At 37.1% G+C, this 72,089-nt stretch overlaps 4 protein-coding genes across 4 annotated transcripts; 3 read left to right on the top strand and 1 right to left on the bottom strand.

The window, feature by feature from the left end:
- Positions 1-10,513: 10,513 nt before the first annotated feature.
- LOC143634123 ((E)-beta-farnesene synthase-like) lies at positions 10,514-22,139 on the top strand. Its single transcript, XM_077102285.1, has 8 exons — positions 10,514-10,627; positions 10,738-11,026; positions 11,261-11,645; positions 11,749-11,967; positions 12,058-12,196; positions 12,304-12,552; positions 12,694-12,833; positions 21,986-22,139. The coding sequence occupies exons 1-8, from the start codon at positions 10,514-10,516 to the stop codon at positions 22,137-22,139; spliced, it is 1,689 nt and encodes a 562-aa protein (XP_076958400.1).
- A 5,212-nt stretch (positions 22,140-27,351) lies between these two features.
- LOC143634124 (ATP-dependent Clp protease proteolytic subunit 4, chloroplastic-like) lies at positions 27,352-29,154 on the top strand. Its single transcript, XM_077102286.1, has 2 exons — positions 27,352-27,722; positions 28,567-29,154. Exons 1-2 carry the CDS (start codon positions 27,352-27,354, stop codon positions 29,048-29,050), a joined length of 855 nt encoding a protein of 284 aa, XP_076958401.1. The 3' UTR covers positions 29,051-29,154.
- Positions 29,155-30,237: 1,083 nt separating this feature from the next.
- On the top strand, positions 30,238-32,667 carry LOC143634161 (uncharacterized). Its single transcript, XM_077102318.1, has one exon. The coding sequence runs from the start codon at positions 30,238-30,240 to the stop codon at positions 32,665-32,667; it is 2,430 nt and encodes an 809-aa protein (XP_076958433.1).
- A 2,518-nt stretch (positions 32,668-35,185) lies between these two features.
- On the bottom strand, positions 35,186-45,451 carry LOC143634125 (uncharacterized). The gene is made up of 8 exons (XM_077102287.1): positions 45,258-45,451; positions 43,555-43,902; positions 43,326-43,466; positions 43,159-43,262; positions 37,610-37,831; positions 37,010-37,504; positions 36,407-36,941; positions 35,186-35,358 (listed from the first exon to the last, which is right to left on the bottom strand). Exons 1-7 carry the CDS (start codon positions 45,447-45,449, stop codon positions 36,566-36,568), a joined length of 1,878 nt encoding a protein of 625 aa, XP_076958402.1. The 5' UTR covers positions 45,450-45,451; the 3' UTR covers positions 35,186-35,358; positions 36,407-36,565.
- Between the last annotated feature and the right edge of the window lie 26,638 nt (positions 45,452-72,089).

Below are 72,089 nucleotides of genomic sequence, written 5' to 3' on the forward strand. Positions count from 1 at the left end.
ACAACCTTCTCAGCATGTCACAAATCTGTGATAAGCATTACTCTACTCTTTTCATAGAAAATGAGTGTCTTATTCTTAAACCTGGTTTTAGAGTACCTGAAGAGTGGATTATGTTACGTACTCCGAGGCACAATGATGCTTACATTTTGGACATGAGAAGTAATTATTCCATGCGTGCTGCTTCTTGTTTGATGTCCAAGGCCTCGGAGAACGATTCATCCTTATGGCATCGACGTTTAGGTCACGTCAACTTAAAAAACTTGAACAAGTTAGTTAAAGGCGACCATGTGAGGGGTTTGCCTGTAAAATCTTTTCGTTGTGCTGAAAAATGTTTAGCTTGCTCAAAATGCATACAGCACAAACTCCTTTACAGACCCAAGACTGTCAATTCCATAAGCTCCACTCTTCAACTGTTACATATAGACCTCTTCGGTCCCATTCAACCAATGGCAACATGTCAAAAAGCCTATTGTCTGGTTATTACTGATGATTTTTCGCGTTTCAGTTGGACTTTCCTGCTAGGACACAAGGATGAGACTGCTCAGTTTCTGCTCCGGTTCATCATTTTGTGTAAGGCCCCGAACCCCGGGAACCCCACAGTTGGTAATCATTCAAAACACTTGTAAAAATAATTAAACTTGAAAATAATTCTTTTCATTAAAATAAGCATCACAGAGTATAATTCGGCGGAAAACGTAAATAAGTAAATGAGTTCCCAAAACCCGGGAATTTTGTCTAAAATCAACATAATTATCTTTAAATAAAAACATTTAAAAGTAAATGTTTAATAATAAAATCTTCATTCCCCGTATGCCCTTCACCGTCCAAGTAGCTTCGTGCACGTCCAAGCGATAAGGCATCCTCTTCCTAATATGAAACTCAAACTAACATGCACACAAAGTCAGCTTAAGTTGAATGAGTTCAAGTTTTAAATAAGTAACAAAAGTCTTAAATAATCATTCCAACGGTTTTAAAACGGTAAACGGAAATACATCGGTTAGGTCACTACATTTGATAAATAGTCATTCTTACGTATGAGCATCTCTATACGTGCATTCCTATATATATCAATATATATATATCAATATATATATATATATATATATATAACATTCAATAATAACATTCAGGGCTGAGAAAACGTACAACCCAAACACGTAACATTCAGCGCATGCAAACACAAAGTAGGCATACGCAACATTCAGTACTCGAAACGACTACAACATTCGCCAAATAGAGGCCAAACAATAATTTATATATATGTATATATGTTAACATTCCAAGACCTACCCTATTCTAGCAAGCCTATATAAAATCGTTTAAAACATTTCATCCAGTAGGAAAACACTTAGGTGTGCATGCTAGTCCAAAAGTTAAAAAGAGTTAAAAGGGGGCATCATGAACTCACCTGAAATCAATCGAACACCTGCAACGAGCTAGGAAATCCCTAAGTGCACAATCACAAGCAAGGGACTGTAAAGTATACACAACGTGTTACTAAACTAGACCGTAAGAACACTCTTGCCTAATGGGACGTTCAAGCCCAACAACTTGGCCCAAGGCCCAACACTTGGCCCAAGGCCCAACAACTTTACCTCAGCCCCTAAAACCTTTCAACTAACCAAATCCACCGGTTAAGCCTAAAACGAACTTATCGATTAATAACGAGTAAAAAGTGTAGATTTTAGCATGCGAAGATGCATTTAATTACATAGGATAACCTTTGAAATAAATTATTAAATTTTTACCAGACTTTGATAAATGTCTTAGGTTTATAAAAATATTTTTATTATATTTTTCTATTAGACACAAAAATTATAAAAATTCGTCCAACACAACAAGGTACGTGCAGCTATTTCAGTGCGCAATAAAATGGTTTTATTTTTATAAAATTCATTACTGAACAAATTAAACGATTCCAACTGAGTTTGGTTCCTAACTCAAAATACTAACTTCCAGAAGTAGAACCAACCAATTTGGACCTGTCGAAAAAAGGTTATGACGTCGGGAAGACAGACCAGAATCCGTCATCCCGCGTCAGCTTTGACACTCAATTTTATAAATTCATAAAATCCATTCAAATCTCGTCCAAAAATTACGTATTATACCTTTCTGGAAACTAGACTCAAAGTAGAACATCATGGAATCAAGAATCGATCAAAAACAATGAATTATCATCGCGTTACAGACCCTACAATAAATGTATACGAATCTGTCAGCAAACTGTTATCATCAAAACTCAACCTTAACGACCAATAAGCGCGTTAATATGATCAATTAAGGTGTAAAAGACATGGGGAATCATAAAAACGACCTTGAATTGAAGTTTTCACGGCTGAAACTTGGCTGGGCAGAAGAAAAACGAGCAGGGGGGGTCTTGAGGTCCTATCGGCTGCTAGAAAAGGTTAGGGGTTAGGGTTTATTTGTTTTATGATATAAATAAAATAGTTACATCCAAGTCCCTCCAAATTGAAGTGTAAGGCAAAATAGAAGGAAAAGTTAAGTTCTTTAACGTACCGGGATAACGTAAAAGCTTCCGAGAAACGTCGGATAAATCCCGAGAATTATACATACACTACAAGATTTAATTCTTGAAACCAGAATTAACGGGCGTTACATTTTGGTTGAGAATCAAACTGAGAAAAGAGTCAAGTGCATAAGAAGTGATAACGGAACAGAATTCTGCAACAAAACCGTCAATGACTTCTGTCACAACAAAGGAATCGTTCGTCAGTTCAGCGCACCTTACTCTCCCGAACAAAAATGGGATGGCTGAAAGACGAAACCGTACATTGTTTGAAGCTGCTATAACCATGCTGTCATACTCCAAACTTCCTTTGTTTTTCTGGGGTGAAGCTATCAATACTGCCTGCTTTACCCAGAACCGTGTGTTGCTAAATAAAAGACTGAATAAGACACCTTATGAAGTCTTTTATGGAAACAAGCCAAGGGTAAATTTCTTCAAAGCGTTTGGATGTCCCTGCACTGTGCTCCAAACAAATGTTGCTACAACTTCCAAGTTTGCTGAAAAAGCGGATGAGTGCTACTTTGTTGGTTATTCTGCTGACAAAAGTGCTTATCACGTCTACAACAAGAAAACACAAGTGATCTTGGAATCGTACAACATTGACTGGCAAGAATTGAATCCCACCGATGCACACACTGGTCCAAATTGGATGTTTGACTATGAAGGACTGTTTCTCCTGTTCCCGATGTTGTGACAACGCAAGCTTAATCTGAAGACGATCAGTCAATACTCATGCGTGCTATTTTGAGAGGTCTGGAAGATGTTCAAGTAGCTGCACCTGCACCTGTACTTCGCTCTCTTTTTGTCATCCCTGCAGCTTTCCTTTCCAGATTTTTTATTGAACGCATGGCGTAGCTAGGACCCTTCAAATCATGTTTGAGCCTATGTTCAAACCAAACAAACCCACCTCTTATTTGAGTCAGGCTGGAAAGAATGCCCATGAAGGGGAAGGGAGTCGACTGAACATCTCAGCCATTGGCGGGAATTTCACCCGCATCCGATCCCCAATTCTTGTTGTGTAACACCCCGGCTAAAGCGGAAACGCCTGAGTGTGACGTACAGATTGCTCAAACACACGTGACACTATTAGGTGACCATGATAACATTATTTCATTTAAATCTTCATGTAACACAAGTTTATCAAATAATACAAGTTGTAACAAATAAATAAACAAATGATAAGTTATTCTTTGAATATCCTATAGGCATGCTATGTGTCTTCTAACTTTCATCCTCGTATCTTTACACCTGTAACATATGTATAAAATAAAGTCAGCTACGAACATAGCTGGTGAGCTTCCACAGTTTAAATACATACGTAAAAACCATACAACTCATGGACAAGTGATAAACGAGCAAGTAAATCCTTTCCAATTGGTAACAACCAACGTACTCGGGAAATCACGCAAGTAAGGTCCTTTCCAGTTAATAGCAATCAACGTACTCGGATAATGAGGCCATTTCCCACTCGATACAAATGGACCGGAGTACAAAGGGGGGCGTATGATCATACTTAATGAGGCTTCCCAATCGTGCAAGTAATATTCATGCAAGTAATATTTGTGTAAGTAATACAAGTAACACACAAGTCCATATACGAATTGTAGTTTTGTAATAGAAGTAACAATACTTGAATTTTAATATGGATACATATGCTACCCCAAAACAATAAAAATATTAAAAATGGGTGGTGAAAAAGTCACCTTGAAATTGAAGATAAACGTTGCAATGAAAACCGAAAGCATAATAACGAAACCGAAGCGGTCGAACATGCGTTAAAGAAATCCGAAACGATTGAACTTCTCGAACTATAATTAAAACAAAAGCAAAGTCTAACTATCGAGATTGAAAACGTTAAAATTATTTTGTTAACGGAGTTAAGCATTATTTAATGTAACTTTTATTATTTTATGGCATTTTTATATTTTAATAATATTGTTTAAGCTTTAACGGGTTTTAACGATTTAAATTAATATTTTATTAATAACTTAACGCTGATACGAGAATTATGATATTTGCGAATCACGGATTTTAACTATAGTTTTATCCAAAAAAATGATTATGCTTACAATTTATAAAAGGTAACGAGCTATAGTCAACGAAACGGAAAAATAAAATAATTTTATCGGGTTTAATGAAGGTGAACGTTAGTTTTTAGGTGAAAAATGTTAAACTTAGATTTATACATAATTTATTTATCTTAAAATGATTTTATTTGATTTAAAATAATTTTTAATAATCTATTTGGTTTATTTAATAATAAAGACGACTTAAAAGAATTCGGTTCATTTCCGGTCGGACCCGGACTCAACTTTAGGTTGAGTTCGTTTCCGACATGGTAAAAAGTATTATATTTTAGAGAGTGAGATGAAAAGAATTAGTTTTAGATGTTGGATAAATAAAATAACTAAACCGAACCGAATAAATACATAAGCGAGTCAAGATCGTTTTTGATGAACTACACTAATGTTAAATAAATAATATAACATTAAGTTCTAAACGACACGAACAAGCAAAAACTAAAAACATACCCGGAACAAGAACTTAGATAATAAAAGAAGAAATCTTGAACTTCACGGTTTGACTTCATAAATCAAAGTAGGTGAAAATCACCAAAATGAGAAAATAACAAGAATCTTTTGTAAATTGAGTTGTGAGGAAATGGGAAGGAATTGAGCTCTATTTATAAGTGAAGTGAGCTAGAGTTGTTTCAATTGTATTAAATTGTTCAAAATACTTAATGGGTCATAAATGCCATTTAAAACTTATAATTGGTCATAAAAATTAAATTGTAACCTACAATTTATATTCAAACACATTTATTATCATCATAAAGAATTTTGACTAAGATTTAAATGTACTAGTAATGTATTTTTCTTCATCTTTTAAAACCAACTAAGTAAAAAAAATGTGACATAATTAAATAATAATAAAAAAAATGTACTTTGGTTATACGTAAGTAATGTTATCTATGCGACATTTGAATAAAGTATATATATATATATATATATATATATATATATTAGTAATAGTTAATATATTTAAATAACTGTAGGAAAAGCTATTACATATGAAATATGTAACATATGATTGTATTTATAACTAAATGGATCACCTCGACTAATAAAACAGATTAGTTTTTAAAATATATTTACTCTTTAGTCCTTGAAATTTGAGGTGCAATCTATATGAAATAGAATTTATATAACTTGGATATTTTTATATTTTACCCGCACAGTTTGCAAATTATTTTATCTTTAAAACATTAACTTTCGTTAATTGCGCAAAATGAATTGAAAGCGACAAATGATAACCGTAAATCCTCGGAATTCAATACGAATAGAAAATGAAGGTATGATAAACGACGAACAAGAGTACATTAAAATGAAAAACCGGGTCGGTTTAACGAACACAATACTAACTCAAAAATGACGAATGTCACATGAAGTGAAACTTGAGAATATTAATAATATATATATATTTATAAACAAAAACCGAAAATTTGAAATGGATCGGGTTTTCAGGTTTGAAAGTAACGAATGTTACATGTTCACCCCGGATGATCGTGTTGGGTGAATTGTGACCTCGTACAATCGTGTCGGGTGAGCAACAGCCGCTTCGTCACAGTACTTACTTATGGGCTAACAGAACCCAACCAGCCCCGGTAATTGAAGTGCAGCCTTCTGCAGTCTCTACTGAGATGCCCATAGTCGAAGATGCCTCCAATTCAGATACGGATTCGTACGTGTCTGCTGACAATATGGAAGATCATGTTGAAAACGTCTAGAATGATCAAGTAGTGGATCCTCCAGCAGAACCAAGTGTAGTTGAATCTGTTCCTACACCTCCCTCTGAAGAAGAAAATCATGGTAATGCTGAGGAGACTGATCAAGCTAACGTGCAGAATGAACCTGTTCAGAATGGAGCTTCTGGAAGCACCGACTCAATGCTAGTTCCGGCCATAGTGGTGCCTTTCTATGACAACCTATGGGAAGGTCCCATTTCTTAGGAACTTCTGGTTGATCAAGATGAAGGTGCAAGTGAACCTCAACCAAACACTCCTGTCAATGTGACTACTTTCTTTCATCCAATAGAGAGCTTATCAATCAAGCTGGAGGCAACACCAGTCGAGCATGTTGACCATATTCCACAGTTACCAATTCACCGTTGACATCCGACTGAGAACATAATTGGAGATCCGTCCGCTCGTATTCAAACACGCAGCACCCTCTGGTACTATTAACAGATGTCTTTTTGCTTGTTTTATTTCACAGGTGGAGCCCAAGGACTACAATGTTGCATTGAAAGAGAACTCCTGGGTTGAAGCAATGCAAGAAGAGCTGTTACAGTTCAAGAAGTTGAATGTTTGGAGGCTAGTGAAGAAGCCAGAACATAAGAAGCCAATCGGAACGAAATAGGTGTTCCGGAATAAGAAAGATAAGGGGGTGATCATTAGAAACAAAGCCCGGCTTGTTGTGCAAGGCTTTTGGCAACGTGAAGGTCTTGATAACGATGAAGTCTATGCACCGGTAGCCAGATTAGAAGCAATTCGTATCTTTCTGGCATACGCCTCGTACATGAACTTCAAAGTGTATCAAATGGATGTGAAGACTGCTTTCTTGTACGGAAAGGGAAAAGAAGAGATCTACGTCAGTCAACCTCCAGGTTTTGAAGATCCAAGTCATCCTGATCACGTTTACCGTCTTGACAAAGCACTTTATGGTCTTCACCAAGCACCTCGTGCATGGTATGCCATACTGGCTGATCATTTAGTGAAGAACGGATACAAGAGAGGTATTGTCTATCAAACTCTTTTTGTCAAGAAGGTTAAAGGTGATTTGATTCTCGTTCAAGTGTATGTTGATGACATTATCTTCGGGTCCACGAATGAGGATCCGTGCAAGGAGTTTTCAGAGGTTATGCAACAGCGATTTGAGATGAGTTCCTTAGGGGAGATGACATTCTTCCTGGGCTTACAAGTTGAACAAAAGAAGGACGAGACTTTAATTCATCAGGAAAAGTACGTTCATGACATTGTTCAGAAATTTGGATTCAAGAACTCAACGGCTTTCATGACACCAATCGCCACGTGACCTGTTCTCGCTCCTGATCCATCGGGAAAACCAGTCGATCAACACCTATATAGGTCCATGATTGGTTCCCTGATGTATCTCACGGCAAGCAGACCGGACATCATGTTCCCTGTTTGTCAATGTGCCAGATATCAGTCAGACCCGAGAGAATCCCACATGACGGCTGTCAAGCGTATTTTCAGATACTTGAAAGGAAGACCACGTTTGGGACTTTGGTATCCAAAAGAGTCATCCTTTGAACTTCATGCTTATACCGACAGTGATTATGGGGGATGCAACTTGGACAGAAAATCAACATCGGGTGGATGTCAATTCCTGGGAGATCGATTGATTTCTTGGCAATGCAAGAAGCAAGTTACTGTATCCACCTCCACAGCAGAAGCCGAGTACATTGCCGCATCCAGCTGCTGCTCTCAAGTGATATGGATCCAGCATCAGCTGCTGGATTACGGTTTGAATTTCTTTGATACAACGATCAAATGTGATAATGAGGCGGCCGTTGCAATTGTTAAAAACCCAGTCCAACACTTTAAAACTAAGCACATCGACATCCGAATACACTTTATTCGTGATTGTTTTGATCGTAAGCTTGTGAACATACAAAGGGTCCATACTGATTATAACTTTACAGATCTCTTTACCAAAGCTTTTAGTCGTGCCCGATTTTTGTTTCTCGTTGAATCGTTGGGCATGATTTCTTTTGAGTAAATTTTATTTTTTGTTTTAAAATTTTAAATATTTTTCAAATATGTCACAATTTTAGAGGGAGAAAATGAGTTAACTTTAACTCACCAAAAAGATTTTCAATTTACTTCAAGAACCCATGGGAGATAAACCCAGCCACCGGAGAGCCACGAACCATGTGGAGATATAGGGCGCCAAAAGACTGTCACAAGATATACCATGGCGAGCCCTTCACTCCCAACTCTCCCCGAGACTTCATTGGTTGGGAGTTTGATAATACAACAAGTGAGGCCGTCATCTACTGCCGTGACATGCACGAGATACGAGTGTTTAATGAGCATGAGCTAATGTGACTACACATGGAGGACGTGAAGAAGCTCTACCACTCACCGCTGAGAACCGTCGAGGACATCGGTCGTCAGAATACCGAACGGATAGTTGAAGCCTTCAACAAGTTCGTCCGAAGACTTGTTGAACTTCCACTAACCGAGGACGAATGTCTTGTTTACGACACCGACGGATTTCAATACTAAAGACTAGAGGGAGATTGTTAGGTCCCTTTTTGTTTATTTAGTCTTTTGTATTGAACTTTTGTATGTATTGGGCTTTATTGTTCTATTTGTATGTTTAGGCCCAAGGGAAATAGGCCCAAGGGAAAATGTAAACAAGCCCATTAGACGGGAAATAAGATAACTTCTTATGCATGCTCCTCTATAAATAGGGAGCATGCCATGAGAAAAGAAAACCTTTTGCCAAACTTTCTCACTTGCACATCCTTACTTTCTTTCTAGTTCTTTCCTCTCTCTCTCTCTCTCTAACCGTTTCCTCTCTCACTCTCCTTCACTCTCTAAACCCGAAAATAGACTCTCAACATCCGAGACCACTTAGGTGACTTAGTGTGATTTCTGTTAGCACTAAGTTTGATTGATCCAAAGATTGTTGTTAGATCCACCCGCCTCGGGACCTACACAAACACGCTTATTTCCCACTTTATTTTCAAGATCTTCAAACTTTATTTTCAACCTTCAATGGATCTTTAACGTCTCGGTTCGGGTAATCGCGGAAATAGAACCCGAATATCAAGAACAAAGTTGAATCATAAGATTCGACCCGCTCTGATACCAATTGTAGGTCCCGAAACCGCGGGATCCGACAAATGAACGGCTTTGTTCTTGATTAGTGCTCGAGACGGGTGCGGTGAAATCAAACGACCGAACCAAATAATATAACGATAATATAAATAGAAACGATCTCGTTATCGGTTGAAAAATTTAATATATTAAACACGAACCGACCCACCCAAGGTGAGCTCTCCTTGGGTGAATGATTTACACCATGGAAAACACACACACACAAATAAAGACAACAAGTCTCTATATATAACCAACATACAAATATTCTAGAAGCATTCTCCCATTGAAGCTAAACGCGTACCGAAGCTCTTGTCTCGTGTCCGGATTTCTCGCCGACATTAATTATTAACTTGACCGTAAATATATAACGGGTTTCGTACTTTGATATCGCAAGTCACATTTTTGGCCTTACACTTACATTTAACATATATGGGATGCATAACTTTGGACTCTTACTACGTATAAGTGGTGTCAATCAATGTTTTCAAATTCGGACCGAATATCGAACCGAACAACCTATTGAGTCATTGGTTGGTCCGATCGCATTGGCCAGACCGGATTTAAGGATGGTTATTATTTTTAAACCTTAAATACATAGAATATCCCAAACAATGTATAAAAATAAAAATTACCAATCATAAAATGAATTAACATTACAATGGCAAAACCTAACATCATTCCATGATTACATAAAAAAAATAAAAGAAAATAAACAAGAAATGAATTAAATATGCCTTAAGATCACAAAATAGTTTTACCCTGCACTAAAAAACAGAAAAAATATGTAGGGCTAGGACAGTTGCCCACAACTTTTGGTTTGCTTCCTACCTAAACTATCTTTTTCACCATGACTATTCTATTTTGAAACTTTGGCCACATTTTTTGATCATGTCAAACATTACTCCTGGCAACATTTTTTTCCAAATCGGCACTCTTAACCGTTGAACAAGGAGGCGGCTGAAATTTCAACATACGTGCCACTGCCTATATAAACACATTTGCATCTACCAAGTTTTGTACAACTAAGTGACTTAGTGACTTACGATAACTTTTTATCCTTGTTAGTATATTAGAGCATGTCTACTTATTCTTCTCTTGCTCATAACAAAAGTTTTAAGCAATACATAATTCGCAACACAGTGAATTTCCGTCCTAGCATTTGGGGAGATCAATTCCTCTCGTATAGTGAGGTTTGTAATCTGCATGTATATCACTACTTTCTTGTTATAATATGATATGAAATTATATGATTTCGGCTTTTTTTTTCTTTAGCATATGTTACATTTGAACATACGTGTAGAGAAAGGAGCAAACTTGTGAGGAGCAACGTGCTAAAGAACTAAAGGAGAAGGTGCGGAAAGAGCTAGTGATTGAAGGAACATTAGAACCTACACAATGTATGAAGTTATTGGAATTTATTGATGCGGTCCAACGCCTTGGTGTAGGGTATCATTTTGAGGACAAAATCGAGGAGTGTTTAAAGCATATTTATGTTACGTATGGGGATAAGTGGATCGACGATAGTAACCTTCAAAGCACTTCACTTTGGTTCAGACTTCTACGACAACAAGGCTTCAATGTTTCAAGTGGTACATACTATATATATCAAATTCATTTGTAGTATGTACGAGTCCTTAATTTATAGAAAACTTATGTGCTTTAATAATAATAATAATAATAATAATAATAATAATAATAATAATATTGTTTTTAGTTATAATAAGCATACTAACTAGTAAGTGGAAGAAAGTGTGCCAACCCACCCTAGAACAGTTCTTTTACTTCCAACTCATTTTAACAATGTTTACTTCTTTCATCTGTAGGAATATTTAACAAGTACAAGAACGAGAATGGTACTTTTTCGGAGTCACTGAGAGAGAACATTCACGGTATGATCTCTTTGTACGAAGCAACGCACTTGAGGTTGGAAGGTGAAAAGGTTCTAGACGACGCCCTCGAGTTGACAAAACACCATTTTCAAAATATAACCAAAGATCACAGTATTAGTAACAACATTTCCCTTAAAACACAAATACATCAAGCCTTACAGCAACCTCTTCGAAAAAGATTGCCACGTCTAGAGGCCTTGCGTTACATACCAATCTACCAACAACAAGAGTTCCATAATGACGTCTTACTAACATTTGCTAAGTTGGATTTCAATTTGCTACAAGAATTACATCGAAAGGAGCTTAGCCAAATTAGCAAGTAAGTACAGTGTAAACAATTATTATTTTTTGATTTAAATCTTTTAGCCAAAAACCAGATAGCCAATTACCGTTTATATATATATATTTATATGTTTGTCTAGATGGTGGAAGGATTTTGATGTCACAAATAAACTACCTTATGTCCGGGACAGAATAGTCGAAGGTTACTTTTGGATATTAGCGGTCTACTTTGAGCCTCAACATTCCGAATCAAGGATTTTCCTCATGAAAGCTTGCAATCTAGTGATCATTTTGGATGACATGTACGATAATTATGGTACTTATGAAGAACTCGAGATCTTTACTAAAGCCGTTCAAAAGTAAGTAGTAACTAAGAATTTACTTCTCCTTTACGATCATACACACAAAAGTTCCTAAAATTTCTTGTAAATTGTGATCAATTTAAATAGATGGTCAATTAGTTGCTTGGATATGCTTCCCGAATACATGAAACCAATATATCAAGAACTTCTTGATGTTCACAAAGAAGCCGAAGATTTGCTACAGAAGAAGGGAAATGCATATCGTAGTTATTATACAAAAGAAATGGTAAGATATATATAATTTGTTTGTTTCCTTCTACAAACTAGCATACTTCCTTGACTTTGAAAACATGAAACCTATTTAATGTGTGAATTTCTCTATATATCATTTAGGTTAAGGAGTATACTCGAAATCTCTTAATCGAAGCCAAATGGGCTAATGAGAGGTACATTCCAACTGTTGACGAGCACATGTCCGTTACATTGGTAACATGTGCCTACGCTATGATCATCGCGAAATGTTATGTTCACGGGAATGAATTGGTGACCGAGGATACATTTAAATGGGTGTCCACTTATCCTCCTATTGTCAAAGCCTCTTGTGTGATCTTAAGGCTCATGGATGATATTGCCACACATAAGGTATGCAAAAACTTCAAGATTTTTTAGGAGTGTTTTAAAAGACTAAAAAGTATATAAAACTAATGTTTTTATAGCCGGTTAGGTCATCAAAACACTTTACAAAACCATGTGAACTAACTTGTGGAAAAAATAAAATCATAGGAGGAACAAGAAAGAAACCATGTAGCTTCTAGCGTGGAATGCTACATGAAGCAATATGGGATCTCAGAGGAGGAGACACATGAACTATTCTCTAAACTAGTCGAAGATAGTTGGAAGGTTATAAATCAAGAATCTCTTAGGCTGAAGAAACACTAATCGACCCCGGGCAGATTAGGGACAATCTGGGGGTTAAATAGATGTTTCCCACGAGGGGTTAGATCCGGCGAAGATGGTTCTTCTGATAACCTGCAAAACAGACACCGTGAGCTCGTCACTGAGAAGGGGGGGGGTACCTCCTTGTGACCACCCTCCGGCGTGAGAATCAGACTAGATTGCTCTTGAATATAAGTGTATATTAAGAGAATGACTAGAGCAGATATCAGGTAATATATCAAGATATGAGATATGAGATAAGATGATACCATTCCAAAGTGTTGGAGTATTTATAGCCGAAGGTAGGTTTCCAAGCAGGTACAGCCGGCTGAATAGTGTTCCTGTTCTGCCAACTGTGGGCTACGCACATGCCATGCTGGTGGTTGGTGGGTAGGCAGCGGCTGATAGTGACCAGGCCGGCTGTGTACTATTCCTGTTCCACCAACTGCAGGCTATGCACGTCCTCCGACAGGTTGGTGAGTAGGCAGCGGCTAATAGTGACATACAGTACAAGAGCGTGCTGCTCGTCATACTGTTGTCAGTGAGCTATCGTATCTTTGGTCAGATCTTTTGTCCATACCTCGTCAGGTACAGTACAAAAGATCCTCCAGTATCGTACGGACTGGCTTATTTGGGCGGGAGTTTTCCCGGCTTTGTGCGGGAGTGTTCCCGGCTTGCTCACTCATTCTTCAGGTGACATTACTGAATTATTTAAGAGTTAAGTGCCTTGTGCGTGTAGCCTTGCTGCGCAGGTAGCCTTCCCTGATGGCTTGTATCCGCAGCTGTGGGAACAGGCGGAGTACTTCACCATTGGGAGGCTTTTTCTGCGGGAACAGCTTGCGTACTGCGCGTAAGGACGTCACGTCTCTGAGCATGGTGGGTCCTGCGGGCCCAGTTGGTTTCTGCGCAGACGTCCCTCTTCAAGGGGTTGCGAGTTTAGCCTTTGCGCAGACGTCCCTGTTGAAGGTGAGTCTTGCGGGTTCAACTGCGCAGACGTCCCTCTTTGAGGTGAGTCTTGCGAGTCCAACTGGGCTCTGCTGGGACCTACCTCTTCAAGTCCCCCCAGTCCAATGTTCTTCTCATGAATTGTTAATAAGTGAGGTGAACTTTTGGACTTAAGCAAAGGGTTTTGAAAAGGGTTTAGTTTTAAGGTTTTCCATGGGGATTCTTCCCGCGGAAGTCCTAATGTCACGTGCAGAAATTCCCGACTTTTCTGCTTGATCTTTGGGTATGATGCGGGTAGGTCTGTAACCTCTTCGCAAGTCAGGAGCGTTGAGTTCCACTTGTATAGATTCTCCATGAGGTTTTGGTAGTTTTGAACATAGTGATCAATTATGTTTAAACAACCAATTCCATCTTGGAGCTTCAAACAATCTAGTTCTCGACGTTCCCGCTATGCGGGGATGTTATTCCCGTTTCCGCAAGCATGGCCCAGAAGATCCTTCTTGGTTTCAATTCCCTGTGGAGTGCTAGGTATGTGAAGGGTTTCGCCTTGACACTGTACCCGCACTCGTCTTATAGTTACTTTACTTCCAAGGTATTCCTGGCTTCAATTCCCTGCAGGTGCTAAGTATGTGAAGGGTTTTGCCTTAACACTGTACTCGCACCTGTCTTATAGTTACTTGGTTGCCAAGGTAAGGGGTATAGTCCCGCTTACTTTTGAATCTTTTTGAATCTTTTTGAAATTCGAAGAGTTGGTGAAAGGATAACAACAGTCCAAACTGTTGAAACGTCGTCCGACGGTTTCTTCTGACAGTGTCAGGACGTGCAGGAAGTTATGACGACGTGACAGTATATGGTCATTCCAGACGCTTTTTCAGGCGCGTGGGCGCGAGTTTTCGGGCGCGTGGCCGCGAAATTTATGGCACGCGTCCTTTCAACAGCTGTTGCCCGCTTGCTCTTTGCCACGTGTCATAGTTTCATTGCACATGCGATTTCTCTCTCTTCCGCATTAAATTCATTGCATTTATTGCGATGAGTATATAAAGGGGGAGAGAGTGCATCTTAATCCACACTTTCACTTCTTTCTTCTTCAAGCGATTTCCGGCGAATACTCTAACCTTTCTGTCGAGCATTCTCCTGAAATCGTTGCCTTTCATCCTTCCAGAATGTCTTCTTCCCATGATGTTGAGGCTACTGCCGAGGAGTCTGATGTGTTCGTCGAGAATCCGTCGTCCACTTCTGATAAGGACGATAAGAGTACTGCTGGCGAGTGCCAGTGTGCTCTTCCCGTCGGCCAGTATCAGTATATCGTCAGGAAGTTCATGCTCGAGCCTTTCGAGCCTGAGTTTCCTGAGCCACACCAGACGGTGTATGATGCCCCCAAGGGCAAAATAGGGGTGTATGTTGCATTCTTCATCTATGGGAATCTCAGGTTCCCATTGACGAAGTTTGTATACTGTGTTCTGGAGAGACACGGTGTGCACCTGACGGAGGTACACCCAATGGCGATCGCAAAGATCCGCCATTTTGAATGGGTGTGCCTCATTCTGGGCGTGGAGCCCCATGTCGACCGCCTGATGACCTTCTATTCTTGGAGGTGCATCCAGGGGTGGTATACCTTGGTCAATCGGATCAAGGGTCTGAAGATCTGCGCAACCGAGCGCAGTCTTCGATCTTGGAAGCGGGAGTTCTTCTATATCTCCGCTCGCGTCGTCCCGATAGCGATGACGTTTAAGAATGGTAGAGCTCTCCTGAACCTTCACGCCTCCAACTATGAGGAGGCGGAATGGTTAGCCAAGATTTCCCGGATCCAGTCTCCGGTTTACCGCTTTGCGGAGTCCGGGATGGTGATGCTCGGGATGAGCCGGGTGTGGAAGAATGCTGGGGCGGAGGCGCCGCAGATTCCCATCGTCCTTGAATACGGTTTGAACTCTATCCCTTACGGTATGCTTCACATCTTTTTGCTGATTTAGGGTTTTTCCGCTAAACTGTTTTTTCTTTTTTTCAGAGGGAAACGATTTGCAATCGCTTCTGTACCCGCGGGAAGCTGATGGTCCCGCTCGGATGGTACCCGTGCTCTTGATGAGAACGAGTTGCCCATCTTGGAGCAAACGAGGGATCGGTTTGTGGAGGTCTACCCGCCGGGCCACCCGATTCTGAGCGCCACGCGGCCAGGTAAGGAGTTATTTAACCCTCGCCCTCTCAATGCTGAAACCTCTGCCGGAATTCCTCTAATTCTGTCATCTTCTGATGAGGAATCCGCAGACGGTCCTTTCTTGACGCGGAAGAAGAAGGCTGCTGGCGGAAAGGGCAAGGCGAAGGTTGCCTCCACCGCCGATCAGGGGAACCGGTCAAACTCGGAGACCGAGACCGAGGAGGCGGCGGGGAATCCAGGTGGTGTTGAGACCACTGCTCCGGAGGCTGAGACGACTGTCACCTCTGAGCAGCCCAGGACGACGGCGGTGACCGGTATGAAGAGGCCGGCTCCATCGGGTTCGTCCCCGCCTGTTCGCACCTTCAAGCTCAAAAGGACCCGTAAGTATAAACTTCCTTTCTTAACTGCATAGCTTTCCGCCGTTATACTTATGTCTTCTTTGTGCAGGCGTGGATGCTACCGCATTCCAGGGGGGAGCGGGGAGGAGCACCTCCGGACCCATGACGGTAGACTTGGCCAACCTACCTGAGGCGATGACCCAGGCGACTGCGCCTGCTTCAGTTGTTGGTTCAGTTGCTCACCCGGTTGAGCCAACTGTTCCAACTGTGACGACGTCCCCGCCGGCTGTCAGTGCCATATTCACTGATTCCTTCACTGAGCCGGCGGTGAGTGTTTCTGTGGATTCTTCCACAGCCGCGGCCGCGGTTGTGAGTTCACCTTCGGTGAGTTCACCTCCATTGGTTTCTACCACGGCGGCCTCCACTATGCCTCCTCCGGCGCCGGCGACTACGGCCGGTTCTTCAGGTATGTCCGGTGTTGGGGCGTCAAGCCAATCTCTACCTCCTTCTCATCTGCCTGACCTCTTGGATGGATATCCGTTAGGTTCGGGTGATGGGTTTGGCGGCTACAGGCTTGTCGTCGACCCTACAGGTGCGTAGGGTTATTTTGGCCTTTTTATTATTTTATTTTATATATATATATATTTTTTTATCATCTTTTCCTAACTGCTTTTTGCTTTTGCAGTGTCGGATTCTAATGAAGTGTATGTTCCGCGATGGAACATCCGCCGAGGAACAACCCTTCGGACACCTGTAGAATGCGTCGAGTGGGCGCGCCACGCCGCCCTAAGGGGGGCGCTGGGGGGAAGCAATGTCAAGCTACCAGGAGGGTAGGTTGACAAATGAGCTCCGGATTCTCCTAGCCCGGATGCAGCCGCGCGTCGAGCTGCTTTGTCGTGAAAACGACAAGTTAAAGGCAGCTCGGATCCAAGAAGTAGCTCAGGCGCGGGCTGTCCGAGAGGAGAACAGGAGGCTCTCCGCTGTTGCTGTGGAGAAGGAGAAGGCCTTCAAGGCCCTTGAGGTTGAAGTTCAGACCCGTCTCGAGGCCCGTTCCAAGGCTGCCCAAGCTGTTAACGAACAGCTTCGGCTGGCTAAGGAAACTGCACGGAACGCAACTGAGAGGGCCACCAAGGCTGAAGCTGTTGCTGAGCCTCTACGCCTCGAGAATGAGGAACTTAAAGCCTAACTAGAGAGGCTCCAACAGGCTCATGATGCCTTGGCCATGGAAGACGCCAAGAAGCTCCAAGAGATCTTGGACCAGAGGGGCGTGCTTGACCTACTGAGCGTAAGCTTAAGGGCGTCGAAGAGGCTGCGGCTAAAGAAGTGTTACTTGCCAACCTTAACAAAAGTGAAGCCGAACGCGCCCGTAACCAAGCTCAAGATGCCCTCCAGGAGGCTCTGGTTACCAAGGAATGGCTTCTACGAGAAGCGTTGTCGCAGGTAAGCTTAGCTTCATAATGTCTTCACGCTTTTCTTTATACTTAGAAAAGGTTTTGATACTTGTATTTTTGTTTTGTAGGTTGTGCATCGGGTCTTCACGGACACATCATACGACGATGCCATAAGCGCAGCCCTCAACGCTTCTCATGAGGATGGGGAAAAGGCTGGCTTCCTGCTTGGTCTATGGTTCGTTGAGAAGGGCATCCCGCCTTCCAACTTCCCTTTATATGATGTGGATACTGAAGCTGCTTATGACCAAGCAGTGAACCAGTATGCTGTCTTCTCGCATCCAGTGGTGGAGAAGGTGAACGAAGTTGCTGCTGCTGATGATGGGTTAACCATTCTCAAGACCTTCCTTGAACCGCCACAGCCAAGTGATGGTGCGGGTACAAGTGGGTTTGGAGGAAGTGGTCCTGAAGCTTGAACCTTTAGATCCATTTCCACTGTTAGGATATGTTTGTTTTTGTATAGATTTACACTCTTGTAGGCGGGTGGATACCCGGCCATTCTTGTAATACTTGAATTTTTATAGAATGTAAATCCTTTGTGCGGGTAGGACCGTCACTCTTGCTTTATAAACGTTATACGACTTGCTCATGCATATTATAGTTTAATTTGGCACTTGTTTTGCCGCATAAACAATATATGATTCGCTTGTGCATATTTTAGTTTAACTTAGCAATTTCTTAAGTACTTTAAATAAGTTAACCCATTAACGTGGCCGATAATAGGTTAAAGTTTTCCTTCCTCTTTCGTGATTGTGCGGGTAAGACCGTCACTTGCACTTAGTAGGATGGCTAAACTTTACCTATATCTGACCTGCGTGGAGGTTTTCCTCATTTTTTCCTTGAAGATATTTTCTAAGTGTTCTGAATAAGTTAACCGTTCGACGCGCGGTTGTCAATAGGTTAAAGTTCCGTTTCCTCTATCATGATTTGTGCGGTTAGGCCCGGCACTTCATTTAGTGGGATGACCGAACTTCACCTATGACTGACCTACGTGAAGGTTTGCCGTTTTTTGTGTTTATGCGGGTTTTGCCGCCTTCCACACGCAACGATTTCTTCACACTTATTTATGCGGTGAAAACCGGCATATCAGTGTTTTGAATAAATTAACCGTTCCCCGCGCGGTTGTCAATAGGTTCGGTTTCCTCTATCATGATTTGTGCGGGTAGGACCGGCACTTTCATTTAGTGGGATGACCGAACTTCACCTATGACTGACCTGCGTGAAGGTTTGCCATTTTTTGTGTTTAGAAATTTATCGTTCTGTGTTTATGCGGGTTTTGCCGCCTTCCACATGCAACGACTTGTTTTCCCACTTATGTATGCGGTGAAGACCGGCATATCAGTGTGGAAAACTCATTAAGCATAAATGTAAGACCATCAGCGTCAATGTGATAAGGAGAATCATTTCCATTAGAAGTGGCTCTGGGCCTTTTCTTTTACAAGTTTGGAATTGATCTACATGCAGACTGTGTAATTGAGCTCCATTCCATGTTCTTGGGAGTGTCATCGAGCCTTTCGAGCCGATATGCACTTGGTTCGGAATCTCGTTGTTTACGCAGTATGTAGTCTCCGATATTGAAGCTGCAGTTTTATTCGTGTTTTCCCCAACTGGGGTTTTACACGCATTAGCCTGCTCAGCGTTCATTACGCCACGAGGTGCGTGAGTATCCCATCTCTGACAAATGCTTCGACGATGTCCTTCAAGTCTACGCATTCCTCGGTGTTGTGGCCTCTTGTCCTGTGGAAGTCACAGAATTTGCTCTGATCAGCGTTGTGACGCTCTCAGATTATTGGAGCCTTTGGCCATGGGAGTCTCTCGGTGTCGAATATCTCGGTGACGCTGTTAGTGAGTGGCGTCCATCTGGAGTTCCGGTTCGACTGCATGTTATCCTTTCCGCCTAACCGAGGGTGCGAGCCGGATGAAGTGTCAAAGTTTACCCTTGACTGCCAAATGCCTAGCTTCCTTTTTTTGTTTAGTCGGGCGGTAAGGACATTGTTTTCTCTTGTTTTCTGGGTGTAGAGGTTTGTGCTTTGGGGAAGATCTCTACCCAGTTGCTTTTCCGTTTCCGCGAAGCGTTTAGCTGCTGTCATGATGGCATCCCATGTGGATGGCATGCCATCTTTACCCGTTAAGGTGCGGATGAGCTCTGGGTTTTTTGTGCCCTGGATGAAAGCAGCGCGAACAAGATCTTCGCTAATATTACCCAGACTTAGCTTCTTTGAGTTGAAGCGAGTGATGAAGTCTAGCAAAGATTCATATTCCTCTCGAATGCAATTGAGGATTGTTCATTCCTCTTCGGTATACTTTCTTTGTTGGCTGAAGTTTTGGCTAAACTTCTGTTGAAAGTCTGCCCAATCGTAGATGTGGTGGACCGGTAGACGGTCGAACCATGCTCTGGCTGCTCCAACCAGCATCATCTGGAACATATAACACCACGTGGGTTCTGTCCAGTTGCTGACGGTTGCCCCCCGCTATGAATCTGTTCAAATGATCGTCTGGGTCAGATATACCATCATAGGTGCCGATGTTTGACATCTGTTTGGCACTTCTTGGGGCGATTGCTTCCGCAATGTCCCTTGCAAACTTGGAGGTTCCCGCATTTGCAGCGGTTGGTCTGAAGGTTTTAGAGAAGTCCCGTGGGTTTCCACCCGCGTTTTTTGGTTTGAAGGTTTCTCCAAAATTCCTTCTCGGTTGGAAGTCCGTTTCCTTACGCTTCCCTTTCGCCCTATGGCGAGGGTTTGCGTCGATGTCGGATTCCTCCGAATCATCGTCCAAGTACTCGCACTCATTGCTCATGTTGAGCTGTTGAGTGCTTCCGAATTCGTCAGCCTGTTGGAGTGAACGCAAGCGTTCATCCAACTCAGCTTGGAATTCCCTTTGACGTTTTTCCGCCCACGCTTTAACTTGTTCAAGTGTTTGGCGGGGGGGCCTCGTCTGTTGTCTTTCCACCCGGGTATCAATGAATCCCAGGGGAGGATTTTTTTACTGCACTTGCCCCGGCTCGGGTAACCGGGGTAGTGTTCGTAAAATGTGTGTATTCGCCGGTGTTCCCCCCAGTAGCTGGGGTTGTGGTTACCGGTGTTTCTTGGTTATTCGCTGGCTTTGGCAACGGAGTAACCTTAACCATCTTTCCAGAAGTTTGAAAAAACTGAATAAACTAGTTCTAGCTTTTATGCACGGATGGCGCCAATGAAGAAACACTAATCGACCCCGGGCAGATTAGGGACAATCTGGGGGTTAAATAGATGTTTCCCACGAGGGGTTAGATCCGGCGAAGATGGTTCTTCTGATAACCTGCAAAACAGACACCGTGAGCTCGTCACTGAGAAGGGGGGGGTACCTCCTTGTGACCACCCTCCGGCGTGAGAATCAGACTAGATTGCTCTTGAATATAAGTGTATATTAAGAGAATGACTAGAGCAAATATCAGGTAATATATCAAGATGAGATATGAGATAAGATGATACCATTCCAAGGTGTTGGAGTATTTATAGCCGAAGGTAGGTTTCCAAGCAGGTACAGCCGGCTGAATAGTGTTCCTGTTCTGCCAACTGTGGGCTACGCACATGCCATGCTGGTGGTTGGTGGGTAGGCAGCGGCTGATAGTGACCAGGCCGGCTGTGTACTATTCCTGTTCCACCAACTGCAGGCTATGCACGTCCTCCGACAGGTTGGTGAGTAGGCAGCGGCTAATAGTGACATACAGTACAAGAGCGTGCTGCTCGTCATACTGTTGTCAGTGAGCTGTCGTATCTTTGGTCAGATCTTTTGTCCATACCTCGTCAGGTACAGTACAAAAGATCCTCCAGTATCGTACGGACTGGCTTATTTGGGCGGGAGTTTTCCCGGCTTTGTGTGGGAGTGTTCCCGGCTTGCTCACTCCTTCTTCAGGTGACATTACTGAATTATTTAAGAGTTAAGTGCCTTGTGCGTGTAGCCTTGCTGCGCATGTAGCCTTCCCTGATGGCTTGTATCCGCAGCTGCGGGAACAGGCGGAGTACTTCACCATTGGGAGGCTTTTCCTGCGGGAACAGCTTGCGTACTGCGCGTAAGGACGTCACGTCTCTGAGCATGGTGGGTCTTGCGGGCCCAGTTGGTTTCTGCGCAGACGTCCCTCTTCAAGGGGTTGCGAGTTTAGCCTTTGCGCAGACGTCCCTGTTGAAGGTGAGTCTTGCGGGTTCAACTGCGCAGACGTCCCTCTTTGAGGTGAGTCTTGCGAGTCCAACTGGGCTCTGCTGGGACCTACCTCTTCATAGGCCAACCGTCGTCCCTGGACCTTTACTTATGCCTCCAATTAATCTCGCACGTGTTTGTGATGTCCTTTATACACGGGGTGATGATTACAATCATGCTGGAAAAGAAATGGTCAATCACATTAAATCACTTCTCGTTAATCCCTTAAGTGTTTAATATTTGATACATGTTATTTTATTACAGCGATTAATATGGTTTAACATTTCGAATTAATTTCACATGTTACATTTAATATATGTATTGTGAAATAAAAATAAAGATCTTAAAGTTGTTTAAAGCAAAATATATTATTATTATATATATTAAATTTCAAGTTTGGTTATACTCGCAACTTCATTGTTCATTGTACTTATGCTTAATTTATCTGTATCATATGTTATGATGGTACTCCTCTTAATTCTTCTCTTTTGAGGTTTTCATTTACACGTAGCTTTTCCAAAATGCTTTGTGGCTTGTTTGTGATATGTGTTCTTAATCTGTTGCATTCTCAAGTGCCGTAACTTAACTTCGTCTTTCATCTGTTCTTTCGATCATTCTAGCCTTTTTTTTTATAAAACTTAACTTTTATTCTGATTTTTTTCTTTTTTTGGCATCCCTGTGTAATCAAACGATCGTCATAACGATATCACATCGGTGGTTGTGGTGACGGACTACAGCGAAAATCGCAAGTGCTGGCTGCATGATTTGATTTGGGTTTTCGCTTAATGTTCATTTGAATTTGATAAATTGCATGGAGCCATTGGCGTAGGATCTCCTACGAAATTGAGGAATATATGTTGAAGAAGAAGAAGAAGAAGCAAAGAGAAGATGACCTTGAGTCTGCTAAGTTCTCTCCAGGATCTCAAGTTTCTGAGATTCATACGATTTCTGACTGCAATTAGCTTACCTATTGAGCTTATGATTAGTTTGTTTTAATTGTTTGATAGTTACTCCTATATCTCTTGAGACGAAGGTATCTGTTTTGCTACAGGTTAATCAAAGTTACTGTACTCTTTTATGTTAGCAACTGTTGTATTAGTTCTAAACATGTTAATGTAATCGATGAGTGGATTCTAATTGCTTAATGTCCCAATTAAGTTGTGTATTGCTAATCATCCTCCATGGTGAACTCATTTATTGTGTTCACAAATACAAGCAGTTGCTCAAACTGATCAGTTCAGAATATGTAGGTTCCTGACTTATTAATGCACTAGAAGAAGCCTTAAAAGTTAATTATTTGGCTTTTGATTTCATGCAATAAAATGCTATAAACAACTTAGATCAGTTTTTTTTCACATGTGATTGCTTTTGTAAGAAATGTTGATATCAACTTTCTTTCATTTTCTTATATATCATAATGTTGCCCACATCACTGTCTCAATGCTGCAAATTCCCGCTGCAATACATGGACACGTTCACTAACCTCAATTGTATTATAGTCATATACTTATATACACAAACCCGCACAGTCAACGCCCTATATTACATATATGATAGGTGTGTAAACTTTTATAAAGTTTATTTGAAATATATATATATATATGCTAAGTATAAAATAAAAACTCACTTGAGTTGTGAAAATTCTAGAAACTCATCTCAACCACATGTTTTTAATTAATGTTTAAATCTTGTGGTTCACAACTAAAGTAAATAAAAAATGTAAATATAAATATAACTTTTTCTCTCTTCTGAAAACATATATAAAAATTAGTAAAAAAATGTTAAAAAATAGCAAAATATTTTTTTTTTATGTTTCGATATTTTGTATTAAATGTTACTACATATATTACATGTAACAAAAAAAAACGATGTTACATAGGGTTTTCGCGGGTTTTTCACAACTCAAGTGGGTTTTCATTTTAACCTTATCCTCTATCTATATATATATATATATATATATCAAAGACCAAAGTTAATTTATTTCCAAAATATTGACAATGAAACTTTGGGAGTGTTCTATGCAAATCTATAATTGTCTGTATGAATGTGTTAGGGTCCCTCTCAATTATGAACAACCAATGCATATAATTTAATTTTCATGGATTATTGTTGTTGCTTTTGAGTTTTAATTATCTAGTTTATGGAAAGTCATAATTGTTCGTGTTGAAAGAAAGCTTAGGTTAATTATTTGAGAAATTTTAGTTGTAGAAAGTTTACTCTGTAAGTATAATTCTTCTAATAGGAATAACCTCGATGAAATAGTACTTTTGTGTGTTGTAATAGAAGTAAAACAGGGAAAGGATTAGAAATCATACGCGGAGATGCCACATCTTTTGTAAATATTTCGGAGTTTACATTTATTTGGCGGTATATTTTATTACTTTAAAATATTCGTTTATAAAAAACACTGGGATTCAAACACCCAAGTTATGGTTGCAAAAGATCCGTTTATTTATTAAATACAACGATAATAGTTTGGTCCTTTCTGATACTTATTTTTTTTTCCATTTTCTGCTTTCCACCCCCCCCCCCCCCCCTAGCTTTCAAAAACTTGTCAATTTTGTACAAGTCGCTAGCATCATTAGTTGTGTTAATTTTGTATACCTCATTTATTCATCCCTTTTCCTTTTCAACCCTACAAATAAACTCCAACATCTCACCGCCCACTGACATCGCTGCAACACTATTGCCTCCCACCACCGTACCACCAATCTTTTTTTCTTCTCTGCTCTTGTCTCTCTAAAGTCTCTAGCTCTATCCTTTAAAGTGTGTATAATTATTATTTTTTATTTATTAATAAGGGTAGTTTGGTTATTTTTAAAGTAACTTAGCATATCAACACAACTTTTATTAGTAAGTTGACTAAAGGGGTACGTGTTTGGGACCGGATTTACTTATTTTCATCAACTCATAACTTATTAACTTTTTGAAAACTAATAAGGTGTTTGAGATTACTTACATTATGAGAGAAAAAGTTTCAAAAGTTATATTTTTATAACTTATTAACTTACTAGTAAGTTATAAGAAGGTAAAATAAGGAATCACCAAACACCCCCTTAAGTTCAACTGAAATAACAGAAAAAACAAAACCACTTTAAATGCAAGAGACAGAAAGAAAAAAACTAAATAAGATTGACAAAGGTGACCAAACACTGAAATGAAAATATTAGCTTCCTTACTTTTATTTTTATCATCATGATTAGTGGAAACTCTCATTATAGAGAGGAGAAGAGACAGAGATAGAATTAAATTGATTTGGGATGAAAAAATTAGACGTGATTTGCTATACTTATACCTCTCTGAGGACATGGTTGAGGATAAGACTTCCTGAAGACACAGAATTAACGTTAAGGATGTTTAGAAGGAGGGGTTGTTTCTTGTTATAATTTTTTTATTTTTTTATTATTAATATTTCTATTTTCTATTTATTATTATTATTATTTGCTTAATTTTACCTTGTTTTAATCTATCTATGATGAATTGTTTGAATGTTACAAATATTTTAATAGGGTTAAGTTATTTTACAAATGAGAACAAAAGTGAGAAGGATGAGAAAGATTTGTAGCAAAAAAAAAAGGATTAAAAAAATTAATAAGAAAATTATAACTCAAAATTAAATAAAAAAACAAAAAAAGTAAAAACACAAAAATATTTTCACCGTCTTCCTTGTTCTTAAAAAAATGTTGAGGGAAAAGATTATTATGTATTTTTGTTTATCATTGTGTTTTGTATTTATTTTTGTCATTGATTGTGTCTTTTTTCCTTGACATTTTGTCTTTTTTTTTCTTGATATTGTGTTATATTACTAAACATTATGTTATATTTTGTTTGGCATTGTGTTATATTTTTGCGATCTATTATGCCTTTTTAAATTATAATTGTGTCTTTTGTTAATTTTCGCCATTGTGTCTTTTTTTCGGCATTGTGTCTTTTCGGCTTTTTTTAACGGGAATGACAAGGAAACATTTAATTTTTAAAATTTTTCGGTTTCTATTTATATTTTAAGTTATGATTTTTTTATTATTATTTTTTGAATTTTTTAGAGGTTTTTTGTGTGATCACAAATACTTCTCACACTTCTCATTTTTTGTATCCCTTTGAATTTTAACATTTCCCTATTTTAGTATGGGCAATTTCATATGATAGTAACCAAGTTTTAAAAGTGTTTTAATTAGGTTACTCAAGTTTAAAAAGTGTTTCAGTCACTCACCTTTTATATTTTATTAAATTAAAGATTTTAACATGTTTTTTTAGTTTTTCTTTTCGCATAGGAAATCTTTTTATCTTTTTTTTATGTTGACGTTGATGGTGACTTGGATTTTTGTTTTCTTTTTTTTTAAATTAATGAAGTTAACATTTTTTTTATTTTTTAAATTTAACTACATATATTGCAAATTTCGATCCCCACATCTTATCTTCCATTTCTTTCTTGATGCACAAAAAAAATTGGTGAGACTCGATTTGAAGATTTAGTGGCTCTATTTGAGAAAAAATTTCATGAGTGAGCTAATTGAAACACTTTTGAAACTTGGTTACTATTGTATAACATTTTCTCTATTTTTAATATATTATTTATACACTTTATTTATTTATTTTTGTTTTATATCATTTTATTTTATTTGTTTGTTTATTTATTTATTTTCGAGTTGGTGGTCTCCCTGGAAGCAACCTTTCTATTCTTAAAATTAGAGGTAATGTGCTAACGTTTGTCTGCATCCCACTTTTTTCATACCCTAAGTTAGCTTTAGCTATTTACGAGATACACGGGATATCGTTGTTGTTGTAGGGTCAGGTTATTTTACAAATTGGGACAAAAACAAGAAGAATTTGTAGCCATAAAAACCCCCTGAAAACATAATGAAAAATTAATAAAAAATCATAACTCAAAATTTAATAAAAAAAGTAAAAACACAAAAATATTACCACTGTCTTCCTCGTTCTAAAAAGATTTTTGAGGAAAAAAGATAATTATGACTTTTCATCCTTGATCATGTTTTTTATTTATTTTCATAATTAATTATGGCTTTTTTCTTGATATTGTGTTATATTACTCAACATTGCGTTATATTTTGTTCGAAACTGTATATATTTTTCGATCTACTATGTCTTTTTTTTTTTTAATTTATAATTGTGTTTTTTCTTTATTTTCGCATTGTGTCTTATCGACGTTTTTTTAAACGGGAATGATGGGGAAAACATTTTAGTTTTTTAATTATTTTTATTTTTTTATATATATTTTTAGTTATGATCGTTTTATTATTTTTTATGAAGGGTCTTTTTATGTTATCATAATCCTTTTTACATTTCTCATATATATATATATTATCTATTATTGTAATTCTAGCCATGTTGTATAATGATACTTAAAGAAATGTGCACTCCTAAGTTTTTATGTTAATCCAGTAACACAATAAGACCTCATCAATCAATCATATCACCACTATCTGCAATGGAGTCACTCACCTTCTTCTCTACACCCACCATCAATCTCCGCCACTTTCTTCCCCTCAAACCCATCACTCACCGCCGTCCACACCAACCCATCAAATGCTCAATTCACTCATCCACCCAAACCCTAAGCTCCGGCTTCACCCCAAATTTCAATCTTTCGGCTTCTTCGCCGCAAACACCCGCCACGGCGATGAGAGGCGCCGAATCGGACGCCATGGGGTTACTATTAAGGGAACGGATTGTGTTCTTGGGCACCCAGATTGATGATTTCGTTGCGGATGCGATTATTAGTCAGTTGCTGTTGTTGGATGCTCAAGATTCCACTAAGGATATCCGGCTGTTTATTAATTCGACTGGTGGCTCTCTTAGGTAATGGTTATATCTTCTAATTTATTTGTGAATTTTGAATTGGGTTCATTTGGGGTTAGATAAGCTAACTGTTAGGGTTAAAGTTAGATGCTTTTGTGGTTAATTAAGGATGTTTAAGGAATTATAATTAGGGCTGTAAACGAAGTGAATGTTCGACGACGGACAGGCGTGAAGTTAGTTTATGTTTGTTCGTTTAATAAATGAATGAGCATATGCAAGGAATTCTGTTCGATTAACTTAATGATTGAACGCGGATAGAGGCCGTGTTCGTTTAATTGTTCATGAACGTTGATACTGTGTTCGATTATGTTTTTTTTTTTTTTTTGTTTATGTTTGTCCGTAAAAGGTTTTTAATAACATTATCATGTAGATTTAAGCAAATTTATTAACTATAAAACAAAAATATAAATGAGTATTGTGTGATTAGTTAATATGTAAAATAAGCATATGAATATGTGTTGAAAAAGCACCAACACAAACTTGGTAGTCGGATCGAACCATTGACATTGACCACTTTCGGTTAAAACAAATAAAATATTGTTTGCGTTCATCTGTGTCTGTGAACCGTTCGCGAACAAGCTCTTTATCTTATTGAACGAACACGACTTAGAAGTTCGGTTAGCTGTTCGTGAACCTTTCGCTTGCCCGATAAAAGCTTAATGGACAGCATGAACAAGGCATTTTTCGTATCAGTATGTTTACAGCCCTGGATATAATCATGTGATTTGAAGCAGTTAGCAAGTTATATCTGTTCTTAGTATACATCTATATTGCAATGAACTAAATTTGTTTTCAAGTTATATTATAAAGCTTTTGTTTTTGCATATTTTTTTGGTTAAAACAGCGCTTCTATGGCGATTTATGATATTCTAAAGCTATTAAGGGCTGACGTGTCAACAATAGCACTTGGCATATCAGCGTCAACCGCCTCCATAATTCTTGGTGGTGGAACGAAAGGCAAACGTCTTGCAATGCCAAATACAAGAATTATGATCCACCAACCACTCGGTGGTGCAAGTGGACAGGCGATAGATGTTGAAATTCAGGCTCGAGAAATGATGCATAACAAGGAAAACGTGACAAGAATTATAGCTGAATCTACTGGGCGTATGTATGAACAAGTTCAAAAAGATATTGATAGAGATCGGTATATGTCTCCCATTGAAGCGGTTGAATATGGGTTAATTGATGGGGTTATTGATGAAGATTCCATTATCCCGCTTGTGCCTGTACCGGATCGGGTTAAACCGACACTTAGTTATGATGCAATCAGCAAAGACCCTGAGAAGTTCTTGAATCCTGATATACCTGATGATGAGATTTACTAGTGACTGTTTGAAGACGGTTTTTACAGTTTTGAATTTACTTGCTTGTTGTTTGTTCTTTAGTGATAAGAATTGTTAGTAAGTTTGTCAAAACTGTTGTATTCTTAAGTCAATGACTGCAGTGAGACTGTTTCCATGATATTAACCTGTTACAGATGTGACTGATGTAACGCTTATATGGCCCGTTTTACAATGAACTGTCATGGGGTTAAGCACCCGTTCGTCTGTTTACATGGCATCGTCAAAATCTACACGCTTGTTTAAAAGGTAAAATGATTGATGTAACAAGGGACGGGTGAAAATGTAGCGGACACCCTTTTGCAGCTGGTGTACATCGTCCATATTATCTCCTGCAAAATCTCTTCATACAATTATTTTCAAAATACCCTTTTTGTTTGTGAAAGTATTTGGTCCCTTAGCTGAATATAATGATTTGACATCATTTATACTTTATACTTTTCTTTATAGGAATGCCATGTAAACTAAAAACAATGTAAACTATCATTTATATAATTGTCAATGTACTAAGTAAATCTTTATGATCATATGATTTATAATTAGCATTACACTAGTTTTCCTTTTGAATTTCACGGTAGCCTTTTAACATTCTTAACTAATGATTTTTGGTGTTGTATGTGAATTGTCACATTCTCTTATCATGTTTTAGAACATGTGTAATAATAAATGGAAAAACTTTCCATTTATTAACGTTTTGCGACACGTGGCGTCACGGCCAACAATAAGATATTCAGCAAAAAAGTGGTATAATAGTAAAAAACCTTTGCAGTCATTACGCAATTTTTAAAAATTAAATTAAAACTATAAATAACATAAATATTTGATCGGTTGGAATTTGTGAAAGAAAAATTTAATTGGTTGAAGGATTAAAGAGGGTGGCGTTTTATAGGAAATGTTGAAGGCAAAAAAAAAAAAAGCCCAAAACGCCCCAAGACGAGGTAAGTGGCTTTTTCTGGTGGGGGGTGTGGAGGGGTTCCGGACACCCCCTGGTCCCCTACCATATGATCTTATCTTTCTTTATACAGAATAAAGAAAAATAAAAAAATAATAAAAATTAGAACTTGTAATTTGTTTATCAAGAAACCTAAAAACAACATTTGTGCGGAGGAGCAATGCTGCCACAAAACCCTGCCTCAAGCTCCTAAACCCTTTGTTACACAACAGGGGTTTCCATGCCCTTTTGCAGATATTCATTCTCCTTCTCCTCATCAACAACACTCGCAAGGGTAAATCTCCTCAGATTCATCTCCTCCTTTAAACCTACACATTTATACTCTACCCCACACTTAATTCACCACATAAACCATTCCAATATCACCAATTCAAAACCCCATCAAGTAGACCCTATAATTTACACTCTACCATCAAAACCCATTTCAGCAGTTAGGTGTTTTAACTGCTCTCACCATCAATTGGATCACAATCTTGAATCTTTCTGTGGCCTTATTCATTTGCTTTTAAAAAAGCGGATGTTTGATCATGCACGCAAGGTGTTCGATAAAATGTCTCAACGGTTTTCGGGTTTTGATTGCTTTGATGCCTTCCACACGGGTGTTGACCGTTACGGGTCGAATGCCATGACTGTTTACAGCTTCTTGATTGATAGCTATTGTCGGGTTGGGAATGTTAATCAGGCGGTTGAGGTGTTTTTTAAGATGTCGAGAATGGATATTTCGGTCTCGCCGTATGCGTTAATGAGGATGTTGAATTGCTTGGTTGAGTTGAAGAAGATTGAAGTTATGACGGACGTGTATTTGGAAGTAAGTAGTGATAAAGATTTGTCTTCGAATGCGTACGGGTATGTAATGGGCGGGTTCTTTAATAAGGGTGATGCAAGTTCGGGATTTGAGTTTCATAAAGCTGTTATCGAAAGAGGGTTTGTGCCAAATATAGTCACTTGTAATAAGATCATGAAAGGTCTTTGCAATGACAAACGTTTAGACACCACACACGACTTCTTATCGTTGATAATATCATTAGGACCACGACCCACGGTAGTAACATTTAGCACGTTAATGAAAGCATATTGTCACGAATCAAAACTTGAAGATGCATTTCAACTTTATGATCAGATGTTGATACTAGGAATTGTTCCTAATGTAGTTGTGTACAGTATTTTGGTTGACGGTCTTTTTCGAGCAGGCAAGTTAGAAGAAGGTCATCAAGTTATTTTAATCGCATTAGATAAAGGCATTGTTTTAGATGTGGTGGTTCTTAGCTCCATGATAGACGCGTATGTAAAAAAGGGAAATTTAGAAGCTGGCTTTGAAGTTTATAAAAAAATGATTAAAGGAGGGATTAAAGCTAGCGTGGTTACGTATGGGGTTCTTGTAAATGGATTGTGTCAAAACGGGTGGGTCCGTGAGGCTACTGGGATATTTGGTCAACTTATAAAACAGGGTCTTGGCCCGTCTGTGTTAGTTTATACCAGTCTTATTGATGGGATGTGTAAATCTGGGAATTTGAGATATGGTCTTCGGTTATATAATGAATTGGTAGCTTATGGTTATACTCCAGATGCAACCGTGTTTGGTGTGGTTATAAATGGTCTTACAAAGCAAGGTATGATTCGTGATGCGATTCGACTGTTTTATAAGTCTATGAATAATGATTTGAAACCGAGTATTATTGCTTACAACACGTTGATTGATGGTTTGTGTAAATCAAAGCAAATGAAGGATGCTGTGAAATTGTATGTTAATATGGGTACATATAATCTAAAACCAGATATAGCCACTTACACGATCCTGATCAAAGCGATTATCAAGTCTGGAAGGCTTCCAGAAGCTTTGATTTTGTTCTTTCAAGCATTGAAGAGCGGTTTGTTTCCTGATTGTGTTACATATTGCACACTTATACACGGGTTTTGTAAAGAAAATAATGTTAATATCGGGTTATGGATTCTGGATTTAATGATTGAGAACAGGATTGAATCTGATATCGACATTTATAATGTGCTGATAAACGGGCTTTTTAAAAGTGGCCAATGGGAAAAGGCGGTTGACCTTTTTAAGCATGTTCAGAAGTACGGACCTGAATGTGATATTGTGACATATAACACGGTGATCAGTGGTTATTGTTCTTTCAAAATGTTGAAAGAAGCTGTGCAACTTTACAAAGAGGTAAAGCCTAATGCTATTACTTACACTACCTTGATTGATGCATATTGCAAAGAAGGTAAACTCGAAGATGCAATGTCGGTTTTTTCACTTATGTTAAAAAGTAGTTCAAAACCTAATGTGGTTACTTACAGTGGTTTAATTGATGGTCATTTTAAAATGTTGAAAATGGAGACCGCTCTCGAGTTGCATGAAAAGATGGTTAGGAGTGACGTTTCTCCTAATAATGTGAGTTGCAGCATCTTGATTGATGGTCTTTGCAAACACGGGCTGATCGAGGAAGCATCAATGGTGTTTCATGGTGCTTTAGAAAGGAATTTGTTGCCAGATGTTATAATATATGGGATTATGATTCATGGTTATTGTAAGGCTGGAAGATTAGGTGACGCCACGTCATTGTATAGACGAATGATTGAAGAAGGTATTGTTCCGGATAGATTATTAGAAAGAATCATTAAAGAGTATGGTCTTGCAGATGTTTAAGGTAGGGATTTTTAAGGTATTGGTGTTTTGTTACTGCAAAATTTTGAAAGGTATCATATACTGACACATTCTGTACAATCACATTTTGCTATACAATGTGCATTTTCTAAAGTCAAAAGGAACAAAATTTTAGCAGCAGCTACTCAAATCTGTAATGCGAAATATGGGTGTAAGCGAGCCAAGTTGCACGTGAGCTACTCGAGATTAATTTGCTAAAAGACCAAATAGAGTCGAGCTTAAACGAGCTCGAGCCTAAAAATAAACTTGTTTAATAAATGAACCTGAGCCTGAGTTTCACTTGTCAAGCTTGGGTTGGCTCAAGTGCTTAAAGGAGCATGCTATTTTATTTTTATTTGACATATTAAGTATAAATAATATATAATGATAGTTATTATATACAAAATTATGCTAATGTTGTCTAAGTTATTGCGCGGCTTAAGATCCCCTAAATATTGATTAAAAATGAAATTATCTTCTTGTTTTTAGTAAAATCTAAGCGGTTAATGCGGAAAAACATCGGATATCGGCCGAGGACCGATATTTGAGATATTGGTTATCGCGGTGAGACATCGGCGGGATATCGGTAATGTTAATATCATGCGGAATTTATATATATATATAGCACTTTTACACTAACAATTCAGTATATTCTCCTCTTATTAACAAATTAACTTTTTGCAACAGTAACAATTGTAGCAAGAACTGATTAATACTCGAAACACCAACATTAAACACTGAAAGTTGAAAATTAAGACTTAAAATGCTGATATCGGGAATATTGGTGATATATCGGTAAAATATCGATCAATATCGCCGATATTATCGGTACCGATATTCTGACCGATTTTGACCGATATTTCATGAGGACAGATAACCAAGATACCACCGACTGCATAGAGTAAAATAGCATTTTGTAATCAAATTATACGCAAATTATTTACCTATTCTAATAAAGTAAAATAAAAGAGGACACATGTCATGTTTTGGTTATTTCTCACAAATTTTTTCCCTCCAAAACTAATATATCCTAATATATATAATAAATCAATAATTATTCACTTTCTTTTTACACTATATTTATATAATATCTATATATTTTTATAAATATAAATATTAAGATATTATTTTACTATATATTTCAAAATACTTGGTGAATTCCAAAAATCAACAACAAATCATGTTTCTCAAATGAAAATTGTTTCGGATTTTTTGTGGAAGTTAAATTTGATTTTATGGGTCAAAAGTTGGTAAATAGATTGTTTGGTACAAGTTGACTACATTTAGGTCAAAATTTGTTATGGGTCAAAAATGAAAATTTTGAGTATTTTTAAAAGTTTGAGAATGCAAAATAGATTTATCGTTAAATGTGTTATGAGTTCAAAGTGTTGACTTTAAAATGTCAAAAATATGAAAGTTAGAATTTTAAACATGATTCAGGCAAGTTTATTTTTAAGGGCACCTTTTGAAATAATCAAAACTTTCAGGATTTGACAAATTGACTATTTTCCCCTTAACTATTAAAATTTAAGAAAAGATTGTGAACACATTCGACATGCCACCCAGTGCCTATCAATGCTTCAAACTTTTATCAAATTTGAAATATTTATGTTAACATTAATTTTCCTTTAATGGTGATAAAAGCGTTGTATGGAAAGCATGTCATGCAATACTATGCTCAAATGAATCAAATATTCACAAAATTGAGTTGGTTAACATGCTATTTTTTATGTTGTCAAGAAGCCCTCTGAAATTATCAAAATCTTTTTTATGGTGTGGCTCAGAAAAACATAGTTCTTAAAGAACATCCATTGCTACAATTTAATATCCTACTTTCCTTTTATGAGTGGTAAATTGATAAATATATCAATAAAGGTAACGCCTTTTTTGTATTTAGACTGAGTGGTTAGAACTACAATCGTATGAGAAGTCTTATTTTCGAAATTGGTTCATAACCAAAATTATTTCAATTATACAATACATATATGACACCGAGAATGAATTTTTCAATAGAAAGAAGCATTCTCGGGTATGATTTTACACGGACATTTTTTTTTATTAAGTTCATTTAAAAAAATCACTTTGTGATATAAATAAAATCAATTTATGTACACATTGTATAGATATAAGCATAAATGCAATACATTTTTTTTCATATACGCCATGTAATTATTTGTTTTATTTATAATTTTATAATTTGAATTATTCCTTGTGTGACACAGGCTCTAAAACTAGTATATATATATATATATATATATATATATATATATATATATATATGAAAAATAGACAAAAAATGTTGGCGGTTACATCTACATAGTTTTTCATTTTACCAACATAAAAATGTTTTAACATAGTACTTACACAACCAACATTTCATCAATATTACACATAAGAAAAACAATAATGAACCATATCACTCATGTTAAAACTAAGCAGTAAAGGATGTCTAGCTAAAATCCTCAATGGTTACCGAAAAATCCTAAGAATATACAACTCGGGAGGGTAACGGGTAGCACCCAGGTGAACAAAATTCCTTATCAACATTTAATGTGCGTTTGAAGCGGGTTACAAGTAAAAACAGCTTCATAACAAAGGATCCAATATTCCTTGAATGGGATTGACATCCATGGCATTTTTAGAGGGAGACCCGCACCAGGAACAAAAGGAAGGTTGCATAGTGGAGAAGGCAAACTGTACAAATAACCAAAAACAGTCCGCTTAAAGGAATAAAGGTGGCAGTTACTGCTTACTAGTTATTCATACAAAAAAAATGGATCAAACAGGTCAAAAGCCACAAAAATGTAGACGTTACGGGTACGGGAAACGGCAAAAATCAAAAATCCAAGATACGGGTACGGCAAAATATATATATATATAAAATACAAATATATTAAACAAAGTTCAAAGTAGATTTATATAAATATAAAGTGCAAACTTCAAAAAAAAAAAACTACATCAACCGTAGCCCGTAGGTAATTAATTAATTGATTATGATCAATTGATGAGTATTGATAAACAAAATAATTGTATCATAGAACTGATCGTAATTCCTAAATTAGTAATACTGATTTGGAGAATTGCCAAACGAGTAAACAAAGAGATAATAATAAATATATATGCCCGCTGTCACCGCCAGAGTATATGCATTATAGTTTATATATAACACTATTTTTGGAATTTGAAAAATCAATAAAAAAACCCTAAATATTCAAAGATACGTTTCTGAAACCTCCCTACGTCGTCCCAGATTTTCCGAAGCGGCCATGAAACGTCCCGGCGGCGTTTCTCCGGCGTACCCGTCCCCCCGCCGTCCCCAGGACGGGGACTCAATTAGAGTGACGCTTCCGTGCATCATAGTTTAGAACTCTAAAAAATATAAGAACTTAAAGAACTCCTAACAACCAATCATTATTTATTTTATAAATTTAACATTATTTGAGGGTAGTTTGTCATTTATTATATGTAATCAGAAGTTTACATACATGACAAAACCACCCTCAAATAATATTGAATATATAATATAAATGATTTAAAATGATTTGTTGGTTAGAGCTCTTAAACTTATAGATTATTTAAAAGTTCTGAAATGATCCTGATCCTAAGTAATTTAAAAAATAAAAATAAAATATATTTGGACAGTATTTATGCACTGAAAAGTTGTTTGTTTTGACCTGTTGACCGACTCACTGAGTTTGCCAGCCCTAGTAAAACTATATGTGATACAGAGAAACAAACTCACCTTCCACTGAAAACTCTGTAAACCAATGAGCTAATTGATGATCTTGAAACAGCAGAATGTAGGTATCTAAAGTCTGGTCCCACCAATTCCCCTGAGTAATAAAGTTCATAAATGAATATGGGAAATATAAAAATTAAAAGGAATCAAAGATGATATAGTTCAGATCTTGCCTATACTGTAACTATAACTATGAAGACATGACACAAGAATATCTGATCCACTAGCCCTTGAATTCATGTCAAGATTCTCACCCGAAAATATCTCAAACCAAATCCCACAAGGAAATCTGCTTGGCTTCATCAACCAAAGCAAAATTTTGGTGTATGGTGTAGCATGAATAACAGAAATAACAACCTCAATAAGCATGCATATAAAGCCAATTGTCATATTAATAATGGTGAATGACATATAAAAGGCTGAAGTTGTTGGTAGCAGAAGCAAAAGTGGAGTAAACAAGAGAGACCCGACAATATGTTGTTCCACTGTGTAATCATAGCTATCAAATCTCTCACGAAGCGGATTCCATTTTTGACCCCTGAAAATGATTTAAAGAAAAAATATTAATAAAAACTTTCATGACCTGAAAGTAAAAACTGTCATTACCTGAAAAGACGCCACAATGCGGTTGTTGCTTGTATCTGTCTTGAATACAGAAGAGAAATCAACCAGTGCAGGGTTGACACGTGTGTTGTTGAAACAGTAATCAAGTCAACTGCCAATGAAGCAGGTGTTGTGAACCCGAAAAGAACTCCAGATAAAGCCAGACCTTTGATGAAAATAATAAAAATAAACCGCAACGAGCCCCATAATGTAGACCAAATTTGAATTGTATTAAGGGATAACGTGCCAAGAACACCAGCAAGCTCGGTGTTTAGCTTAAAACCAGCAGGATTTTTCATTAATCGTGCACAACTTATTAGCCACCAGTTGTTGGTAACATCACTTGTGATGGTAAAAATCGATAAGAAAACATAATCTGCATGTGTCAGCAATGCAAGACCAAATAGGTTCCCAAATAGCATGTCGATAACAACACTTAACCACATGGAATGTTTGTGTAGTGAAGCTTTTTCTGCATACTCCACACATGATTCAGACCTTACAAAATAATTATATTAAAGTAATGAGCACATAAATAAAGACCCAATAAACTATTTTTAATCAAGAACTATTTACACTTCAAAATTCATAAACATTTTTTACCTGGAATCATTGTTGTGAAGAAATACTGGCCAGTACAAGATTTGACCACATCGAACACGAATATTCTTCCAGGTGTGAATGAATAGATTTTCAATTGTAGCGTATATGCAAGAATCTGATCCATATGTTAATAGAAAATGAAGTAGTTGGAGAATTATGTATACGGATGTAGAAAGTGTAGCAGCACACACAGCCAAAAGTTGCCATATTATAGTGATATACCTGAAAAATAGAACATTAATGACTAACAAGTATACAAATAATAAAGAAAAAATTACATGAATGGTCCTTGTGGTATGTTTAGATTTCACTTTTGGTCCTTAAGTATGAGAAAGTACACCACTGGTTCCATGTGATGTAATAACGTAACAATAATGGTCACTAAAGATAAACTTGGTAAATGATTGTATATTGATTGTATTGTTCAATTGAGATACAATATGGTCCTATATATAGATCTATACAAGACATCATTAGGGCCGGCTATTAGTGTCTAGGGATTGGCCCATGTTATACAAGTGATATCGATCAATACTCCCCCTCAAGCTAAGGCCGGGGACCAATTCTTAGCTTGGACTTCAAAAAGAGAAAACGTTCTGATGGTAGTGGCTTTGTGAAAATGTCAGCAATCTGATCATGTGTGGAAATAAACTGAACAAATAACTTCCTTTGAGCAACCTTCTCTCGAACAAAATGAAAGTCTACTTCCACATGCTTTGTTCTGGCATGGAAGACTGGATTGGCAGATAGGTATGTGGCTCCTAGATTATCACACCATAGGATTGGAGCAATCTGCATTGGGACACGTAGTTCTCTCAACAATGTTTCAAGCCAAGTTAATTCAGCAACCGTGTCAGCCAAGGCCTTGTATTCAGATTCCGTGGATGACCGAGATACAGTTTTTTGTTTTCTAGCTGACCATGAGATTAGATTCGACCCAAGATATATTGCATATCCCCCCGTGGATCGACGGTCATCCGGACACCCAGCCCAGTCGGCATCAGAAAATGCAGTTAAATTTTGAGCGTCTGTATAGGCATGTAGAATAGGAGAAGATCTGCTAGAGAGTAAAAGACCATGATCTGCTGTCCCGTGTAGATAGCGTAAGATACGTTTAACAGCGGACCAATGATTTTCAGTGGGGGAATGCATGAACTGACAAACTTTGTTAACCGCAAAGGTGATGTCAGGTCATGATAGGGTGACATACTGTAATGCCCCAACCATTTGTCTATACTTAACAGGATCATCAAACGGAGAACTGTCACCAAGATGAAGAGAAGCATTGGTGGTGCAAGGTGACGGCACCGGTTTGGATTGTGATAATTTTGCACGTTCCAACAATTCAGTAATGTATTTCCTTTGAGAAAGGATGATATCAGACCCTGATCGGACCACTTCAATGCCCAAAAAATAAGATAGAGGACCCATATCTTGTATAGCAAATGATTGACTAAGACGGTGCACAATGTGATCAATGGCCTGGGTGTTATTGCCTGTCAAAATAATGTCATCAACATATACCAGCATATATAGTATCGTCCCATTTTGTGAATATATAAATAAAGACGGATCGGTTTTAGATCCCTTGAAACCGAGAGCAATCAAGGCAGAAGAGAGACGTTCGAACCATGCTCTAGGTGCCTGTTTGAGACCATACAAGGATTTATGTAATAGACACACGTGATTCGGTTTACCGGGGTCGATGAATCCTTGTGGTTGTTTCAGATAGACTGTTTCTTTTAGATCCCCATGTAAAAATGCATTTTGAACATCAAGTTGTCGGAGAGTCCACCGGTTTGTAACGGCTAAGGAAAGAACAACTCTGATGGTGGTGGGTTTCACCACTGGGCTAAAGGTTTCAGTGTAGTCAATGCCAGCTTGCTGATGGAAACCTTTTGCAACTAGACGCGCCTTGTATCGCTTAACTGCCCCATGTTGATCACGTTTTACTTTATAAACCCATTTGCAATCAACCACATTAGTGTTTGGAACACGGGGAACCAAAGACCATGTACCATTACGGAGAAGTGCGGAGTATTCATCCGCCATAGCCTTACGCCAGTGAGCCTCTTTATTGGCAACGGCAAAGGAGGTGGGTTCGATGTTAGGTGGACTAGTGGAGGTATGGTATGAGGTGGGATTAAAGTATTGGTTTTGTTTGGGGTTAGGTCTTAGGTTAGCTGGTCGTTGGCGAGGTGGAGTGGGTGGAGTAGGTACGGTGGGAGTGGCGGAAGGATATGTGGTGCTGGTCTGTTGTGATGATTGTGGTTGTTGAGATGGGGTAGAGTAACAGTCGAAGGCAGAGATTGGAGTGGTTTGTGGGGCTGTACGACGAGAATAGGTATTAGTGGGCTGAGTAGTGGTGGTTTGGTCTGGTTGTGAGGATGTATCATTGGTTGTGTGAGAGGTTGGAATTTGGGCTGAAGGTGATGGTATGGTATGGGCCGGTTCTGGTGAGATAGTGGTGGCAGATTCGGGTGGGTCGGTGTGGACTGGTTCTGGTGGAATGGTGTGTGCCGGTTGTGAAGTGGTATGGTCTGCTGGTGTATCAGTTGGCATAGGAAAGGGACCGGTTGGATAAGAGGAAACATAGGGATTGATAGGTGTAGGGGGTGACTGGTCGGTAGAATTAAGTAGAAAAGGGAAGGTGTTTTCATGGAACCGAACATGACGGGCAATGTAAATGCGTTCGGAGACGGGGTCAAAACAACGATAACCATGATGAGAAGTGTTATATCCAAGGAAAACACACGGTGAAGAGCGGAAATCCATTTTATGTGGATTATAAGGACAAAGATATGGAAAGCATTGGCAGCCAAAGACACGAAGGAAGGAGAAATCAGGTGGGTGTTTGAACAAGTGCTCGAAAGGAGATATTGTGGAGTTTGTGCGAGAAGGCATGCGATTTATCAAGTAGACGGCTGTTTCAAAGGCAAAATGCCAAAAACGTTGAGGGACGGAGGCCTGTGACATTAATGTTAGACCGGTTTCAACAACGTGCCGGTGACGTCGCTCAACAATACCGTTCTGTTCGCTAGTATGGGGACAAGAGAGACGATGAGTAATGCCTATTGTGGCAAAGAAAGAGGAGAGATTTCGGAATTCTCCTCCCCAATCAGACTGTACAGTTTTAAGTTTAGTAGAAAATTGTCGTTCAGCCATAGTCACAAATTGTTTAAAAACTGCAAAGACATCAGATTTGCGTTTCAAGGGAAACAACCACATGAATTTGGAGAAATGATCAACACATAATAGAAAATAATTGTGGCCATCAAAGGAAGGTACAGGGGCTGGCCCCCAAACATCACAAAATACTAAATCCAAAACACACGTACTTTCATAATCAGAAGATAATAAATGTAGTTTGGAAGATTTTCCAACTGAACATGGATTACAATGAAAATCAAAAGTCTTAGCAGAAACAGGTAAATGATATTTAGAAAGCATTGTCTTGAATAATTGAGAATGTGGATGTCCCAATCGTTGATGCCAGGTGGTTGTTGAAGCACGAGTTGTGGAAAAAGCAACTTTTGGAATTGGCTGGTTTATTGGAAGTTTAAGAGAGTAGAGTCCACCGTCACTTGGACCCGTGAGGAGGGTAATGTGTGTAGACTTGTCCTTCACAGAAAAAAAAGTAGCATGAAATTCAAAATAGACATGATTATCTTCACAGAATTTTTGTACAGAAAGAAGGTTTTTCTTGAGGGCGGGAACATGAAGAATGTTGTTCAGGTAAAAGGTTTTGTTAGGAGAGGAAAATTTTTTTGAACCAATATGTAGAATAGGGTGGGCCGTACCGTTACCAACTTGTAGGTTATCATCACCAAAGTAAGGCTCAGCGGAGTCAAACCCTAACATATCTAATGCTCCATGGCCATTGGAACCTGTGTCTGGAAGCCAGTTGGTGTAAGCTTGTGAGCGATGGTCTGCATAGTTAGCAGACGGTTGTCGTGACCGGATGGTAGATGGGTCTCTGTTTGGGCATTGAGATGGGACATGTCCTATCCCGCACCTGTTACAAGTTCCATACACAGTATTTTGATTAGATGCCCAACTAAACTGACCTGAGTTTCGAGTTCCGTGGCTGCGATTGTAGTTGTTGATGTTTCGACCACCACGGCCACCACGGGTACCACGGCCGCGTGAGTAATGTGACTGTCCAGCCCTGTTTGTATAAAAGGCTTGAGGTGTGGAGGTTTGTGAGGAACCCGGGGCTGGTTGAAGTTGAAAACCGAGACGGGCAACCATCTGCTGAATGGCCTGAACAGTGTCAGGAGGAGCCGAGGCAGAACTTGCTGCAGTGGCAGCCGTGAAGGCTTGTACAGGGGCAACTTCAGAGGTTGGTTTCCTGATTAGAAACTCATGGTCAGCAATGAGACTGGGAAGCTCAGAGAACACAGCCCGAAAGTCTCTGGCCAGGAGGCCTTGTTTGACTCCATTATACTCTTCACGAAGACCTGCAACAACTAACATAACATCTTTGTCAGGCATTGGATGTCCAATATTCGCAAGGGCATTTGCGTATTCTTGTGCCCGAGCGAGATATGCAGCAGAGGTTTCATCCCCTTTCATTTGAATTTTCAGTAGCTGCGTTTTCAGTGTGAATTCTCTTGAAGAAGTATGGGGGGCATAAGCACGTTCAAGAGTAAGCCACACATCACGGGAAGTATCACCTTGAACATGCTGAAAAGAAGCTTCTGAGATGGTTGAGGTGAGTATCATGAGGACGTGGGCATCATTAGATAACCAAGCTGTGTGGTTGGGATTAGGGATGGGAACAACAGCAGCAACATCCTTGTCTGATGTTCCCTGTGATGATGAAATTGTGGATGGAGGGCAGGGAATACTCCCATCAATATAACCGAAGAGTCCATTGGTAACAAGAAACGGCTTGATCATAGCCTTCCAATGTCCATAGTTTGTAGGAGACAAAGTGAAGGCAAACTTGTGAGAGTTGTGTGAGGTTTTCTCGGTAGTAGAGAAGGCTGCGAGGAGGGCCATTGTGTAGCCGAAAAGAAGGGATCAAGGCTTGGAAAAAGAAGAAATTGGCGGCTGATGAACAGTGACGATGAACAGTGTCACGGCTAGGGTTAGGTTGCAGGCAATTGTAATTGCTGGAAGGTGGCGGCTGATTAGGGTTAGGCTCTGATACCAAGATAAACTTGGTAAATGATTGTATATTGATTGTATTGTTCAATTGAGATACAATATGGTCCTATATATAGATCTATACAAGACATCATTAGGGCCGGCTATTAGTGTCTAGGGATTGGCCCATGTTATACAAGTGATATCGATCAATAACTAACATGGATGGAGGTTAATTTTTTCTGCTAAATATTTTGGTCATTTCCTATTTTTAATAGGAAGGAGTATTTTGGTCAAATCACACCCACTTAACTTTAACCTCCATTCGTGTGAGGGACCATTCGTGTTTTTTTTTCATAAGTTCAGATCAATAATGTACTTTCCCATACCACAAGAACCATCCGTTCAATTTTTTTCAAGAGCAAATTGAAATGGTGACACAAGAGCAAAAGGATTACATGAACACACACTGAAACCAATGTGCACGTCTTTTAGGTGACACTCGTTCTTCAAAGATTGAGGTGGCAGCAGCAGCACAATTGGTGGCAAGAATGGCAGCATCCTAAAAATTGGGCCAAATAAGAAAGCATAATAATACAGCATATGAATCAAGCGTAATATTTACCAAGTCAGGAACAGGTTTCTTTTGGCTTAGGTCTTCCACCCATTTAGGTTTTCTTGAAATAGTTTTAGTATTCTCAGAAGAATGTTGGGAAGCTACATAGAAATGATGACGACCAAATCTAGGAGTTCCATAGATTACTATCTGAATCAGAACAGTAAATAGTGATCAAGATATCGACACATGACTTACGTATGACCATATGCAGTCTAGGATTTCATGACTTACATACGTGGAGATCAAGATTGTAACAAACTCCCATATCCCAATGTATGTGATGTAATTTAGGAATCCATCCTAAATTTCGATTCATGTAGATATAAGAGCCATATACAAGTTGGGCAGGATTAGTTTTTGTACACGTTTTATACTGTTCTAAGAATCCATCAACTTTATGGCATCCACATATCAAGTTTCCACTTGTATCTTTTGACAGATTTTGTGCAATGTGGGAACCTGAATTATGGGTCATGCCATTGATTTGGCTAGAAGAATCTGCAGAGCAATAGCCTAACATAGAGAGACCACATCTGTTTTGTAAAGATGTTGGCATTCTTTTGTTTATCTTGTGAAGTAACCCCTGTATATAGTAAATAGCATTATTCATTCATCTGAGATTAGATCTAAATGAGATTTAAATCAGGGCAATTGATTCTCATTTGAGTTCTTGATTATATTGTTTGACAATGTACCAGGTAAACATTAGATCACACACCAAGAAGTTAAAAACCTGATTCTCTGGTTACTAAATACGCATGCTACAAGTAGTATGTCAAAGATTTGATAAGGCACGTATAGGTAGGAGCAAATCCTAGCATTTAATGTTCAGTTGTGAAAATTTGCACATAAATTTCATAATGTAGCTTCACCTACACTTTTGGTAACATTATTTTCTAAACTTATATGGTGGTATGATATAATATTAATGACTATCGATGCATGAACTATGAACAAAGGAATACTCTACATGATAAACAATTTTCCAACCGAAAATCATTCACCAACGAAATCCCTTGCATCATGAAGCATTAACCACACATACAAACTAAACTCATCATATATCCTTTTAAGACATCTTTTCCCAATTCATGTCAACCAATAAATTATGAAATGGTGATAATAAAGTCTTTCACTATCACAAGGCAACGCCCTGCTTGCGGTGCGCGCATATAATGTATATATGTGTGAACCCTCGGGTGGGCAAAAGTAAAATTGCACTAATTTTGACGATATTTTACTAATCTCGTGAAAATAACGTTAAAAGTGGCGGAAGGTTAATCAGGCATCATGTGGTGGCGTTGATAGCCGAAAGACAAGGGCACATGCACCAATCAGCCGGTGTCCCGATGATTGAGTGCTATGTGCCTTATGTCCAAGGCTTGATGCAAAACTACTATCGAGCCGGGGGTCTCACCGGAAGCAGCCTCTCTATCCCTATGGGATAGAGGTAAGGCTGTCTACATCTTACCCTCCTCAGACCCTACCATAGCATTGCTATTGGTGGGATATACTGAGTACGATGATGATGATGATGATGACTATCACAAGGCAACAGTCATCATGTTTGTTCTCATGATAACGCCATCAAAGAATTGTAACTTTGTAAGTAACACAACAAACTTTGGCAACAGAATTAGCAAAAGCATGACCTAATTTTCAATATCAGTGACCAGAGTTCCTCAACTCAATAATTCACACCACAAGTTTATTATAAACCAATATGTTGATATAAAAAAAGTAGCTATAAATAGATTTAGCTTAGTAGGCATACGGATAACTAGAGTAATTTCGCTAACAATAAAGGAATTATTATTACTCCACACAATACTCTACTTAATTACAAAACTGTACGGAAATATTAATTAATCTGATTTTTAGCGGAAATGTAAACCTAGCAGTGTAATGCAGAAGCCACAATTAAAAAGTGATGAGTACCTCAAGATCGGATCCAATTGACGAGAAGGCAGCTTCATCGATGGAGAAAGCAACCACAATTTCGAGTGGAACAGACGCAGATGAAGAAGAATTTGAAGAGACGAACCAGCCGAATAAGACGGATGAAGAGTGAGGTTGGGTTGCGGATGACAGATGACGAGGCCACCAGACTCTACACTTTCTGTTTATCATTTTTCAAAAATAGAAAAGAAAAAGAAAAAGTGGTGCCGCAGACATCTCCGGTGATTCCTATGGAGGAGATGACTGACAGTGGGTTTTTAGATCAATGAGGCCCTGAAATGGCCATTTAATTAGTTTGCTGCATGGTATTGGTATAGGGCTCCGGCCCAAGTTGTTACTTCAATATTTTTTTACCCCACTAAACTTCTCAACTTAATGTACCGTGCACAAATCGGGTTTTTCAAATACTTGGGTTTGTGTATGGAACCGGGTTCGGGTATGACCGGGTATTGAAAAATCGGGTATTGGTAATACCTGGGTCGGGTTCGGGTCCGGGTATTGTCTCTAAAAACCATACCCTATGCGTTGGGTTCGGGTCGGGTATTGAACCGGGTATTTGAATACCCTATTTTTTGGTATTGAAAAAACCCTATTTTTGGGTTTTTTGGGGTTTTTTTCCGGGATTTTTCGGATATAGGTTGGACTTTTTTAAGGGATTACAATTTTTAGGGGTATTTTTGAGTATTTTTCAGGTATTTTTCGGGTATTTGAAAAACCCGGTTTCGGGTATTGGAAAAACCCGGTTCCAGGTATGTAACCAGTTCCGGGTTTCGGGTATTACCGGGTATAAATCAAGCCCGATTCCGGGTACGGGTTTTGGTACTAAAATGCATACCCTATTCGTACCCTACGGGTAGGGTCAGGTACGGGTTCGGGTATTAAAAACCCGGGTATAAAAAAAAACCGGTTCCGGGTATTTTTTTTTCTGGTCCGGTTCTGGGTTCGGGTTTTTGTGCACCTCTAGTACCGTATACGCACGCCCCGGTGGGCAAGAAAACCGGTTCCCAACCCGACCTGACGGTTCTTACCCGAACCGAACCACAGGTACGAATCAAGTTTGGGTTACTCAGAAAAATCGTACCTGGAACCGGAGACGCGGGGAACCGGTTTCAAATTTCTCAACCAAGGCATCCCAAATCCTTTTAGTAGTTGTGTACTCCCTTAAAGTTTGAGCTATATCAGGTGACAGACACACACTTAGTATTCCGTAGGCCTTTTCATCAAGAATTAATTTCTTGTTATTTTCAAGGTGGCCTTCAGTAGGGGTATCAATTGGTTCTTCAGGAGTTTCAGTCATAGGCTTGTGAGGTCCGTTCTCAATGCATCTAAGAGGAGAGAAATTAGTCATTCTCACATAGTTCTTAAACCTCCATTTGAATTCCTCAAAGTTACTTACAAATGTCATAAGCTTAGGAGGTTTAGTTGTGGTTTCAACCTCATTCTCAAGAATTAGGTAACTTCTTAACAACTCAGGATCGTGTGACATCTTGTTTATAAGATCAGAAAACCAAACAGTCTTGAAAGTGTTGCAGATTTTGTCAAAAATCTCAAGTACAAACAAATCGAATCGACTAGGTGAAATGAATCGAATTGAATATGTGAAACAAATCGAATTGATTTTTAACGGATCGAATATAGAGAAGTCGATTCGATTGAATTTTATTCGATTCAATTCAAATTGAGTTCGATTCGACTGGAGTTATAAAATTCGATTCGATTGAGATTTTTAGAAACTCGATTCGATAAGAATTTCCAGAACTCGACTTGATTAGAATTTTCAGAAAGTACGAACTCCACTTTTTACGTACGGAATCTTATCCAAACATACTTTTACCCAGATTTTCAACTTTAAACACAACGAGAAACCCGAAGAACAACTTAACTCGTTTAAACACAAAATTTAAACACTTTTCAAGCTTGTATACACACTTCTTGAGCTGAACACCCACTTGTAACACTTAAACCACTTTATTTTGCAAGATCACACTTCACAAACACTAAAACAAGACCAAAACCCAAGGTTGTGACCTAAGAACCTCAACTAGTAGAGCCGAAAACTTTGATACCAATTGTAGGTCTTAGAGACGGGATCAAACAAGTATGTTCCTAGATCAATCTCAACTACTAGCTAACTGAAATCACTAGTAGAGAACTAAGATCTTGGATCTTGTGGTGTTTATTTTATTTCCGGAAATGGAAAGAAGAGAGAGATGGAGAGTTGGTAGAAATAAAGATAAGGTTTTCAAAAGAATTATGTGTGCATAGGTATGCTCCACCTTATATAGTCATATAGTTGAGAGCATACCATGCACTCTTCCATTATTTACGGCCCAATGGGCTCACTTTACATGGCCTCGGGCCCAAATATACATAGCGTAAACGAAAGCTATTCAAATACAACATGAAATAATACAAAAGACTAAACAACAAAACAAGGCCTAACATACCGGAATTGAAGCATCTTTTAGTCGTTTGGACCACCTTTTTGAGATAAGTTTTACATAAATTGTCTCGTATCCTCATTCCGAATGAAATCCCTAAAACATCAAATTGAAATTTGAAAAAAATTTAGCGCCATTAAGTTTTTTTTAACAGTGGTCTAATGAAAATAAATAGTGTGAAAGTTGGGACCGGTAACATTTATTTTCTAGGTTTGGAATATTATCGGCCAACTGCATTAAGTTGGGATTATTAAAATCCAATTTACCTTAATATGTTAGTTAATTAATACTTTTTAATAATAAAATAAACATTTGTATAGTAGTAATTTAAGGACCTACGGGTGTAACCCGTAGGGTAGAAATTGTATCCTTTCAATATTCTAATGCTAGAGACTTTAGGGTAGCTGAAGGTCCTGAAACCGGATCCGACAACGAACGGCTTTGTTCTTGATAACGTTCGAGACGGGTGCGGTTAGTCAACGATCGAACAAAAAGAATATAACGATAATATAAATAATGAATGACTCCGTAATCGATTAAAAGATTTATAATATCAAATGAACTGACCCCACCCAATGTGAGCTCTCCCTGGGTGGGTGATTTACACCTTAAAAACACACACATAAATAAAACAACAAGATCCTATTTATAGCAAAAACATAAATATTTTAGAAGATTTCTTCCCGTTGAAGCTAAACGCGTGCCCGAAGCCCTCGTTACGTGTCTGGACTTCTCGCCAACATTAATTATTATCTTGACCGTGTATAAATAATGGGTTTCGTAATTTGATATCTCAAGTCACAAATATTGGCCTTACAATCACCCTCTTGACTTGTGATCTCAAAACATCGTCGAACCGTGTCTCGCATTTTCGCAAATCATCCAGATAACTGAAGCTTCTTCAATCACCCCCTCAAGGTATGATATACTTCATTCATGAAGAAGTTCTCTCTTCTTTATCCATCTCGGATCTTAAAACAATATAGGTTTAGAAAAGCTTGACGAAATACCGGGGACAACGATCAAATGACAAAGCCTATTATTTCCGTGAATAAATCATTTAAGTAACTCACCCCTAATAAATAAGTATCCCGGATACTCGTATCCCACATTTTCAGGTTGAAAGCTTAAACAATTTAATTCCCTATTATAACCAACTTGTTTAAAAATTATCACCTTAATAAATAAGCATCTTGAATGCTCATAGCTCACGTTTTCAAGATCCAATTCTCGAACGCCTTGAAAATAACATATAAATAATACGCTTCGAACATGGTCCAATAATGACGAAAAACCCAATCGAATTTGACTTTCTTCAGATTTGGTCAACAACGAAAAGTAAACGACTTACTCGACCCAAAAATATCTTTCAAACATGTGGCTCGATTCACAAATTCTTGTAATAACCAAACCAAGTGTCCAGTAGAATTTCTTTGTTTGGCCCAAATAAAAATTAATTCCAACAGCCCATATAGGAAAGCAAGGCCATAGCATCTTTTCAAATACCAAGTAAACAAGCCCAATTTGCTAGTGGTTTATTGAACGAGACAAAAGACAAACCCTAGCAGCCATTAATATCTTCATCTTCATCATGCACGTACAGTAACCGGCCACCCCTGCCGGAAAGCCACATCAGCCGCCATCCACCATTCGATGCCGCCACCATCTTATCTTTGCTGGAAAGCACCTACAACTGGCCACTCTTGTCGAAAAAAAAAATCCGGCCAGTTAGCATTCAGACGCCGCCATATCCGGCACACCACCAAGATCGGTGTTGGTCGGCGATCACCGTTAAACGCAACCACCGTCCACCACAGCCACCTCCTCCGTCGTCGTAATCCATTATTCCGGCCACCAAAAGCCCAGTCACAGCCACTCCTACCGCCGCCGCCGTTTTTTTACATGTAGGCCGGAAAAACGTAGCCACCACCACAACTGCCAGCAATTACCGGGTAAACCCCTTAGTCACATCTTTATCCAGCAGTTACCATGATCAGAAATAACCGACACTCATGCATATCGAAGTTTGATTTTTACTTCTTCAACTTCGGAATCGTCACCGGGAAGGACCGTAAGGTCTCCGGGTTTTCGGCATATGGCGGAACGGTTCTTGAAACGCCTGGATCTGGAACTTTTAGATTCCGAAGATCCAGATCTACAAGGAGAAGCTTCAAACATGCTTATTTCCCACTTTATTTTCAAGATCTTCAAACTTTGATGGGTCTTTAACGTCTCGGTTCGAGTAATCGCGGAATAGAACCTGAATATCAAGAGCAAAGTTGAATTATAAGATTCGACCCGCTCTGATACCAATTGTAGGTTTCGAAACCGGATTCGACAACGAACGGCTTTGTTCTTGATAACGTTCGAGATGGGTGCGGTAAATCAACGATCGAACAAAAAGAATATAACGATAATATAAATAGTGAACGACTCCGTAATAGGTTAAAAGATTTATAATATCAAACGAACCGACCCAAGGTGAGCTCCCCTTGGGTGGGTGATTTACACCTTAAAAACACGGACATAAATAAAACAACAAGGTCCTATTTATAAAAAAAACATAAATATTTTAGAATATTTCTTCCCGTTGAAGCTAAACGCTTGCCCGAAGCCCTCGTTTCGTGTCCAGACTTCTCGCCGACATTAATTATTATCTTAACCGTGTAAAAATAATGAGTTTCGTAATTTGATATCGCAAGTCACAAATATTGGTCTTACATTAGCGACCCATTATAGTAGGACGTATGGTCTTGACATAGCCTCTCTAATATGTGCGCAACTGGCTTTGTGGTATGGTATGATTGGGTATGGGTTTTGAACCGTAATATGTCGGGACTTGAATAAGTTATGTGATCGACCTATAAGTATTAGAATATTACTTTTTGGACATGAATAAGTAAACAAGTATATTAAATCCTACATTTCAGTTGAAGTGGAAAGAGCCACACTAATTGAATAGAGTCTGTTCAGGTGAGTTACTTAAGCTATTTTCAAAACTCAAATACATGCTCATAAAACTATCTGGATTATGATTGATCATTTATTTGCATGGCGCATATGGTGTGACACCCAAGGTGTTATATATATTATAATGATCATTATTTTCCCGAGGGGACATGCACTTAATACAGCAGCGGCTGTGCGTAAAGTCTGCGTATGCGAATATATTATGCTGGCCTGACTTTAACGTGAAGCGGGCGGGTTATAATTATGGCATGACATGCAATAATCTCATACTTGATCAATAATATTGTTTTAGTATCAGTTTATTAAATATGTCGGTTTGTGTGACTCACCAGTTTTGTGCTGACATATTTTTACCCGAACATGTATTACAGGTTGATAAGTAAGGGTTGGATATTTGATGCTAAGTGTTGGAAGAGTTTAGACGGTTTATCCTATTACCATATGTTTTATAGTATATGTAATAGTTAGATATGCGTAAAGTCTGCGTATGCGAATATATAATGCTGGCCTGACTTTAACGTGAAGCGGGCGGGTTATAATTATGACATGACATGCAATAATCTCATACTTGATCAATAATATTGTTTTAGTATCAGTTTATTAAATATGTCAGCTTATGTGACTCACCAGTTTTGTGCTGACATATTTTTACCCGAACATGTATTACAGGTTGATAAGTAAGGGTTGGATATTTGATGCTAAGTGTTGGAAGAGTTTAGACGGTTTATCCTATTACCATATGTTTTATAGTATGTGTAATAGTTAGATATGCAACAAATGTTTTAGTTTTTATAAAAGATTGTGATTCCGTTGTAAGTCTGTACTGGCTGGGCACTGTAGATATAGAAGGGAACCAGTTTTTATATTTAAACCATGGATTTATATGTTGTAGGTAATATATATAACATGTCACGAACCTTCTTAATCGGTTCTCACTTCGTTTGGTTCGGTGACTGGACGGTAATATACGAAACTGTTGATATTTGGGTTATATATTTTGGATACCCGGTATGATTTAAATAATTACTGAATGATTCGAATAATCTCTTGGAGCTATCGGGTTCGGGTTCATTCAAGTTAACCGAGTTTTAGTTTCATTTGATTAATTTGGTCCGAGTCCATGTTTTATAATGAGGTATTATTTTTGAACTTATCTTTATTCAAACGGGTTCTACAAAGACACTAGGTCGAGACAATTAGCTATAATCTTGACAGTTCGAGCCAAGGCCATCGGCGTACGGTTAGCTTTGACTATTCAACTATTATTACGCTTGGTATTAAACAATAAGTTTTCTTTTTTTAAAAAAAAATCCAACCCTAATTTTGGGATTGTTACACACAATATTAGAAGTTGTTATGGAAACACTTCCATCATATTATTTTTCCTTAATCAAAGCACGACAAAAGATTCTTGACAAGCTTGAAGCAAAACAAAGGAACTTTTTAAGGGGGGGGGGGGGGTTGTAAGTCCATAAATCATAAAATATGTTGGGTTAGTTGGGAAACGATCATGTCCCCGACTAAAGCGGGTGGTCTTGGCCTCACTCCTTTGCGTGATGCTAGCATTGCCTTATTAACTAAATGGTGATGGCGATTTAAAATGAACCAGAGTCACTTTGGAGAAAGGTTATTATGTCGATTCACGGCTTAAAAATAACTTAGCCGATTCTACCACACGTGAAATGTTTCATAGGTGTATGGGACACGATCGCTAGAATAGAGAATCATTTTGCTGTTTCATATTTGGATTCGGGTAGATTGATTAAAGGAAGTGTTGGGAATGGGAAAAAAAATTGTTTTTTTAGTGACACTCGGCTGGTCTCGGAACCACTTAAAGAGGTATTCCCAAACTAGTTCGAAAACGTGTGGTTGAAAAATATTCTAGTGACCGTATTCAATCTTGGAAATGGGAATGGAAAAGACCAGTAATGAATGTAGAAAAACAACCGAAAGGAATGATTTATTGAATTTATGCAATGAAATAAGCTTGTCGGATCAAGATGATAAATGGGTTAACGATTCATTTGGGAAATACAAGGTGGCCTTTATGAAAAAGGCCTTATTGGTACAGACTCTCCTTTAGTTATAAGTTGGAATAATTGGGTGACAAAAAAGGTGAATATTTTCATGTGGAAAGCAGAAATGGAACACATCTCAACTCGGGTTAGGCATTTTCATATAAATATTCCATTCGAGACTATAAGCTGCCCTTTTTGTGATGAAGCTACTGAAATCAAACAGTTCCCGGTTCCGAAAGCAATAATATATATTTTTACACCACCGCAACAACTACCGAGAGCTCTTCCTTCTGTACACGTTTACATCATGTGAATTTGCAAATCGGATTTGGTAGTTCGTTAGCTCATGGTGTAGCATCCCCTGTGTTCGTTTTCTTGGTTCATGATTTATTCGTTATTCATAAAATCGCACCTTTATGCAATAAAAAGAAGAAGATTCTTCAAGGGATTATTATGACAGCCTGTTGGTGTATTTGGAAAGGGAGAAACGAAGCTGTTTTTCAAGGAAATTAGACTCTGATCGCAAGGTGATTGAAGATTTTTAAATCTTCGGCATTTATATGGATAAAAAAAAGATCCTTGTTTAAGTATTTAAATTGGAAATATTGATGTAATTTCTCCTTTTGAACTTCTTCGTTGTTTTCTTTTGTTAGCCTAGCGTCTCGCTAGTTTGCCTCGTTTAATGAACGTTTGTCATTCGAAAAAAAAACCTTTTTTTTCTCATTACGAGGATCGTTAAAAAATGTTTACCTATTCAAATTAACACATACACTGCCGAAACATAATATTAACTACAATGATAATCTTATTAATCTATACACAAAAATGTACGAGCCTACACTTTTAAATATACCTTCTACACAATTCGTAATAAAATATATATGGTGTAAAGTAAACCTCATATATTTCTTCTAACCTATAGTTTTTTAAAGATAAAATAAACTATCCATATGATAATAATCTTAGCCAACATAATTTCATGATACTAACTAATAACCTACACTGATATGAAAACGAGTTCATGCTACTAACTTACGCTGATATAATAAAATATACACTCAAAGTAATACCTACGCATCCGACACACAACAAAATATTTACTTACACATATAATCATAATAACGTTCACATAACATGCTACTAACCTACGTTTGTAAATACTCCCAATATAGAAAAAATATTCACGTCACATTCATAGAACACATGCACGCATTGAAAAATAACTTTTTATTTAAAAAACATTTTATAGAGCAAACAGAAATCGAATCTTTCATATGGAATACTAGCTAAATTCACACACGTGAATACATATTAATAAACAACATTAATGACCTTAATTGATTTTAGGAGTTAAAAACAATAACAAAAATTCAAACATATAACAAAACCTTAATTAAATTTAAGAAAGACATTCAAGACACATTAATAAATAACATTAATGACCTTTCTTGATTTTAAGAGTAAAAATTAGAAATTTAATTATGAGATAATTCTAACCAAGTACCCTTTTACTATTAGAAATCATTTAAGTTATGTGATTACTAATTAGAACTTGATCATTTTAAACATAAACAATTGATTATACATGGTTAATGGCAAGGATTAAATTTTTCGTATTTCTCATACTAAAATTATTTTTCACATGATCGGCGTTATATACATATATATAGTCAACTAGATGTTAGTGTTATACTTAAGTTCAGTAATACTTTGGTCGCTTAGACTTTTCCATGCGGCGTCTATTTAGTTTGTATTTTTTTTAATAAGTTTCAAGCCTATCGTTAATAATAACTGTTTTTAACCCATTTAATTTTTTAATAATTATGTTTTCTAGTAAGTATTGATATATTTTCTTTTTATGTTATACCATTTACAGTTCATGGAGTTGTTGGGTATCTTTGTCATTTTATTGCAAATAATTCATTGCATAGAGGCAAATTAATCCCGCCTGGGAGTTTAGGTAATAATTTTGAAATTAATTTGAAAAACTAATATAAATATATCCGTTGTTTTCAACACATACGCCACCACCAGAGAAAACTAATAGAAGGTGTTCATTTCAATTCGAAGTTGATTTAAGAAAATTAAAATGGAACCTTTGAAGAAAAGGGATCGATTTTTGAGCTACGATGTTTTCAATCAGTTGGGAAATCATCCTGCAGATGCTACTATTGACGATAATCTCATTGCGGCCGAAGAGGATGCACCTGCGGATCAGTTGGGAAGTCATCCTGATGCTACTTTTGATGATCGGGAGAATGCTTCTAGCCCCATAGAGGCCGAAGTAGATGCACCTGCAGATCCATTGGGAAATCATCCTGCAGATGCTACTATTGATGGTAACCTCATTGCGGCTGAAGAGGATGCACCCGCAGGCCTGTTGGGAAGTCATTCTGATGCTACTATTGATGATAAACTCATCAAGGCCGAAGATGATGCACCCACAGATCTGTTGGGAAGTCATCCTGATGATAACCTCATTGAGGCCGAAGAGGGTGCACCCAGAAATCTGTTGGCAAATCATCCTGATGCTACTATTGATGATCAGGAGAATGCGCCTAACGCCATAGAGGCTGAAGAACAAAGCAAAACGGAGACCCTTCTGATTGAGAAGATATCATCATCCTGCCCAAGTAACCACAAGGATGCACCTGCAGATCTGGCTATCAGGTTAATTTTTGTGTTTAAGACTTTAAGTACTTAATTTTAATTACGCTAACTGTGTAATTTTAATTAAATTGATTCTGGGTACTGACCGTATATAGTTCTACTAACTAATTTGTGATTTCAATTCGCAGCCTAGGTTTCCGTTCTTACATTTCCCGAGTTTTTAGAAATACATATATTTTACACTTTTACTTAATCAGTTAATCAAGCCCAAGAGCTACATATATAGCTAGGGTTTCATATATATATAGGGCCTCTTCTTCTTTTCTTTTTTCTTTCTTTTTTTTTGATAAGTTCGTTGTTGTGCAGCCAAACTGGTGATGCTAAGCAAACAAAGGAGGCCACGGAACATGAGGCTGGTGGTGGTGCTGTTAATGATGGAAAGCAGGTTAACGAAACAAAGGAGCCAGAAGAAACAAAGGTGATTGAACATGCTGGTGGCGTTGGCTGTGCATCTGATGCTGTTTTTGACGGAGAGAAACCAGATGAAACAAAGGTGATTGAGCATGCTGGTGATGGTGGAGGTGCATCCGATGCTCTTGATGATGGAGAAAAACCAGATGAACCAATGGTTACTGAAAATTCTGGTGGCGGTGGGGGTGCATCCGATGCAGTTGTTGATGGACTGGATATTGTTGATGTTGGCGGTAAGCAAACTGAAGGCAATAGCACTGCAGTTGCACCAGTACTGCCTATTGACGATAATGTTCGAAATGAACAAACACAGACGAAACGAAAAAGCCAAGAGCCTGCGGACTTTTCTCAGGATGCAGAAGGCAGTGGTTGTCATGCACCAGGACCTAAGAGAACTAAAAATGGTGATGCAGGCAGGGATGGAACTGGTGCTGGAAGTAGCGTCAACATACCATTTGTTGCGTGTAATTCTAGATCTGTAAGATTGTTTGGAGTAAACATTGCACGTGATCAAGAAGAGCATGAATTACCAGTAACGAATCAGCCTATGCGTAGGCTCAGGTTATTAGGTGCTGATATTGTAGTCTCTCAAGACCCAGCTGCAGCAGATACTAGAAACGCACCCAGTCCTACCGACCAAGAATCAGGTGGTCATGGTTTGTAAGTGCCGAAAGCCTGAACTTGATTGCTTTTGATCCATCTTTAGAGTTGTTACTACAAATGTCGTGTGAGTGCGGATGTATGAGCGATGACTATTTTCTCTTTTTAATTACAAAACCGACCGGTCTTCTAGATTTTAATTTCTGCTTTTGGTATTTGTCTTGATATGCAGTTATTGTTATGTACGTGGGTTGAGACTATGAAAAATATATATTTACATACATGCATCAGTTCTCATGTTATTAGCTAAAATTCCCTTGTAGAAGGTAAGAAAACATAGTCACAATTTATGTATGATAGTTTATTTTATCTTGGTTTGATCTGATACGATAATCTGCTTTAATTTTGATTTGATGATGATGCTCTTTCACTTTTGCATATCTTATACGAGAAAAGACAGATAACACAATAAGTATAATGCAATCGCAACTAAATACGCCGTAGAATTCTTCGTCATGTAACGAATCAACGTCAAAGAATAAAAACTAACTTTTGTGTTTTCAATTTTCCTTAATGCTAGATTTATAACCTAGACTTTATTAGTAATATTTAGTGTATTCTTAATATGTCACAATATAGTGAACTAACTGAAGAAGTGAACATAAATTGAAGCAGCAAACAAAGGAAATATTTACTGGTTCCATTCATCAACCGAACTTGACGGATTCACAAATTAAATCTTATTTGGAATAATTTAAAATCGATTCCCAGAATTAAGAATTTGGTATTTATAAATGAAGAACACCATTCAAGATCAAAACCGGAGCTAGAATATCGATATTCAAGAACATGCCATCAAGAACACGTCAATTCATCAAGGTGACTGAGAGGACGAAAAACTTAAATCAAATTGCAGAGAGTGCTTATCAATTAAACGAAGAGGAATACCTAGGAGGGACATGGATATGCAATTATCCATGTATAACATAGTTATTGCTATGCATGTGGGTTGAGACTATATATGAAAGTTATATATTTACATACATGTATCAGTTCTCATGTTATTAGCTAAAATTCCTTTATAGAAGGTAAGGAATATTTATGATAGTTTTCTATCTTGGTATGATCTGACATGATAACCTGCTAGCTTTAATTTTGATTTGATAATGTTCTTTCACTTTTGCATATCTTATACGAGAAAAAGATATATAACACAATAAGTATAATGCTATCATAAGGTACATTGTAGAATCCTTCGCCATGTAACGAATCAATGTCATAGAATAAAAACTAACTCTACCCAAAGCTTTAAGAAGTTTCCGATTAAATTATGCTTTTGTGTTTTCAATCATCCGGCCTTAATGCTCGAAAATAGAAATATAACCTAGACTTTATTAGTAATATCTAGTGTATTCTTAATATGTCACAATATAGTGAACTAATTGAAGAAGTGAACACCAATTGAAGCAGCTAGCAAAGAACAATTCGTTGCTTCCATTCATCAATCTGACTTGACTGATTCACAATTAGATTGAATTTGGCATAATCTATTTACTAAATAAATTCACAGAATTAAGAATTTGATATTCAAATATGCAAATCAAAGAAGGCATAAGATAAGGTTGAATATTCAGGAAGAAGGAACACCAGTCAAGATTAAGAACTGGGGTTTGCATATCGATATTCAAGAACATATCCCATCAAGAACATGTCAATTAATCAAATTGATCGAGAAGGAGGATGAAGACCATAAATCAAATCACAGTGCGCGATTATCAGAAACTGAACCAGGAGGAATGAAACCTAGGAGGGAGGAGAAATCAAAGGCAAACTGTGTATAGCAAAGACAAATTCAAGAATAATTAAAGAAAGAATCAAAACAAGAAGGGTCAAAGATTGAGAAGAAAAATGCAGGTTCGTAGGTGTGATCGAACTATATGGCCGATAAGTCACCGCCACGAAATTCTGGCATAAATAACAACTCGACAATGCCATGGACAACATGATCACTAAATTTTCAGTACCCCATTTTAAATTCTACAAAACCATGCCATATGGGTAGTGAATATCAAAAACTATATTAGAAGCAAACAGATTATGGGATGCAGTTGCACCCACTACCTGAACTGAAACCGATATAAAAAAGGAAATTAAAGATGACCACTGCATATATATATTTTTTTCCAATCAATACCAGAAGATCAGGTCTTACAGATTGCTAAACATACAGTGCAAAACAAATACGGGATACATTGAAGATCAGACACGTTGGCATGGACCGAGTACAAATGGCAAGACTACAAACTTTAATGCCAGAATTTGCACAATTGCAATGAAGAAGAAGATTCAATAGATATAATGATGCAACCTTGTTTCGTAAATGACTAAATTCGATCCTTGTTAGATTCATTCAATACTCACATCAATAGAACAATATTTGGACTTGGATACCATGACACTAGATGACGCATTCAATAGGTAGATTGAAAACCTTAAAGGAAACTATACGGGTATGTTTGGCAAAACAAGCTGGTGAGTGGCCAGAAGCTGCTAGCTGCATCTTTCTAGATAGAGCAAATTGTCAAAATAATCCTTGAGGTTTAGTCAATTAAGCGACTTTAGTCCAAAAAGTTTATTTTGTGCAACCGGGCCATCGAAGTTTCCAATTTCTTGCCAATTACGTCCAAATTGTTAACTCCGTTAATTTTTGCCGTTAACTTGAGGGTAAATCCGACTTTTTAATTAAACAAGTAGGGGCCTTCTCGTCTTTTAAGATAAAGTCACTAACACGGGTTTGTCTCTCATTATGTCTCAGGAATCCACGCCCACCACTGCCTGTACCACCACCCCTCCATGACGGCCTGCACCCTGGCCTCCATCGCCACCGAAGCTTTAAACAAGACAAGAACAGTACATGAACCAACAAACTTTAAGGTTTGTAAACCCTAACTCCGTCCAAGAGAATATGACTGTAATTGATTTTAATTTGAAGTAAAATGCAGGATAATCAGGCCAAACCCTAGGGCAATTTTGACTGAAATCGAGAGTAGGATCCCGCCACGCTGGCGTATTCAACCTGGTTGTGAAAGCAGTATAATCGGCCTGTAACATTCGTTACTTTTCAAAATCCGAAAACCTGACCCGTTTTGAATTTTCCAGTTTTGTATATATATATATCAAGTCTCGTTACATGTAATTTATGGGTCATTCATCATCTTATATGTACTGAGTTCGTATTCGTTAAAACAACTTGTTTCGCCGTTTCAATGTATTCTAGTTCGTTGTTCATCATTTATATAAATATTCTCGATTATTTAGGTTTATCGTACGTTCGTTTCCTATTCGTTTTATCCAATTAACGAACACCCGAGATTTAAAATTTAAACAATTTACTAAGTACGAGTATAGTATATTATCCAAGATTTCAAATATCTAAACTTTTATTTCATCCTTAACACATTTCAAAGTGCAGGGTTTAGCTCGTAATATACTTTAAGTTTCTGTTTCAATATAATATGAAACTCAAGGGGTGAAAAGTGTAAAATTCATTTAAATTATATTATTTAAATAATAAAATCCCAAACCCCCTTTTTTTAGCCCCTCATCCTGGCCACACGGCCGGAAAATCGTCCGGCCAACCTTTAACTCAAACAAAAATGCGTTTTGATTTTAATTAAATTGTTGTAACGGCCTGAGAACTTAATAATAGACCCGTAAACATTGTTACTAACGTATAATTCCATCTAATTTGCCCGTAATCTAAGCATAAACCGCCGGAATCTTCTTAAAATCGCAATAGCGAACCTTTAATCGTTTACGTTCCAATTAGACCTATATATAGCACCTAAACTAAAATCTAAACTCGTCTACAACATCAATTTACACTGATAAACTCTCTAAGTCCCGTAATCAACCATTCAAGTTCCTTTTTTTCGACGAGCTCGTTCACCATCAAGCCATAACATTCACAGGTAATATTTATATGAGTTTGAATTGTCTTAATCCGTAGAACAGAACCCCTAAATCAATTTAAGCGTACATGGAACCAATCTGCAGATTTAATCCTAGGGTTTGAGGAGGAATATGAACATGAAGTTTGTTTTGTTTAAATGTAATTCATTTCGCTTTAATATCAAACTGCTAAGCTGGTCTAGTGATTAAGCAGGTTGCTTTATAAGGAAAAGACCCGGGTTTGAACCCGGGTCAAAGCATATTATTTTGGTATCTTTTTTTAAAACCATTTTACTTGTTATTAAAAACCATTAAAAATTAGAAAAAAAATATCAAATAAAATATTTTTAATTTAAATAAAGTTATTTATAAATTAATTTTAGCATTTTCATCCAAAACCCCAATTTTTTTTCATATTAGTTAAATTCGTGAACCACGTTAATATTATATTATATTATATTTATTTCCATTTCGTTCACTTTATAATTATTTTTGTTAATATTTATAAACGCTAAAATAGTCGTTTTAAGATAAAACCCATGCTCCGAAAATAATTAAATTCTCATATTAATAATAATAATTTATTAGTTGAAATAGTATTTAAATAATGTAGTTCGCTGCAACTTTAATATTAGTTTCGTTAGCTTTGATTCTGTTAAACTTTAATTCGGTAATAATAATTCTTTAAACCATTAAAAATAACTTTATTTGATTTCGTTAAAAATGCTATTAAAGTTAAACATAATATAATCCCGTAAAATACTATTAAAATATTATAAAATATTGCTTAAACCCTAAAACCAAAATATTTAACTTTTATAGTCCCGTTAGTTAGATTTTGTTGTGTTTTAATTATAGTTCGAGAAGTTCAATTGTTTCGGATTCTTTATTGCACTTTCGGTTGTTTCGGTGTCGTTATCGTGCTTTCGGATTTTATTGCATGTTTATCTTTGATCTTGAGTTGAGTTCTTCATAACCCCATTTTTAACGCTTTATAATGTTTTGGGGTGTAGCACGTCACAAGTTGTTCGTTTGTTAGTTATGAGCTTGTTTACAAACCGATTCACTTATATCGTACATGTTAATAATATTCGCACATATTGTTTATGATTATACGTGAACTTGCTTGCAACGTGTTTATGTTTTATTGGTGAAATTACGCAAACGCAAACGCATACACATAGTGGGAGGGTCAGATGGGACGTACCTGCGCCGTCTAAAATTACGACTTCGGTTGTTTACGTAAGGTGGTTCTCATTTCCCCGACTTCAACGGCTTCGGCTAAATGAACGGGAGGGCGACACTATTTGATTTCATTTACTTTACGCTTGAATATTTATTGCATGACGATTGTTGAATCGCGAGTTATATATATATATATATACGCAAAAAACTTATGAAAACTCACCAACATGTGTTGTTGACAAAATATATTATTTTCAACGTGCTGCAGGTTAATACGATGAAGTGCCAGGACAAGAAAACTAGTTATGACTTAGGATTATTTCAATGAATAATATTTGTTTCATTTAGACTTAATGTTATTTGTCTTGTTATCAGACTATTTGTGTACTTGTGAAGTTATGGAATATAATAAATACATTGTCACTATTAATAGTGTTACAAGCTTATGAATGATCTGTACGTTGCATCCGGGCTTATTCCGCTTAAAGCCGGGGTGTTACAGATTGGTATCAGAGCCGTAACTATAAGATAGATTGTTAGACATATCGACCTAGTATAGTTATAGTTTATTTTTAGGGCCCAAACCTGTAACATTCCTTAATTTTCAAAATCGAAACCCGACCCGTTTAAAATGTTTGTTGTAATTCGGACTTTCAGTTATTACTAAAGACGGTTAATTTATTGAATATGATCATTATGTTGTTTATGATTATCATGATGTTTTATTAATATTACTATCTCAAGCCTTAATTTAAGTCAAGTTCAATTCAATTCATTTATGTTTTGATTACATTTCAACTATTATTATTTTTATTAATTATGATTAATTGCATATTTTGAATGACATTCAACTATATTTATTTATTTTGACCAATTCCATGACTTTTGCCCATAAGACTTGTCTTTTGACTTGGTTTAGGAGATCTTTAATTCACCTAGACTATATAATGTATAACATCTTTACCTTTCATTAATTCTTGGTCAAACCATTTAATTTCATCATTAACTTTTGCTTAAGGCTAGCCTTTTGACTAGTTCTTGAAGTTAATTCCTTTAGCCTTGTTATTAATGATTTTATGGCTATATAAACATATCTCCATCTGTTATTTCCCTTGCCCAACTCATTTCTCACTCAAAGCCTATATTGCTCTCTAGCTTGTTGCATTAGTGTTAAAGTCCAAGTTTGACCAAGAAAGTCAAACCGTTCAAGTTCTTCTTTTTCTTTGTTATTCCATCCTCGGGTAATTTATTATTTTATGTAAAACACATCACGTTGTCACCTTATGTCGACAGTCATGGTTGTGTTTCACTATCGCTTGTCGGCTCGTTTAATGTTCGGTTAAAAAAAAGTTTTATGTTAAAAAAAACTAACCTTTGCAAAACTAATATAACCAAACCAAACATTTTCAACATGTCACTTCATCTTATCATTTCAAATATGTTAGACATAAACCCGACTCAAAACCGAGTTCATGTTTGACCAAAAATGAACCACTCGATTAACTTGTTTGCTTAAATAATAATCGGTTCAACAACAAACCGAACTCAGTAAAATTAACTAATAAATATTATAACATATATTTTCCCAAAAACTAAAATAAATTGACTAAAAGTTAAGTAACTAACTTGTTTTTCTCTTAGCTTACAAAAATAGAATAAAAATTTATTTTTATCGAACTTTTTATTCATGAAATAAATTTGATAAAAACGCATGCATAAACACGCGTATATATATATATATGTATATATCATCCCAAACATACCATCATGAAAGTAAGCCTAGGGTCATAAAGTAACCCCGGCATACCCATTCATAAATATCATCTCATGACCTACTACAATACGAGTAAACCTACATCCTTGAGTCTAGACCATAAGTAATGTCTATAACCTTATAAAATATATAACCATAGACGAGCCTCGAATATTCCAGCGCATAGAGTATAATTCACACATTTTTTCATAAATCCACAAGTACGAATAAGGCTATGTAATACCATCCAAATAGTTTAAACAAGTATAGTCGGATAAAATTGTAATATGGTGTGCATGCTAGCCCAAAACGTAAAAAGAGTAAAAGGGGCATCATGAACTCACCTGACACTAGGCACGAATTCACCACGAGCTAGAGGACCCCTAAGTATCCCCAAAACTCAAACGCCTGTCGGTTTACATACAAACATCACTAACGATATTGAAAGGACTCGTTTATCCTACGAGACGTTCTAACATGGTTCGAGTTACCTAAAGCCTCGACCTCATCAAACTCATTCATAACAGCCCCCGGGGCCTTAAGTTTACCAACACGACCCTTGGATACTCCCGGGAATAAAGAATTCCCAAATTACCCCCGGAAGCACTAGGTGATACCAACACGCGCGTTTAAGAGTTGTTTAAGCACTTAACATCCAACTCAGCCCCGTGTGGACCCAATATGATAATTTCATAGCCAACAAGTCCACACGACGCTACAAGAGTCAAATGGGTCGGTAACTCGCAAGTACAACGACTAACTATTCAATAAACGCAAATGCGCGTTGTACCGACCAGTTTGACTAACCGACAACCAATTTAGCCCCAATACTTTTAAAAATCATTTTACAATAGCCCGTATATTAAACCGAAGCTATCCGAACTGAATTTGTCATCACTTACTTCATCCGTCGCTTTAAACGCAACAATCTACCATTCTAGCTAACCAAAAACTATCTTTCAAACAACAACTAGTTGACCAATCAAACGAATACCAAAAGACATGATTTTAAAGTATGTTATATGGGACATACCTAGGAAGATTGTGGTTCAAAAAATCACTTCAAACAGCCCCGACAAGAACACAATTGAACATCCACTGGTTAAGCCTAAAACGAACTTATCAATCAATAACAAGTAAAACGGGCAGATTTTAGCATGCGAAGATGAATTTAATTACATAGGATAACCTTTGAAATAATTTATTAAATTTTTTACCAGACTTTAATAAATATCTTAGGTTTATAAAATTATTTTTATTATATTTTTCCAGCGGACACAAAAATCATAAAAATTCCTCCAACACAGAAACGTATGTGCAGCTATTTCAATGCGCAACAAAAATGGTTTTATTTTTATAAAAATCATTACCCAGCCAAATTAAACGATTCCAATTGGATTTGGTTCCTAACTAAAAATATTAACTTCTAGAAGTGGAACCAACCAACTTGGACTTGTCAAAAAAGAGTTATGATGTCGGGAAGACAGACCAGAATCCGTCATCCCGCATCAGCTTTGACACTCGATCTTATAAAATCATAAAAAGTATTCAAATCTCGTCCAAAAATTACGTATTATACCTTTCTATAAACTAGACTCAAAGTAGAACATCATAGAAGTAGAATCTATCAAAAACAATATATTTTCATTGAGTTACAGAACGAACAATAAACGAGTACGAATCTGTCAGAAATCGTTATAACCAAAACTCAACCCTAACGACCAATAAGCGCGTTAATATGATCAATTAAGGTGTATAGGACTTGGGAGAACATAGAACTAACCTTCAATTGAAGTTTTGGACCTTAACCTTGGCTGCACAAAAGAAAAACAAGGGTCGGGAGGCTGCACAAACTTCCGATCGGCTAAAGTGGGGAGGAAAGGGTTAGGGTTTTGTTTATGTTATAAAAATCTTACACTCTAGCCCCTCAAATTTTAAAGAAGTAACATCTTGGTTGAACTTGCATGAAAAGTCAAGTATGATAAGCTTACGAGGGTGGCAAGGAGCTCCCGGAAGAATTCCAGATCAAGCCCGAAAGGTACACACAACGCTACAAGGTTAAACCCTTTTAACGGAAATTAACGGGCGTTACAACATGTGACTCTGACCCTCAATGTTTTACAATGTGTTTTAACTAAAAGTCTGACAAGTCGTGGTGATAACTAGCTTTTGGTTCGATTTAATTTATGTGTTTTAACTAAAAGTCTGACAAGTCGTGCTGATACACGAATAACCAGCTTTCCGTTCGATTTGATTACACATTTTTATTTGGAACATACAAGATATGATACTTCATACAACGTGTGATTCCGAAGACTCAATTACTTTGAAAAGTCATTGGGTTATGTAAATAGTCGAGTTTTAATTAGTTTTCTGTGTTTATATATTCATAGAAATTTCTAAAATTTGTGCCATTACACGAATTGTCAAGTTTCAACCCGTTTTCTTTATTTATAAATTCTATTATTATAATTTGAAAATTCAAAAGGTCATGGTGATACATGAATCGTCTAGTTCCAATTTGTTTTCTTTATATATTCAATTACTGTTTTGGGTTTTGAATTGAAAATACGAAAAGTCATGGTGATACATGAATAGTCGATTTTCAATTTGTTTTCTTTATATAATGTGTTTATTATTGCAGTTTTAAATAAAAAAAAATTCAAAAAAGTTATGAACACTCGATTTTCAATTCGATTCACCACTTATATTAATTTTACGTTAAATTCATAATTTTTTTTGAGGTGCACACTTACTTGATTTTATTATAATTTATAATTCAAAATATAATTTGTGTTCGAAAACTAATTGGATTACATCGAAACAGAAGGCAAGCGGGCAACAAGCTGCGCCGCTACTCCTTTTTGAATCGCAAAACCCAATCTTTTAAAACTATATTTGCTGATCTTGGAGTCATAACATTACTATGCATGACCCGCTGAACACGGGTAAGTAGCTCCACAGCTTCAGGCGCGAGGAAATTCATAATTTATTTCAAAATTTGATATATTTTTCATATGTTTATTCAAAGATTTATTAGAATATGAAAACTCATCAGCATTTCAATCTTGATTTCAAATTTTGCTTCATGCGATTTCATTTCTTATGATTTATAAAGATTGATTATGATTTTAGGGATCTTTTGTGTAAAGTTTCTGTTTATTGTTAATACGAATTTCATATTTACGTTCCGTGTCATGTGAATTCTTCACGCTTCGTAGCTGTTTTCTTGTTTTCCTCGACGTTGTCCTAGAAACGCAACCCACAAAATGACAACCAAAATCATCAAGCAATTGACCATCGCAATTCCCACCATGACAAAGTAAGATTCACTATTAACCACAACCATACATTCAAATCTCAAAGCTATGCCTAAGTCAATCCAAACTCAACATAACTCTTGGATACTCAAACCTAACCCAACAAAGATATTTACACGAGAACTTATCCTTATGTGTAACAAGTACAATTCAACCACTTCGTTACCATGATGTCGAAATACTTCAAGCTGTGATAATTTCGGCCACCTCATCAACTCTTGCCAAAAAACTATACACTACACATTTATTCCCACAATCGGTTACCTAACCATTCATACAATACCTTCTGCCTTACCTTATGGTAGAAACTCGAGCACACACGCAAGACCCTGAAAAACCTAACTTGTTTCCTCTATGCGATAACTTACCCCGCGTTCCCTGTCATCCTAAAAGTTTATTCGATTTTCGGCATCAACGTTTAATCTTTTCAAAATCATCAACCATGCTTAAATTTTTAAAATCAATAAATTTTTCCATGCATATTCTTCCACGCTTATTCTTTTACTTGGAATTTCAAATCTCGATTGTTTTAATTAGTCGATTAACAAAAATACATGTTCATATATTCACCATATATTTTGTCATGCGAAGTATATTCAAGTTAAAATTTTCTCCAAAAGAAATTTCATTTTAACCAAATGGGTTATTCCCCATACTACTACTACTACCACCACCACCACCACCACCACCACCACCACTACCACACTACTACCACTACTACCACTACTACTACTACTACTACTACTACTACTACTACTACTACTACTACTACTACTACTACCACTACTACTATTACTACCACTACTACTACCACTACCACTACCACTACCACTACTACCACTACCACTACCACTACCACTACCACTACCACTACCACTACTACTACTACTACCACGACTACCACTACCACGACTACTACCACCACGACTACTACCACCACTACCACCACCACTACCACCAACACTACCACCACCACCACTACCACCACCACCACCACCACCACCACTACTACTACGACCACCACCACCACCACCACCACCACCACCACTACTACTACTACGACCACCACCACCACCACCACCACTACACCAATAAATATTATTGCCATTACTATTATTATTACTAATAATATTCTTATTAATATTATTATTATTCTTATTAATATTACAATTGATATTCTTATTAATATTATTGTTATTCCAATGAGATCTTTAAAATAAAATAAATCAAGATCTTTCTATTTAAACAAGTTATTTTATTTGACGATCCTCCGTAAAGTTTTCATAGGGCGTCGCTGACAGAAAAGAAAAAATTTTATATTAAAAGTTTTACAAAGTATTCTAAGCCTTAGTGCTAGCTAGGGATATTTTTTTTTATTTTTATTTTTATTATTTTTTTTTGCAAATTATTATTATTATAACTTTTCTTTGAGTTATAAAAAAAACACCAGGTCTTTACAATCGATTTTTCACAAACTTGAACAAATCCCAACAATCATTTATTTCCCTCATTCTTCAACGCCAATGAGTTTCGACTAAGAAATCATATCACCGCCCCTATAACAAATTTCATACCATAACCCATCTTTGAGAAGACAAGCATCTCTATCTTTCGTTTTCCTTTATTTCTTCTTCAGATATATTGTTATATATATTATTTGTATATTATCGAAATAATTTTATGTATCGATTTCTTTGAAAGTTTGTTTACGAAGTTAATATCGAATTTGGTTATTCATTAATTAGTGAACCATTTTCATGTATAGTGCATTTTGAATTGGTTTACGTTGTATTTCAATCTCGTGGTCTATAACCGATTTCCCATAAACATAGTTGTTTAGTGGAAATTGGGACCATGTACGGTTTGATTTTCTTTTTCTTTTTTTTTTACAAGAATTGTTTTGATTAATTGTTTGGTTCTCTTTCGCATAATGTTTCGTCGAATTACTTTATGATTTTGTTTCATCAAATTGAGACTAATGTCACACTTTGATTTTGATGTTTAAATTAACTATATCTTCTTGATTTTAATGTTTTATCAATTTGAGGCGAATGCTTCACTTTGATCTCGAAGTTTCAATTATTTATTTTGTGGTTCTTAAATCTCAATATGACATTTTATTCACATTGATATTAAAATTTTCAAGAACTTAATCTACTTTGTTATTTTATTCAAGTTTCGTTTATCTTCTTCTCGAACCTTATGCTTTACTGACTTATGTGTTTTGTTGGCTCAGCGCCACAGTTACTTACTCTCAACCTCATTATTTCATGTTCATGACTTCAATTGTTTTCATTCGTTATTCTAATTACTTCATACTACTCAAAAGTGTCACTCATTTCATTATAAGTTTTTATAACGTCGTTTATATCATTTAATACTTCAACGATTTCATTTGGTTATTTTGACCTAAAATTTTTCGTTTGTCCTTGACCCCAAGGGTTGTTTATTCATTTTGAAAAATTTGATTCGTATAGTTTATTATTCTTGATTTAAAATTTTTCCACATAAAAGTTTGTTACATTTATTGTTTATATCTTAAAACCCACACAATGGGATGGATTATGTGGACCATTCGACCAAGGGTAATTTTAGGTCGGCACGTAATTATCCAAGTCATCGCATGGAAGACATAATAATTACGGTGTGTGGAATAACTCGAAACCTGGAATGATTTTGAAAGACGGGACAAATGTAGTATGATAAGGGCATGGTAGATACGCCGCTGTTACATTCTATATGTAAGTGTCATTTCTATATTTTCAATTGTGGCGTCTTTCGGGTCATTCAAAGATTTACGTTATTATTTTTATTTAATTATGTATAAGTAAAATTGTTAAAACTTTTAACAACTCGTCGTATTAGTTGTTTTCTTTTAAGATTTTATTTTTATTTTAATTTCAGGACGAAATTTCTAAAAGTTGTGAATCCTGTAACAGTCGCTACTTTTCAAATCCGAAAACCCGACCAGTTTTGAATTTTTCAGTTTTGTGTGTATATATATATATATATATATATATCAAGTTTCATTACATGTAATTTATGGGTCTTCGTCATCTTATATGTATTGAGTTCGTATTCGTTAAAATAACATGTTTCATCGTTTCAATATATTCTAGTTCGTTGTTCATCATTTATATAAATATTCTTGATTAGTTAGGTTTATCGTACGTTCGTTTCCTATTCGTTTTATCCAATTAACGAAAGTCCGAGATTTAAAATTTAAACAATTTACTAAGTACGAGTATAGTATATTATCCAAGATTTCAAATATCTAAACTTTTATTTCATCCTTAACACATTTCAAAGTGCAGGGTTTAGCTCGTAATATACTTTAAGTTTCTGTTTCAATATAATATGAAACTCAAGGGGTGAAAAGTGTAAAATCCATTTAAATTATATTATTTAAATAATAAAATCCCAAACCCCCTTTTTTTAGCCCGTCATCCTGGCCACACATTCCGCCCAACGGAAAATCGTCTGGCCAACCTTTAACCCAAACAAAAACGCATTTTGATTTCAATTAAATTGTTGTAACAGTCTGAGAACTTAATAATAGACCCGTAAACATTGTTACTAACGTATAATTCCATCTAATTTGCCCGTAATCTAAGCATACACCACCGGAATCTTCTTAAAATCGCAATAACGAACCTTTAATCGTTTACGTTCCAATTAGACCTATATATAGCACATAAACTAAAATCTAAACTCGTCTACAACATCAATTTACACTGATAAACTCTCTAAGTCCCGTAATCAACCATTCTAAGTTCCTTTTTTCGACGAGCTCGTTCACCATCAAGCCATAAAACCAAAATATTTAACTTTTATAGTCCCGTTAGTTAGATTTTGTTGTGTTTTAATTATAGTTCGAGAAGTTCAATTGTTTCGGATTCTTTATTGCACTTTCGGTTGTTTCGGTGTCGTTATCGTGCTTTCGGATTTTATTGCATGTTTATCTTTGATCTCGAGTTGAGTTCTTCATAACCCCATTTTTAACGCTTTATAATGTTTTGGGGTGTAGCACATCACAAGTTTTTCGTTTGTTAGTTATGCGCTTGTTTACAAACCGATTCACTTATATCCTACATGTTAATAATATTCGCACATATTGTTTATGTTTATACGTGAACTTGCTTGCAACGTGTTTATGTTTTATTGGTGAAAATTACGCAAACGCAAATGCATACACATAGTGGGAGGGTCCGACGGGACTTACCCGCACCGTCTAACGTTACGACTTCGGTTGTTTACGTAAGGTGGTTCTCATTTCCCCGACTTCAACGGCTTCGGTTAAATGAACGGGAGGACGACACTATTTGATTTCATTTACTTTACGCTTGAATATTTATATGACAAACTGAAAATTTTTCTTACTTTTTCAGACACTCATCACGACTTGACTCAAATTTTCGGGACGAAAATTCTTAAACATGGGAATGATGTGACAATCGTCAATTTCAGGTTAACTCCGTTAACTCAACTCCGTCAATTCAAACTTAAGATCATTGAATCTATAACGCACACCTCATTACATTTAAACTAGGGTTTAAATGACGCTTAACACTTACTACATGTGTAGTCTTTCGGGAATTGCACCGAAACGCAAACGAGTTGACGCAAACAATTGGTGAATAAACGAAAAACGTCAAAACAATAATTATGTGATAATTATGTGTTAGACTTATGTGTTATGTGATAACATTCTTATAAACATTAACTTAATGTGCTAGACTAGTTAATTAAGCTAGAAAAGTAACATTTGGAAGTTAAGGGACCAAAGTGTATTATATTATTATTATTAATATTAACCTAAACCCTAACCTCCTTCTCTCCCTCCCCAAAACCGACGGCAGCTACCCCCCCCTCTCTTCACGATCGGTTCACACACACACACACATACTGCTTGGTTTTTGATCTTGGGTTTCACAATTGAAGCATCCTACACCCGATTCTAGTCATCTTCTACCTTTCCCTTGCTTATTTTTGTGCTTTGGAAGGTATAATTATAAACCCTAGAATCTGGAAATTATATACATGATGTTCATATGTCTTGTTTTGATTGAAAGATGTATTGATTGTTGAATTGATAGCTAGTATTGGTGTTATTGCATGTTAATCGTTTGTTTCTTAATTTTGAGTTCAAATAAAACCCTAATCATGGATGTAATGTGTATTTGATGTGCATGGATAATGATTATGGTGTCTATAAGGTCATATGAACGGATTATGGTCCATAGATAGTTAATAGGTTGAGTTTTGTTGCAAACAGTTTCTGGACAGATTGTGTTATTGATGTTCAATTTACTGTAACGGGGTGTAAATGTGAAAATTGGTTGAGATTATTGATACTACAGTAAACTAGGTTGAGTCTAGTTTCTAAAGAATATAAATTTGCAATTTTTGGACGTGTAAAAGTTAACCTTTATGATTTTACAAAAACGTTGTGCAAAGCTGAGTTGTTAGACCTGCTGTTAGGTTGTTTTGTA

Source organism: Bidens hawaiensis, unplaced genomic scaffold (assembly GCF_021521415.1).
Source record: "Bidens hawaiensis isolate Kalapana, Puna unplaced genomic scaffold, B.hawaiensis_p1.1 tig00007028_1, whole genome shotgun sequence".
Classification (NCBI taxonomy): Eukaryota; Viridiplantae; Streptophyta; class Magnoliopsida; order Asterales; family Asteraceae; genus Bidens; species Bidens hawaiensis.

What these genes read in the sequence shown, in the direction of transcription:
- LOC143634123 (XM_077102285.1), top strand. Translation starts at nt 10,514, where the DNA reads ATGTCTACTTATTCTTCTCTTGCTCATAACAAAAGTTTTAAGCAATAC. An exon ending in GAGCTTAGCCAAATTAGCAA is followed by an intron (nt 11,646 to 11,748) that starts GTAAGTACAGTG and finishes ATGTTTGTCTAG; the next exon opens with ATGGTGGAAGGATTTTGATG. An exon ending in TTTACTAAAGCCGTTCAAAA is followed by an intron (nt 11,968 to 12,057) that starts GTAAGTAGTAAC and finishes CAATTTAAATAG; the next exon opens with ATGGTCAATTAGTTGCTTGG.
- LOC143634124 (XM_077102286.1), top strand. Translation starts at nt 27,352, where the DNA reads ATGGAGTCACTCACCTTCTTCTCTACACCCACCATCAATCTCCGCCAC. An exon ending in TCGACTGGTGGCTCTCTTAG is followed by an intron (nt 27,723 to 28,566) that starts GTAATGGTTATA and finishes TGGTTAAAACAG; the next exon opens with CGCTTCTATGGCGATTTATG.
- LOC143634161 (XM_077102318.1), top strand. Translation starts at nt 30,238, where the DNA reads ATGCCCTTTTGCAGATATTCATTCTCCTTCTCCTCATCAACAACACTC.
- LOC143634125 (XM_077102287.1), bottom strand. Translation starts at nt 45,449, where the DNA reads ATGATAAACAGAAAGTGTAGAGTCTGGTGGCCTCGTCATCTGTCATCC. An exon ending in AGAAACCTGTTCCTGACTTG is followed by an intron (nt 43,263 to 43,325) that starts GTAAATATTACG and finishes CCCAATTTTTAG; the next exon opens with GATGCTGCCATTCTTGCCAC. An exon ending in CTTCACAACAATGATTCCAG is followed by an intron (nt 37,505 to 37,609) that starts GTAAAAAATGTT and finishes TTATTTTGTAAG; the next exon opens with GTCTGAATCATGTGTGGAGT.